A 72,089-nucleotide genomic window follows, 5' to 3' on the forward strand; every position below is an offset into this window, starting at 1 on the left:
TCGCCTGAGCTTAATTTTTTTTGTAATTGACAGGCATCATACGTAATGTTGTATTTGGTTTTTGTGCTAATGGTTTTCTTTTTTTGTGTTCAGGACCGATTTTGCCATTTCTTGCCGCTACGAACTTATTTACCGGCAGACAACCGTCGACGTTCGTTTTCTCCTCCATGACATTCTGGATTCGTGACGCTCTGTAGTTGACACATCACTTCTGGTGACACGGCTCATGCCAGGCCATGCCGTTTCCGCCGTCTCCACTGTACTACCTTGGCGTGCGTGCTATCGGCCTTGAAAACAGTACGTTTGGTTTTGCGCTCGGTTTTCCTCAGGCACTGCCTCCTGCTGGTAAGTCTTTAGGCTGCACTTCTTCGCTCGGACGCTGTAGGATGCAGCTTCATTCGTTGATGGGTTACTCCAGCAATGCCAGCAATCCAGCAATTTCTTGAGTGGTACCTGAGCTGGTCTCTACCGGTGGTTGCACTCCAGGAGGGCATCCACAGCCTTCAACCTTGCTGTCAGGCCGCTATTTTGTTGGAAAATACATAACCTTGGGGCTCCGAAGTCAGTTCAGTACCAACACTCTCGCCGGAAACTCGGGTGGTTAGAACACTGTATCGACCACTTCTTTGGAGGGGGTGAGTGGGATAATTGGACAAACGTTTTGTGAGCCAATCACACGGGATGAATTTGTGACCGTCGTTTGCCTGGGTAAAACGTTCATGTAAAGTGTGAATACAAGGGAGATTCCACCATCGTGGACAGCATGGGACTTGGCTGGTGCGTGGCGCTACTGCCGGGGTGCGGACCTTACCTCTAAAGGCGTGTTTATCGCGGACCTGTTGTTCTTATCTGGAGCCAGTGCCGGGAACAATGACTCCGGTACCAGGCTTTTTTGTGTTCACGAAACGTTCCCGGTATTCAATTTATTGCGGCCATTATCCCCATTTTAGCAGTTGTAATAAGGGAGGTAAATGTATTACCAAATTACAAACCGCATTTTTAAGTAGAATATCCAGAAAAACACGCCGGTTACTTCCACATATTTCAAAGTTTGTTCGAGCCTGATCAGGCAACTTGTTTAGCGCAATGTTCAGATAAAAATTACCAATTTGAGAACATCGCGAATGTTGTAACTGTTTTTGAGAAAGTGATTTATACTCAGTATCTATCGCCACAGTGTAAGGATAACTTTCGATTGTGATGGCAATTTGGCAATATGTGACGTGATGTAGAGCGTGACGTCGGAAAAAGCAAATACATTGGTTAAAGAGCGCGTTGTTTTTGTAACAATATAAGAATGATAACTGAAATGCTCCTTTTCTTGGTTTAAAGCCGAATGAAGTTCTAACTTACAAATTGTAATCGTTGAAGTTGACTTGCTTGAGAATGCGTTTGTCACGAACCGAATATAATGCTAATTCTCTATAAAACTTTGACTTTGTTATTGCAGTATTTCCTGATAACATTATTCCTTGTGTTCGAGAAGTATAGAGTGGCATAAATAAATAACATCAAATTACAATCCTATCTTTGAATACATAAATATTTCTCCAATTCCAGCTGATGCGATGGGTGCGTAGCAATAGTTATGTTTGTATATTCCTTCATATTCGAATATTTGAGATCACCCGCGCACTTGTTTTAGTGAATGTATTTTCTAAACTAAACGTTTTACGCAAAGGCAGATACATATCACCTTAAAACGGCGAATGAAGGTTTTGGTAAATGTTTACTGCTTTACTACGTGTTTACATCTCTGGCCTATGTCTTGTTAGTAACTCTTTTGTTCAGTTACTACTTATAAAAACATGTAATAAAAAAATATTAGAGCAAAACGAAGAACGAAGCATTCAATTTTTGACTGCGATTGAAGGGGAAGGATGCCTCAAGAACTGACAAAGTTGCTGAGTGATGTCGAAATGCCGCAAAAGTTTCATGAGCTGGCGGTTTTATTGAGGCTTAAGCACAGCGCAGATTCCTTAGTAGTAGACGGGGAACTTGCCCAAGTAGTCAAGAAATTATTTGATTGGTTTCTTGTTTGTGTAAAATCGGCTGCATCGTATTTATTGTCGATACAGAGGAGATTAGGCTCCACCTGCACTATGTGTTCCAAAATTTGTAGATTGTATTTGGTAATCTTGCTTTGGCTTGTTCTCAGGTCCAAGAGAAAATAGGGTTTGTGTTTTGAGGTGTAATAATTGTGAGGAGTTTTACCCTCTCGTTTCGTTTTGCATGATCTAAAACGAGGGGCACGTTTAGGTGGGGCTATTTGGCTGAAAGCTGTTTCGGTTAACGATTCTGTGGGGTATTGTAAAAAGGATTGATTTTTTCGAGAAGGTCATAGGAAAGACTTGATATAGTTTTTTGTTTCATTGAAGTGGAAGTTTTAGGTATTACTGAGTTTAACAAAATTCCAGTCATTTGGTTGATACTTCCCATACTACTGATTGCACAAAGAGATTCATGATCTGCGTGTCCTAGCTCCTTGTTCAAGATTTCACCACAATCAGAATCTGCTCTGCATAAGAGCGTTAATACGAGGCTTTGTATCTCAGCTACGTCGATTTCTGCGTCAAGCGTGCAGTTAAACATGCACACCCCCTCTGCTCACCAATATAGTTCTTGGAGGGCTGAGGTGTAGATGATTTCTTATGTGGTCGTGTCTTGCCCAAATGTGGCCGGCTGGCGAAGCAGTTATGGAAATACTTTTTCTGCGTGGTAATGTTTCTGCGGAGTCCGTGATTTGGAAAGGCGCATCACGAACTGCAATCTCTTCATTTCATCATAAGTACATGGAAATCTTGCACGGGTTAGTAGCGTATTAGGTTTAAATATCTCCAGCTAAGTCGAGAGATAACCTTTCTTCGGAGCCTTTCTGGCTTTGGGAGTTCTTTACTTGCGTTTTGTACTGCAGTACCCCGTATGCGCGAATTTCGGTTCGAAGGAAGTAGTTAGGGATAGGGTGGATTTTTATTTTCTTGATTAGCTTTCAATACTTTACCAGACACAACCATACCTCTACCTTTATGTGTGTTTGTGGAGATGTATACGGTCACACCTAAATATTTATACCATTTACCTTATTTATTTGAGTTGCGTTTTACTAATGGGTACGGAAATTTAATATAAAATATGTTGGTTTACCCCTTAAACCGGGGGTCACTGCATGGTTGTTTAGAAGAACATTGGTTTTTGTGCGTGTAGCAGCACGCCAGGTGTTGGGCAACGAAATCATTCATGGCCAGAAGTTGTTTGTTCCCTGCTTTCGTACTGCTTCAACATGACCCATTTGAGGTTGTGTTCGATAAAATGGATAGAGCTGCATGTATCAGCGCAAGTAATTTGGGGTTCCGGTTAAATGGTCCTAAAGTGTCTCCAAGTGTTGTGTTATATTTATGTTTTCTAAGACCGATTTTTCGGCGCTCAAGTTGCGTTGTAAGCGTTGGCGAATATGGATATACAATTCATATAAATGGAAGGTATAAACTCGATATTAAACATCTACGCTAAATGTCACTGCTGTCGCAGTGACAAGTCTATTTAGAATATTTTTTTACAGAATTGTAGAATATTACATTGGCAAGGAAAGGCTCACACGAAAGCCACCTTTTTATTCTTCAACAAGGTAGGTTTGAGGTGATACCCTGAACTGCTTGCATTCGTTGTCATTGAGGTAGCAGCTGTTTTTGCATGTCGCAGATTGTTTGGAAGCGCTTGAATTCTGCAGGGCGGCTAGTGCTGGTTTCACAGTTTCGGACGGTGCACGTACATTATTGGTATTTTAGGGCTTAAAATGCGTTTAATAATGAAGTATTTTTTGTCACCTTCTCACTATTTTTAAGCGGTGGTGATTGCACGGAAGTTTTGAGCCCGGAAGCGTCTTGCATGCGCTTGTCTAGATGTTAAACAAACTTTCATCTATGGGCTTGGCGTTCTCCTGCAAGTTTGATTATATGAGCCCTAAAACTATGTCTCGAATAAGGCTTGGAACAATATCGGAAGAAGTATTTTATTTTAAAAGAGCAGAATTCAAACCTCTACACGCAATCCGGGATAGTACAACCAACAACGAAAATAAATGCCTGAATAAACCAAAATAAAGGCATCTGAACCGCACACACGTCTACCACGTATCTACGACCTTTCTTGCCCCTCATACGCAGGCCAAGATTACTCGTCTGAACGTGATTCCTGATCTGTGTTGGTATGATTACATTGGACATTTGTGTCAGCTCGTCCTCATGGGTGATCGAAATGTCGTGTTCATCAACGCGTGCTGCCACAGGCACGCCACTGCACTATCCGGAGGCAACTGGTGTCCTTAAAGTAACCCGGTTCTCTCAAAGGCGCATTTTTGCACATTCACCGTATTGCCCTATGTGCACTTTGTTGCACTCCAGGGCCAAGCGGTAAACAAGTACTGCGCGGCTCTGCATAGACCTCTCTCACTAGTTATAACTCGATCCATTTTTCTGATATTACGGCATTTTATCCCCCTCCCTTTCTATGGCTGGTCAAACATAACTAAGCTTGCGATAACTGAAAACGCAAAATTCACACCGAGCCTTCCTGTGACACTTTTAAGTTGCGTTATATGTAGCGCCCCTAAGAAGTTGCTATTACCTGTTTACCTTGCGTTTTGGTGTGGCCACTTTGCTTTTGAAACCTTTTATTACCGTTCTGCAGGTTTCCGCATTTCCACACTAGGGATAACCGTTTCCTTGCAGCATACTTATTGGAGTTATTTTAACTAACTGCTAATCATGCACACAAGATTTTGATAACGCCTATTGAAGCGTGGTAATCTTTATATTACTTTTTACATTTTTTACTTAGCCGATTGCACACTGAAGAATGCCTGGGGCCCAGTTTGCTATAAACAAGCGGAGATAATCATAGTTACATCAGTTTATCGCCGTCTCACAGTAGCCGTTCTTCATACAGCAGCTCACACTAAGCCCCTAGCCGTTCTCCTTGAAAACGTTGAGAATATTGGTGACCTTCTTTGGTGACGTTGACAACATTGGTGACCCAATACAAACAGAAATTTTCTTGCTCTTCAAATAAGTATTTGTGCCGTCCGGAAAAGCAGCATTCACTTTCCATTTTGACAAAACAGAAAGCCTCTGACCAAAACAAGTGCGATGCTCGCCCCAATAAGTACTATGTACCACTGCATGTACGAACAATTTTGAGACCAGTGTAAGTAGAAACCTAATAGAATCTGAGTAGCTTCAGAAACCCTTCAAAATTGGCATACAGTGTTCGAAATCCAACAAGAGTAACATTAAAATATTTTCTGCTTCAAAATGCACAACCATGGGGTATCCCAACGGAATCGAAAAAAACTGCGCAAAAAAGCACAAGGACCGAGAGCGGATAACAAATACTGCGTTGTCCTTATAGTCTGCTCCGTCTCGTGCCGGCTTTTTTGCCCTATGTTTTCTTCAAATATTCACCGAAAGGCCCATTTTTATTTTATCTTTTCGGCCTATTGTGGCGGAAAGTTAGAGATTGTGTAACGCTGTGCATACATTTCTTCAGGCCCACATTTTTCGCGTGGCTGTAAAGAACCCTTTAGCTATTTTATATTTAAATATATTCAAATGGCTACTGATAACATTGGGAGATTCGTAGCAGTTCCTAAGGATGTGTTCAACTCTAAAGCTTTGGAAGCAATTTATTGCCTTCTTTGCCGCCGCGAAAGTATTTGCCTTTCAATAGGAATGACGACAGCTCAGATGCTGTGCAAAAAGGAAACTTGACAAAATTGCTGGAAGTGTTGACAAGTCATTGAAATTGCCCTTAGAAATATTTTTTCACGATAAAACGCATAAGGTTGAGTGGCCCCAACAGGCAATAGTTTCTAAGAACAGAACTTGGCATAAAGCAGTATCTTTCTTTATACAAGAAAGGCTACGTATTTACATATTACGATCAATTCGTGGTCAAATGTTCAGCAGATGTTAAGGTTTTAGATCGTAAAGCAGACACCCACTCCATGTCATGCTCATGTTATGTAAAAGACCTTTAATATCCAATTCTGCAAAATGATTTGCTTCAGTATTTAGAGGAGGAGATAGACATTCATGAAACGGTAGCATTTCAAAACGCTGCCGGTATATTGGTTACAGGTTTTTTGAACTTGTTGGTTTTTATTTGAACTCTACATTGTCCACCTGGAACAGTAAAACGTATCTAAAAAATCGAATTTCTATTGGTTCATGTATCGCACTAATATTAGGTGACCATGATATAGCTCGCAAAAACGGGGTTTGATCAGACGAGCTTAAGAGAGCCACATCGGTCAAAAGTTTGTTATTTGTTCACGGTTAACGTTAAGTATTTTTATGTGACAAAACGAGCATTGAACAACTGATAACACTTTAATTGACTGCTTGAAGTCACTAGTAGTAACCCACAAACTACCTAATGCAGTATGTACCTGGTGTCTTGATCTTATCTTTTCTTTTCATAGAGAGGACATTTTTTGTACATACTAACCTAGAGTTGCTTCTTGCGTATGACTCACCGCATTCTAAATAGTTAAAAAAGGAATTGCTAATCTGGTCCTTCAAAATTCACTTGATAATTGCGCGTCCATATGATGCGCATTAGTTTCATGGACCCACTTGATCGCTCAATAAGGCAGGTTACCCCAGACATTTATTACCATCCGCTGACGACTGTGTATTCATAAAAAAGAAGGCTAAACAAAAAATGTACGAATAACTCAAAAAAGGGAAGATAACACAACAACAAAGAAGGGAAGGAAGCGTGCCCATTTCTGTCTTGTTTGTTTCTTCTCCTGATAAGCATTCGAGACCTTGTAGGCGCGTTAGTAGTGATAACGCTATTTTTCGGTTTGCAGGAAGGAGCATCAACGGCAGTTCATTTCATGATGAACAAGTGCAGTCTAAAGTATCTCTTTTGTCTATGGCAGACAATATATCGGGCATACGGGGAGGTGTATTGAGGATAGTGTAGACGAACCCAGTTACAGTGTGGAAAAGTGCAAATGCGGTATTTAGGTGTATAGTGTAAAACTGTTCTTTTTGGGAGCCTATGTATATTATTACCGCAAGATTGTATAAAAATAAGCAAAAACTGGCCAGGGAATATATTGAGGTTCACGGAAGTACAAAGAAAGAATAAGGTGTGCGAAACAGAAATCATCTACCTAGACAGAGTGTAAGCACATGACGGTAGTGATGTAGCGGCAAATTTGTTATTTTGTTTTCGTATGCACTGTGTTGCCTAGATTTCGGCTGTATTAATATGCTAGGGGTCACAGCAATAAAATTCAGTTGTACGTAGGCGCCTGCGTGTCACGCTCTCCCTATTGTCCTTGTTTGTTATTTGCGCTGTAAAATGAAGGATATGTAAAATAAAAAAATCTTCCTTTTAATTCACATCACATCCTCTCTTATATTAGTGTCAAACGTATTTGGGTTTTAACTAAAACAGACCTTGCAGAAGACTTAAATTTCCTGATCATTGCTCTAGTTTGTTGAAATGCCGAATACATCTTTTCGGGCACAAAACCTTGATAACAAAGCAGTATGTTTATAGAGCACTCTTCCCCAGGGAAACTGATATTCACACTCACTATAATGTGAAATGTGACAACAAATGCTCACTCTCCACATCAAAAAAAGTGCCAGCGAATCTATTTATTGCAATGCTAGGGTTCACGATATTGGGGGGAAGTCGCCCCTGCTAAAATGTACAAACTAAAAAATGCAACTCTTAAAGCTATATCTATAAGTAGTTTAGGCTCGGTGCTGTGGCAGCCGTAGTATGACGATAATACGTGGTGCCCGGCTATCGGCTTCCCAAAGCGCTGATTCCTCTCTGCAATAAGGCGTCTACATCTGATAATAGTTGCTGGGCACTGTTTTCAATGGTACGGTTGCGTTCACATTATTGAAAATATTACTCCACTGCTCAAACGTACATGCACATAAAGGCAATGCGGAAGCATTGTATATATTGGAAGCTCCTCCCGGTGGCAGACATCACATTAGATTTATAAACGCTGCTTTGCTATAGCCTTTTTAAAACGCAGATTCTACGCTGAATTATGGTTTCTCATCTGATAACAGGAGGCAGCCGCGTTTGTAAGGTTAGGGTTGCGTTCATTTTACTAGAAGAAATCCGCCAAGGCTTAACATAAATAGGCGAACAAATGCAATAGGGAGAGCCCGTTTACTTGTAATTGCTATATTTTCCAAGCTGTCGCATTTGTTTATTAAGAATGGGCGGCACCTGGATTTCAGATTTGTAAAGGCCTGATCGTACTTTATATTTTTGCTTTTTTGTTATAATATTAGCCGTGAAATCCATGTAACGCTATTGTTGCGTTCTTAGTATTACGAGGAACGCGCCCCTCTTAAAATACACTAACAGAAAAAATCGAATAGGGAGAGCTACAAAAGTGAGTACTCAAATCTCCGGGCTCTGGTAATTGTCATAGGGAAAAAATAGGAGCTTCCAGGCCAACGGCTTTGTGAAGCGATGATTTTAGTGTTGATTAGGTTTTCTCAATATTATGGTACCAGCCGGCCCCTCTATTTGAGGGTACGTTTGTGTTACTCTAATTGGAAGGAATTCGACCCCCGGTAATTGTACAAAGTGAAGTAATCCAAATGGAGAAGATACAACGGTAAGGGCTCAAAAAGTCTTCGTGGTGGCAGCTGTCATATAAGAATAGGCGGATCTGGTATTTTCTGTCAAAAGTGCTGCTCCCACTGTGCATCATGGCTTCTCTATCCTATGATTTAGCCGGCCACTCTGTTTATATGAACGGTCACGATTACAATATTATAAAGAACGCGCCTTTAAAAAATGTACAAAATAAGATGCAACAAAAAAATATACCTGTTAGTATTTGATTCCAGTCACTATGGCAGCAGTTGTGTAAGAAGAATAAATGGTGCCCAACAATTTATTTTTATTTATTTCAGTACTTACCTTTGCCCCATGCCAATAAAGTGGGCGGACGAATATCCACAAGACGAAAATATTTGCGCGTATCAGTTTCAAATGCGACCGCCAGAGAAAAGTTTGAAAGAGAAACAAGGATTATATACCAGAAACCAACCATAACATAAAATGAGCGTAGGCACCAAACGTGACAATTGGAATGCTTTATGGTCACAACTTCAAGAAAGGCATTAACAAGGCAAGAACAAGTCGTAAAACAGGCCTATAACAGTGAAATAGTAAAATATTGCAAGATAAATGACACAAACCCTGGACCACTCACTGAGTAAATGCTGGGATAATATTTCCAAAATTTCAAAGTACCCTATGATTGCCATAAACTTTAGCGGAAGGCGATTGTTATGCTTTATAAAAAGGGAACAGAAAAACAATTCATGAAATTTGAGGTACGCACCGCTTTTTCTTTTTTTAAAGGTGGTCACATCAAGTTGATACATTGGTTGGTAGATGCAAATTTAGGCCCCTGATAACAGTATTGCGTTGAAGGTATGCGTCACTAAGGAAGCAAAAGTGAAACGTTGGATCCGCAAAGAAAAATTAGGCCAGCCAAACGAGTTGCTTATTGGAATAATGCTGGTTAGTAACCGCTAATTTTGGGTCACAAATCAAGCAGCAGAATTCTGAAGGGATTTTAGGCGGGCGATAACATTTTTAGTTTGGGGACAGTGCACAACACATGTATACTCGAGGATGTGCGTAATATCTGATAAGTATAGGCGTGTCTTTACTTCTTGAGGCGCGTATAAAATTTCTGCGCATAAAGTTTAGACTGCATGCAGCTTTGAAAGAGAATGCTTCCAACGTCACGGTGTTAGGTCAGGTGAAAAGATTATGACAAAGTATTTAACTTTCAGTGTGCGCGGGATTGACACAATATTAAATAATATTCCCCAGGGACAAGCACGCGTTTGAGAAAATAAGATGTGGTGACATTTATTGATATTAAAAAGCAAGTACCTTCTGGAGCCCAAAGAATGTATTTCGGCCGATATCTGTAGGTATTTTATGAGACATGTCGTGATTCTTTCTGGCTGAAAAACAGCCATCTTAATAAAGCCTGAATTTTACTTTTCGTCGTGCCCCTTATTATAATGAATTTCAGAAATAACGACGGCCCTGCCACTGACCCTCGTGAAACACCAAGATACATAGACTTTATCTTCCATGCGGTTGTATTGACAACTTTTTGTTAGGCTTCTTTGAAGTAGCAGCCAAGCCATTGAAGAATATTTTGGGGTAATGCAAGAAAACACAGTTTGTCCATAGGGAGCGCGTAAGAAACCTCCGATGATCTTTTAATATGCAGTCGCTTTTATGGCCACGGTCGTACTATTCAAAGGGGTCATGGGGTAATTATATCAGCTGAGTGGAACACAAATGGCCTTCCCGAAAGCCAGGCTGATAAAAAAAGGTTTTTTTTTCAATATGACGAGAAATGACCGAAAAATGCGTGCTTTAAAATGTTACCACATGCAATTGTCAACCTAATCGCCAATCTAGAGACATCGCCTTTAACTCATAATAGGAGCCGTCCAATATATTGAATGCTAAGGTTGTGTATATGGTATTTAAAGGAATGCGCCCCTGCTAAATGTCCGAAGTGAAGAAACACATTAGAGAAGATACACATGTAAGTAGTCACAGGTCGTAACTCTGGCATCAGTCATACAAGAAGAATAAAGGGTACCGGATTTCGACTTTTAAAAGCACTGACTCCACTGTGCATTGTGGTTTCTCTGTCCTAATATGTGAGCGGGCAACTCCATTGCGGCTACGTTTGTGTTTCCAATATCGAAGAAAAGCGCACATCGTAAACGTACATAATAGAAATCCATTAGGGAAAGGTACATCGTAAAGTATTTCACTCTCCTCGTGGTTGCAGCTGTCGCAAAAGAAGAATACATGGTGCTCGGCAATCACCCTTCTAAAGCACTGATTATGGCTTGTACATCTGATAATTTTATCTGCACTCGATTGAAGGTTAGGGATCACTTTATTGGACGAAGTTCCTCTTCTAAAATGTCCAGACAATAAAATCCGCCCCCTGTGCCAAATTTATTCTACATGCGGTAAGTGGACCAGGCTGCTCTATTTATGGCTAGTTCTACGTGCAGTTTATTTGAACGAACGTGCCCCTGCTAAAATATACAAAATATAGAAAAGTACGAGTGTGTGACATATCTTTAAGTAGTGTATAGTCCTTGATGTGTCAGCCGTGGTATGGGTGAAATACGCGGAGTCCAGCCATTGCCATTCTTACGCGCTGAATCAACTGTGCCTATGGCTTCGCCATCTGATAATAGCATCAGGTTATCTATTAAAGTGTAGAGTTACGTGTGCAATATAAAACTAATTCGATCCTTTAGAATGTAGAAATTGATAAATGCATAAGATAAAGGTATGCCGGTAGTAATGAAGCCTCCTCGCTCTAAGATCCGTCGTACGGAAATAATACACGGAGCCAGAATTTGAGCATTGTAATTCACTGCTTCCTCTCAGCATTATGGCTTATCCGTCTGATAATAGGACCCGTGCACTCGAATAAGGGATAGAGGTGCGTTTACAATATTAGAACGAACGCGTGTCAACAAAACTTCAAATTAAACAAATGCGTCAGGGGTTGCTAAAGCGGTTGGTACTTAAATCTCCTCACTGTGGCAGTGTTGGTGAGAGAAGAATACGTGGAGCTCGACTTTGAGCTTCCTAAAGCTCTGCTTCCCCTGTGCAATATCGCTTCTACATCTGAATATAGGAGCAGGAAACATTTCTTCAGGCTAGCGATGCGTTCACATTATTCGCAACAAATCTGTCACTTTTAAAATATGCAATTTCAAATACAATTGGGAACATTATAAATATTTCTGTTTTTTTGTGCTTCTTTTTGTGGCGGCTGTCTTATAAAAAGAATGCACTGAACCAGGCTATGAGCTTTTTATTCGACAGGTTTCACTGTGCATAATGGCATATCCATCTAGCCAGCGACTCTATTTAGGCTAGGTTTGCGTTTACATTAAACGAAGAATCTCCCCCCTTGTGAAAGGTGCAAACTGAATAAATCTATGAGGGAAAGCTACACACGTAATTAAACAATGCTTCTCGATGTGGCAGCCGTGATATAAGGAGAATAAACAGAACCCGGCCAACAGCTAAGGCATTTGATTCCGTAAATCACCGTATGTTATTGAGAAAGTTAGACAACTATGGAATAAGGTGAAATGCGCAGAGCCTCATTGCAAGTTATCTTAGTAATCGTAAACAGTATGTAATGATCGGTGAATATGCATCACAATATCAAAATATCACGAAAGGTGTCCCACAAGGTTCCATTTTAGGACCTCTCCTTTTTTTACTATATATAAATGACATCTGCAATAAACCGCAATCGCAAGATATTATACTATATGCAGACGACACTAACGTGTTTTTTACTGGGGATAACATGGGAGATCTTGAAATAGTAGCGAACGAATGGCTTAAGGAACTCTCCGATTGGCTATTGACAAATGATCTGGAGCTAAATACAAAAAAAAACCAAGTGCGTAATTTTCAGAGCTAGAAACACTTCTTTAGATAAGAATCCTGAACTATATTTTTCAAATAAAGGTATTAAATCTGTGAACAGTATCAAATTTCTTGGCGTATATATTGATGAATTTCTTCCGTGGAACGAGCATACTGATCAACTATTACTGAAGCTATTTAAGGTTACTGGCGCACTATGGAAACTCCGTGATAAAATTCCCAAGAGTTTCAGACTAACTGTGTATTATGCAATGTTCCAATCACAATTAAATTAGTGCCTTTTAGTCTGGGGCTTAAGAAATCGTTCTAATATTTTAAAGCTAACTATAGCGCAGAAAAAAGCTATTCGGGCTCTAGAAAATCTTGGTTCCCGACACAGTACTAGAGAGTTCAGAGAAGCACATGAAATACTAAATATACAACAGCTACATATGTACAACTTAGCATTATATGTCTACAAGGAAGTGCGCATAAATCGTCATGAATTTCAGCAAACATATCTATCAATGAATGATAGTTTTCAATTCAGAAAAAATAACTACAGGTTACCCCGTATAAGAACAAACTATGGCTTAAAGACCATGCACTATCTCATTCCTAAATTGCTAAATGATAAGGCAGATACCGGTGAGAATATTGAAACATGTCCTCCAAATTCCTTTAAACGAATATTACGAGAATACTGTTTTGCAAGATCTCTATTTTGACTTATTTTTTAAGTACATTTAGCTATTGGCATCCTGTGTTGTATATGTACCTCTCTTTTTTGTATAAATATTTCTCTTTGAATTTCCGTTCTTTGTAAGTTTAGATATATGTTATTGTGTGATGATATGTTGTGTTATGCACACACTGTTACGCGCAGTGTTGCGAGTGCTTGAAAATTTGTTTCTTTTTCGTTTGCTCGGTTACCAGTTGTACTGAATTTTTTTTCTCGCCTTGTAACTTTGTGCTGCTGCTGATGTCTCAAAGGGAGCAGGGACCCAGTCAGGTACTTATGCGTACCCTTTGTCCCCGTACCGTTAGTCTTTGCTTATGAAAAATAAAGAGTTTTTTACAAAAAAAAAGCTTTTTAAAGCGCCCCTTCTACTGTGCACTACGGCTTTTTCATGTGATAATGAAATCCGGACATATATTTCCGCTTTATCATGTTTACCATATAAGAAGTAACACGTTCCTTGCAAATTGTACGAACATAAGAAATGCATTCGGGTAATCAATAGCTAGAAGTACTTTAGGCTCCTCGCTGTGGCAGTGGTAGAATCAGAAGCATACACGGAGCCCGGCTATCATCTTTCAAAAAAACTGCTTTCATTATGCAACATTGGTTCTCCATCTGGTAAGTGGAGCTGGCCGCTATATTTATGGCTGCACTTGCGATAAGTTTAAAACAATGCGTTTGCTAAAGCTACACCATATGTATTTGATGCTCGTCGATATGGCAGACGTTGTTTTAGAACAATACACGCAGACCGACTATAGCTTTTCATAACACTGCTTCCACTGTGCATTATCGTTTGTTAATACTAAAATCTATACCTGTAATACTCAAATTTCTTCACTGAGGCAGCCCTCGTACGCGAATAATACCCAGTACTCTGCTATCGGCATTGTAAGGCATGAATCAAAGTGGAATATGAATTCTACATTTTGCGATTGGAGCCAGTCACTCAAATGCAAGGAATGCGTTTCAGTATCAGAAGAAAACTTACCAATTTCAAATGTTCAAACGTCACGAATGCATTAGAAAAGGCTATAGCTGTAAATAGTCGATGCTCCTGAAAACACTGATTCTCCTGAAACGCATTGAAACTACTGAAAATCACAATCAATAAGTCATCTTTTCTCACGGCTCCGATATTTCAGCTATCACTTGACTCAGGAAGTATCCCAGACGACAGAATATTAGCAAAAGTAACTGAAATTAAAAATCATGTTATACCTGTAGTCCCTGTAATGTCAGACCAATTTTTGTTACATCAGTTTGTTGTAAGATTCTAGAGCACATCCTCTATTCTCAAATAATGACTACCTTGAACATAAATATTCTTCTCCAGGAAACGCAGAATGGTTTCAGGCGCAATAGATCCTGCAAGACACAACAATTTGATCTAATACCTGACCTCCACATTTCTTTGCAATCTTCTTCTTTTGAATCGCAGCCAATTTTATATATATCTCTCAAGCTTGTTACCGCGTGGCCTATCGGGACCGGAACCTGGAGTTCCCAGCGCGACAGTAATGCCATTTTCCTGCAGTAGTGGCGGAAACGGAAGTTTTGGACGAAAAAAAAGAACGTGGCGCTGCTGTGGGCGTGATGCCCACAGCTGCGGCACGTTTTTTTTTTTTAGCGTGAGCGCTGTCTTTGCTTTCTGCGAGTTTTTCCCGAGGCAGTAGGGCCCGAACGTTAATTACCTCATTTAGGTTATTTAGTTAATTATTGAATAGTCAGATTGGGTTAAAAGTCAAAATGATGTCAAAAGGGGTTGTGAAGTATTAAATTAAAGGTCTCGATGAGGGGAATCACATGGCACAAATTAAAAATTGCTTCCTGGTAATAGTCATAAGATAATCACGCAAGTGATAGATTGGGTTAGCAGTAAAAGTGATGCCAGTAGGTCTTGTGAGGTATCAAATTTAATGTTTCAATGAGGGCAATCATGCGGTACAATTTAAAAATCGCTTCCTGGTAACAGTCATGACATAATCGTGTGAGTCATAGATTGGGTTAAAAGTCAAAGTGATGCGACTAGGGTTTGTGAGGTATCAAATCAAAGGTCTCGATGAGGGGAATCACGGCGGACAAATTAAAAATCACTTCCCTATATAGTCATAAGATAGTCATGGAGTAATAGATTGGGTTAAAAGTCAAAGTGATGCGACTAGGGCTTGTGAGGTATCAAAGTAAAGGACTCAACGAGGGGAATCATGGGGGACAAAAAAGAAATCGCTTTCGAGTTATAGTAATGAGATAATCACGTCAGTCATAGATTGGGTTAAAAGTCAAAGTGAAGCAACTAGGGCTTGTGAGGTATCAAATTAAAGGCCTCGGTGAGGGGAGTCACGTGGAAGAAATTAAAAATTGCCCTTTGGTAATAGTCATAAGATAATCACGTGAGTCATAGATTGGCTTAATAGTAAAAGTGATGCCAGTAGGTCTTGCCAGGTATCAAATTTAATGTCTGGATGAGGGCAATAATGCGGTACAATTTAAAAATCGCTTCCTGGTTATAGTCATGAGATATTCACGTGAGTCATAGATTGGGTTAAAAGCCAAAGTGATTCGAATAGGGCTTTTGAGGTATCAAAGTAAAGGTCTCGATATGGAGAATCATGGCGGACAAGTTTTAAAATCGCTTCGTGGTTATAGTCATAAGCTATTCATGGAGTCATAGATAGGGTTAAAAGTGAAAGTGATGCAACTAGGGCTTGTGAGGTATCAAAATAAAGGACTCAATCAGGGGAATCATGGGGCACGATTAGAAATCGCTACCTGGTTATAGTCATGAGATAATCATGTGAGTCATAGATTGGGTAATAGTCAAAGTGATGCGGCTAGGGCTTGTGAGGTATCAAACTAAAGGTATCGATTTGGGGGATCAAGTGGAAGAAATTGACTGCTTTCTGGTAATAAACATAACATATTCTTGAGTCCTAGATTGGGTTAGCAGTGAAAGTGATGCCAGTAGGGGTTGTGAGGTATAAAATAAAGGTCTCTATAAGGGGAATCAGGGGGTACAAGTTAAAAATCTCTGCCTGGTTATAGACATGAGACAGTAACGTGAGTCATAGATTGGGTTAAAGGCAAAGTGATGCGACTAGAGCTTCTGAGGTATCAAATTAAATATCTCGATTAGGGAAATGATGGCGGACAAATTAGAAATAGCTTCCCTTTTATAGTCGTAAGATAGTCACGTGGGTCATACAAATGGTTTTAAAGTCAAAGTGATGCCGCTAGGGCTTGTGAGGTATCAAAATAGTGGTCTCGATCAGGGGAATTATGGGGGAAAAATTAGAAATCGCTTCCTGGTTATAGTCATGAGATGGTCACAGAGTCGTAGAATAGGTTAAAAGACAAAGTGATACGACCAGAGCTTGTCAGGTATCAATGGTTTCGATGAGGGAAATCATGGGGGACAATTTACAAATAGCTTCCTGGTTAGTCATGAGATAGTCATGGAGTCATAGATAGGGTTAACAGTCAAACAGATATGACGAGGGCTTGAGAGGTATCAATGTACAGTTCTCAATAAGGGGAATTAAGGTTGACAAATCATAAATCGCTTCCTGCTTATAGTAATCAGATAATCACGTGAGTCATAGTTTGTGTAAAGTTAAAGTAATGCGACTAGGGCTTGTGAGGTATCAAATAAAAGGTCTCGATTAGGGGAATCACGTTGGAGAAATATACACTGCTTCCTGGTGAGAGTCATAAGATAATTATCGTGACTCATAGAGTGGGTTAGCCATGAAAGTGATACCAGTAGGGCTTGTGAGGTATCAAATCAATGTTCTCCATGAGGTCAATCAGGGGGTACAATTTAATCATCTTTTCCTGGGTATAGACATGAGATAGTCACGTGAGTCATAGATTGCATTAAAAGTCATATTAATGCGACTAGCGCTTGTGAGGTATAAAATTAGAGATCTCGATTAGGGGAATCACGTGGGCAAATTAAAAATCGCTCCATTTTTATAAATATGATATTGTCACATGATTCAAGAATTGGGTTAAAAGCCACTAGGGCTTGTGAGGTATCAAATAAAGAACTCGATTAGTTGAATTATGTGGGATAAATTAAAAACCGCTTCCTGGTTGTAGTCATGAGATTGTCATGGAGTCACATATTGGGTTAAAAGTCAAACTGATGTGACTAGGGCTGATGAGGTATCAAAATGAAGGTCTCAATAAGGTGAATCAAGAAGGACAAATTAGAAATCGCGTCCTGGGTATAGTCATGAGATAGTCACGTGAGTGATACAATTTGTTAAAAGTCAGAGATGCGACTAGGGCGTGTGACGCATCAAATTAAATGTTTCAATGAGGGGAATCATGGGTTGAAATTAGAAATCGCTTCCTGGTTATAGTCATGAGATAGCAACGAAGTCGTAGAATGGGATAAAAGTAAAAATGATGCGACTAGTCTTCTGAGTATCAAATTAAATGTCTCGTTGAGGGGAATCATGGGAACAAATTAGAAATCGCTTCCTTCTTTTAGTCATGAGATAGTCTGGAGTCGTAGAATGGGTTAAAAGTAAAAGAGATGCAACCAGGGTGTGTGACGCATCAAGTAAAGGACTCGATGACAGGAATCATGGGGGACAAATTAAAAATCGCTTCCTGGTTAAAGTCATGATATAGCAACAGAGTGATAAAATGGGTTAAAAGTCAAAGTGATGCGACTAGGGCATGTGACGTATCAAATTAAAGGTCTCGAAAAGTAATATCATTGGGGTCAAATTAGAAATCGCTCCTGGGTATAGTCATTAGATAGTCACGGAGTCATAGAATGGGTTAAAGGTCAATGTGATGCGACTAGGGCTCGTGTGATATCAAATTGAAGGTCTTGATGTGGGGAATCCTGGGGGACAAATTAGAAATCGCTTTTTGGTAATAGTCATCAGATAATCGCGTTAGTCATAGATTGGGTTAGCAGCGAAAGTGATGCCATAGCGCTTGTAAGGCATCAAATTAATGGTCTTGATGAGGGCAATCATGGGGTACAAATTAGAGATCGCTTCCTGGTTATAGTCATGATATAGTTACGAAGTCATAAATAGGGTTAAAAGAGAAATTGATGCCACTAGGGCTGGTGACGCATCAATATAAAGGTCCCAACGAGGGAAATCACGTGTCGCAAATGAAAAGTGGCGTCCTCGTTATAGTCTTGAGATAGTTACGGGAGTCATAGATTGGGGTAAAAGTCAAAATGGTGCCGCTAGTACTTGTGAGGTATCAAAAGTGTCGATTAGGAGAATCACGTAGAAAAAATTAAATATTGCTTCCTGGCTATAGGAAGGACATTGTCACGCGATCATAAATTGGGTTAAAAGTCGAATTGACGCCACTCGGCTTTTGACGTTTCATGTTAAATGTCTTGACGAGGGGAATGACATGGGACAAATTAGAAATTACATCCTGGTTATAGTCACCTCGTAGTCACGTGGGACATAGGTTGGGTCAAATGTGAATGTGGTGCCACTAGTGCTTTTGAGGTATCAAATTAAAGGTGTCAATAAGGGGAATGACTTCGCACAAAAATAAATATTGCTTCCTTCTTGTTGTCATAAGATAGTGACGTGAGTCATAGATTGGGTTAAATGGAAGTGAGCCTATTAAATCGAAGTGAACCCCAGAGCCTAATATGGACCTTCCGAATGTAAAAAGAAAGTTGCCCATGCGAAAAGGGGCTGATGGGGTGTTGAAAATTGTGCTACGAATGTATGTTCGCGCTGGTAGTGAAAGTGACAATCCCATATCTGCACAGGATCTCTGCATCCCGAAATCTAAAGTCGCCCATGAGTCATTAGGGTAAAATTCGTTTTTTATGCTCGCCGCAAGCAGACTTGTTCAGTTTGTGGTTCCTTCAAGCTCCCCTATTCTAAGGGAAGATTGTGTCGGTCTTCAATTTTACTGGGGACTTCTGACCCGTTTCTGAATGAGAACAGAATGAGCTGTGCAGGCTGGATGGTGGACGCAGCTCCGGGGCTTCCGAATAGGGTGTTATCTACCGGGTCCGATCCCGAAAGGCAGGCACTGCTCTTACCGCTCAATGGGCTGGGTTCGTTTGCTCACGCGAAAGAAAAGGCTGTGTTGGTGTATTTTCACAAGCAATACACACCTTTTCCTGACCCAGCGTCAAAAAAATATAAAGAAATTACACCAACAAGTGTTTTGAAAACCCCTTCAGCAGCCCTTTAAAAGCATGTCGAGCTTTTAAACAGTTTGGAATCGTGTTTTTTTCTTTTTTCGATATTTTCCCAAAAAAAACATCACAATAAAATGTTTTTTACCCCCTTCACTCTTTGATGGACACTTACAACTCTACTGAGTCAGGTGGCATCTCCTTGCAATTCGAAATGACTGTTTTGTCTTATATATAAAAGTAAATATATTCATTTGTTTTGTTTTTATTGCTACTTCGTTACTTGTGGCTGATATGCCATGTGGAGCAACGTACGTAGCACCAACACAATGTAGTACCGGAATGGTAAACATACGTATGGTGCTTCACGTTTTTATGGTAGTAAACAAATTACACATGGCGAACCTTTGCGCTTCGGAAGCCGATTTACATGCCCTGTCAGCCTTACAGCAGTAACTAAAAATACCACCAGCCGCAGTGGCTCAGTTATGCTGCTAAACCCTAGGACGCGGGTTTGATCCCGTTCGCGATCTCTGCTTTTCATTAGGACGCGAAAAAAAGACGATTGGATATCAAGATTTTGTCACGCTATGAAGGTGCCCAGGTGCTAAAAAGTACTCCAGAGTTCTCGCGGCCCAGGCGCACAGCCGCGGGGCGTTAAACTCCCGCAAGTCCAATTTTGAACTGAAATAAATAAAAGACCCTATATCTCCGTCATTTGCTGCAATTGTCATCGAAAGACAGTAGTTATCTGCCATCCGTGCCTTTAAAACCCCCTTGTCGCCTCCCCACCCTGGTCTCTTCCGCTCCCCCTCCGACATTAAAGATGCAGTCGCAGTTTGCTCAATTCGATTCGACTCTCTTACGTTCCCGCCATCTGTTTAAAGATCTTTTTTCTGTGGCTGTTTGCCGCGAATAACAGCCCGTAAAAAACAACACACAGCGCTCCAAGAAAGTAAACAGTGCTTCGTCCAAAGTAGCGGATAGGAAGCATCGTGCTGCTAGGGGGAAAAGAAAGTCGAGCCACGTCGGGAAAAGAGTTGTCAATAACGAAGCACAGGAATTTGAAAGGCAGGTGAAGTAAAAATTTGACATTTTCCAGCAGCCCCATCACGGCACGTGATTGCAGTGACAGACTTTTCTGTAGTAAAATTTGCATAGAGGATTGCATGCTCTTCACAGTATGTTGCAAGCCACCGACGGAACGAGTAACGCCACAGCCACTTGATGCACCGTCCATCATAACTGCCACCAAGAATACTCGTGGTGACCCCACCCTTTTCTTAGGGAATGCGCGGCGCAACTGCGCCATGATGCCCCCTGCAAGACGTTTTGCAGGGTTACACTTTTAACGTGGCAGCACTATACTTTTTCTGCTCCTCAAGTGTGCAATTATAATTCTACAGGCATGTATCCCATTATACATATACCTGTTTGTGTCGTATCGGTACAACTATTCACCACTATCTGAATACTGGCGCCAGCCTTTGTAAACTACTTCATCTGAAAACAAGAAAACTTTAGGAGAGGCTGTTACCACCTCTTTTCTGCAACTGGTAACGCCATATTAGGAGTGTTCACTTCTTCTTGTATTTTGAGCCCATTCTCACTTTGGTTCTCACTAAGTCGCTTGTCGCTTCGTCACCTCCAACTGTGCCTCTGAGCCTGTGGAAGCATTTTGCAGCTTTGGCAGCAACGAAAATCGATCGCTTAGATTGTTTCAGCTTGTGCAGCAAAACCACACATTGCCGCACTAGCGACGCCGCAGCTGCGAATTCGCTTGCAAATTCGCACCATATAGAGCGGGCTTATGGCACCCTACTTGCATTTACGCTTGAGGTAATATATCTATTTTTTCTACATTTGTGGCTCCAGAACATGAATACTCATCCACCTTGTTTCATTCAAATACCGTAATATTCGAGGTGTAGACAAATAAGTGGCTATGATTATCATTGTAACGATCGTTCTTATGCAGCTCCGCTAGACATGTTGTACCTCATGAGAAAGCTCAGCTTTGAGGCTCACTTCATTGGACTGTTACAGTATACATGTCGAAATCCGAATAACGTTTTTTGCAGTGGCTCAGAAAAATCAGCTCGTATTTAGAAAGAACCCCGTACAAATATTTTCGGGGGTGGGCTGAGAGCAACCCATGTGAAGTTTTCACTGTGTTTCCTCCTCGCCATTGTGCTACTTCACCATTGCACCCCGGTTGGGCCAACTTCATTATGCAAGCAGCCAGAGCGAACGTTGTGCAAGGCATGTATTGGCACGGAGTCTTCTGCAAAGGCCGCATTACCTTGTGTGCACAAGCGGCTGCCATAGAAATGCTTCACATTTTCATTATTATTTTATGGTATGAGCAATAAAAGAGATTATGATCGAAACTGCATAGCATTAGATACAACTGTCTGACGGCAGATCAAATTATCTTTCGAGTGAATGAAATTTGCTTTAAATGTCAATATTTCGCGCTACACGACAAAACCGAAGGGCGTTTGACATCAATAATATTTAGTGGTGAACCGAGCTTCGGGAGGTCATTCAGCGCCGAAATGAGTGGCCTCGACATCAGTGGCGCATCAACAGTGAAGAACGTTCACTAATACACCAAAACATACGGTTTCTAAAAACTGTCTGAAAACATAATTCCCCTCCATGTTGTTTTTAAAATAAAGAAATGCAAACAAGTACTAGGTAAAGAGAAAATCGGGTCCACAATGTGTGCTCAACCCTACTACGGATTTTTCGCGGAATTGTGTCGGCTTGTGATGTTTACTGCTGTCACCTAAACTGGAGATTTTTCTAATTTTAATTAAAAATAATAAAAGAAATAGTGTCCTGTGAGCCGTCGTCTGTGTTCCTGTGCTCGTCTTTGCTGTGCTTCAATACGCCGCTATGTACCGACTCGCTCAAACCAATACTCTCCTGAAAGTATTCCTTGTTATCTTTTCAAAAAATAGTTTGTATGAAAACATTCTATATCTAGCCCTTAATTTTTATCTCTCCCAAGCCTCAGTGGCGTCGCCCTCACATTTAACCCAACTATGACTGACGTGACCATCTCATGAGTATAACTATGAAGCAATTTTTATTTGTTCCACGTGATTCCCATCAATGAGGCCTTTAATGTGATACCCCACAAGCCCTACTGGCACCATTTACCCTTTTTAAATTCATGACTCAGGTGACTATCTCGTGACCATAACCCGGAAGCGATATTTATTCTATCCCACGTGATTCCCCTCATCGAGATCTTTATTTTATACCTTATAAGCCGAGTGGCACCACTTTGACTATTAACCCATTTCGTGACTCAAGTGACTACCGCATCACTACAACCAGGAACCAATTTTTATTTTGTTCTACGTGATTCCCCTTATCGATACTTTTAATTTCATACCTCACAAGCCGTAGTGGCACCACTTTACATTTTAACCTATTCTATGACTGACGTGACTATCTCATGAGTATAATGGGGACGCAACTTTCAATTTGTCCCACGTGATTCCCCACGTTGAGACCTTTATTTGATGCCCCACAAGCCCTAGTGGCATCAATTTGACTTTTAAGCGAATCCATGACTCACGTGACTATCTCAATACTATAACCAAAAAGTGATTTTTAATTTATCCCAAGTGATTCTAATTGACAATTTTAATTTGATACCTCACAAGCCCTAGTGGCACCATTTTGATTTTTAACCCCCTTCGTGACTCACGTGACTATCTCATGACTATAACCAGTAAGCAATTTTTAATTTGTCCCTGTTGATTCTCCTCATCAAGACCTTAATTTAATACCTCACAAGCCCGAGTTACAATACTTTGAATTTAACCCAATTTGTGACTCACTTGACTAACTCGTGACTATACCCAGTAACCGATTTTAATTTATCCCATGTGATTCCCCTCGTCTAGACCTTTAATTTGATACCACACAAGCCCTTGTAGCATCACTTACACTTTTGACCCGATTTGTGACTCAAGTGACTATCTCATGACTATAAACTTGAAGACATTCTTAATTTATACCACGTGATTCCCCTCATCGAGACCTTTTTTTATGCCCCATAAGCACTAGAGGCAACAATTTGACTTTTAATCCATGTTGTGACTCATTTGAGTATCTCATGACTTTAAGCAGTGAGCAATTTTTAATTGGTCCCTTGTGATTTCGCTCATCGTGACCATTTATATTTGATATCTCACAAGCCCTAGTGGCACCACTTACACTTTTCACCGAATCTATGACTCACGTGACTATTTCATGACTAAAACAAGGAAACGATATTTAATTTGTACCACGTGATTTCCTCATGGAGACGTTTATTTGATACCTCACAAGCCCCAGCGGCGTCATTTTTACTTTTAACCCATTTTGTGACTCACCTGACTATCTCATGAATCTATTCAGAAAGCATTTTCTTAGCTTTTCCCACGTGACTCCCCTCACTGAGGCCTTTAGTTTGATACCTCAAAAGCGCTAGTGGCATCACTTTCACTTTTAACCTAATCTATGACTCACGTGACTATCTCATGACTATAACACGAAGCAATTTTTATTTGTACAACGTGATTTGCCTTATCGAGACCTTTATTTGATACCTCACAAGCCCTAGTGGCATCGATTTCACTTTTAACCGAATCCATCACTCACGTGACTACCTCATGACTGTAACCAGGAACCAACTTCTAATTTGTCTCACGTGATTCCCCTCATCGAGACCTCTAATTTGATACCTCACAAGCCCTGGTGACATTTATTTGATTTTTAACTTAATAAATTATTAAGTAATATATACATGAATTAGCTAATTAATAAAATCAACAAGCGTCGCCCCGCCTAATTTCTGACAAAAAAATGTGTGTGTCATATAACTATCATTCTCACGGTAAAGAGCAGTTGCACTTTTAAACAACACGGAAACACAGGTGCTCCACATTCACATGCCAGGGCATGTCCAGACCATTTTTGAGATTTTCTTCGCGTGTGGCGCTGTTGAATGGCGCAGCAGCGCCACCTGTCCCACGTTGGGGCCTCAATATGTGAATGTTTCTTAAAATTCACTATCTCCAGTTGGACCTGAACACTACTTGTTGGATTGAGGCATTGCTAAATATACGCACTCAGTGACTGAAAATAAATACATTCTATGTGATTGTGTGTACGCTGAATCGGGGATACCAGAAAGCTCTTTTATGGCCTCGTATTGTTCATAATATATATAAATAATACAGCTAACAGCATTGACTCCCACAGACGCCTTTTCGCTGACGATTGTGTGGTTTACAAGCAATAGTTTATCCGGATGATGTAGCCACTTCACAATCTGATCTCACAAAGTAAACAATTGTGTGTCGTACATAACAAATAGAAATTAATTCCGAAAAGACAAAATATGTAAAGTTTTCTACAAGTAGTGATGAGTCCCCTAATAATTGCATGTTTAGTCATAAGCAATTTGAAAATGTTTTCTTAGACAAATCTTGAGGGGTTACTTCTAATGCAAACCTGACTTGGAGCGTTCACGTGAGATTTATCGCTACCAAACAGTGAAGAGACGTGGCCTTTTAAAGCACCGATTACGACAGGCTAACTCTGACACCGGGTTTCAGGCTTATATTTCACGAATTGGACCTTCATAAGAGCATGCGTCAATATTATTGCATCCCCACCATCGTTATCAGACAAACTTACTAGATTCATTCCAAAATAAAGCTGCTAGGTACATTTAACATACCATGCTCGGCCTCAAAGTGAATCGTCCTTGAAAAATTCTTTTGCCCTTCCACCCCTTGCCACGCGCAAAAAAATATCCTAGGCTGTCATTTATCCACTCTGTATCACAGCGTCCACCCGTTTGTATGCACTCCTATACGTTCAGCCTGGAGCGTTTCATGTTGACTTGATCATGCACACAGTGTTAACCCTATATTGGCTAGAACAAACGCTTATCAAAATTTCGCCTTTGTACTCAGCATCACCGAATGGAATTCATTGCCTTACCACATATCCATCTCGATGCAGACTTCATCCTTTACATTTGCGCATTCAGCCTTCCTTGAAAATAAATAGTTATGATGTTATGATGTTTTTTCCGGTTTCATGTCTGCGTATTTTCGTTGTTCGGCCCTTCTCGCCCCCTAAACGTTTCTTTTTCTTTTCTTAGTGTTGTAGTTTCTATTGTTCACGTGGTTGATTTTTTGAACAGTGTTGTAAAGATCTGCTCTTTTTTCTGTGTAATATTCAGTCTCTTCTATGTAATGCCCACGGACCCATAGGGTATATAAAAAAAATAAAAATAAAAAAAAAATAAATAAATAAATAAATAAATAAATAAATATATAAATAAATAAAACTTGGTTGACACGGATGGCGACTCGGCCTATGTGGGGGGCGGGTAGGGAGGGGGGTGTCAATTCGGGAAAACTTTACATTCTCAGATGAACCCCAGTAGCGAGAGCGAAGTCCCACAAGGAGGCAAACAACTGCGGCGCTATGGAAGCGGGTGGGTAGTGCCAGTCCGTCAAACACGTAACGCTTCTGTGTTTGCAAGAAGTGCGCTCCGCGTGCAGTCCTGGACACGTCCAAAGGAGATGTTCAATGGTCGGTGTGGCTCCTAAAGACCACGTCACGCACGTGGGTGGTGTCATGGCCGGCGGAGGTGTATTGCTTGCGGTACGCCTGGGAGAACGGGTGGCCGCCCTTGTTTTGGTATGTAAGAACTCCACTTGAAAAGGATGTCATCTGTAAGCGCCGCCCTAGCACGAGCCTTGTGGATCAGAACCTGAAGGCCACGTGGCAGTCCTGGAGGTAACGGGTAGTCATTGGCAGGGATGTGGCTGCGGAGTCGAGCTCTAGTACTTCGCTGGTAGGTGGCACGGGCTTCAAAGGGGTCCAAGTTGGGGTCGTTATGAGGCAAAACTGGGTGGGAGCGGGTGGAAAGAACATCGCTCACCACAGCGCGCGGCCTCCGTGGAGGAGTTAACGCAGTGCCCTGGCACCCAGTCTACCCAAATTTGCAGTCCTGTTGTACAATGTAACCTTCGGGCAAGCATCTTGATGAACGCACAGATAGAACTCTGATAAGGCACCCGACGCAATGCGCGGAATGCCTCCTGGCTGGCTGTGAAGAGAGTTGCATGATCTGTTGTTTGGCCAGTCAGAAAATTGAAGTTGTCGGACAGCCAGTTATATCGCTTCGAGTTGGGGGTGGGTAGACGATGGCGCTGTTGGATATTCTTGTTGACAGGAGCCTTGAAATGTCGAGTGAATGGCGGCTAACCCGGCAGTATTCATGGTTGGGTCCCAAGTGGCGTCGGTGTAAACAGCGCTATGTGGAAACCGCTCGGTCAATTCAGCTGTGAGTTTGTGTTTGTTCGAGTGTCGAAGCGTAGGACCGGTGACTGGGAGTGGCTTTGGGTTAACCGCGATGAAGTCCTCCAATGGTGGAAGCGGCAAAGGGATGGGATGTTGTGGTGTCGCGCATTGTGGCAGTAGCGCGAGTAGCGCACGGCCGGCGAGATTGGATGCTCGTCTGAAGTCGTGTCCTTCCTGACGGGTTCGGAGGATTTCTGTGAGAGGAGGGAGTTGAGCGTGCTTGTAGAGCTCCTCGAGTTTGGCATGTTTGGGAAGGCCAGTGATGACTTGAAGGCTCTCACGATGTAGCAACTCCAGCTGCTGCAACTGAGACTTGGTGAAGTCGAAGCATACTGCCCCATATGTCACTTTGCTCATGAGGACAGCCTAGGTCAATAGTTTGAGTGTCTCCCTTGTAGCCCCTCCTAACCGATTGCTTATGCGTTTGATTATGTGAAGCTGTTGATGCCATGTTTTCTTTATTTGTTCTAGCCACACACTGCAGCCGCCATCCTTAGGGACAGGGATGCCCAAAACTTTAACCCACTTTTCGGGGCACGGCTTAAGGAGCAATCGCACAAACTGAAAAGTGTAGGCGTTCTTCTGTTGGTGTGTTCCACCAAACAACACATGTGCTTTTGTCAGGCGAAGGCTGCATCCATTTATGTTGGAGGGCATCGGCGAGAGTATCGAGTGCAGTTTGAACATGTACCTGCACTTGCTGTTGGGTCAGGTCTGTCTTACAGGGGTCAATCCAAATAGTAATATCGTCGGCATATGTAGTACTTTGAATGTGGGGTATCTGTCGGAGTTGCCTGGCAATTTTTGACATGACAAGATTGAATAGAGTCAGAGATAAAATAGCGCCCTGCGGTACACCTCGGTGGTTGTGGAAGATGTGGCGGTGCTCTTTACCCGTATGGATTTCAAACGTTCGGTTGCAGAGGAAGTTCTTGAACAAATTGGTGAGTCTGTGACCTATGTTAAGTTCTCCCATAATCGAAATGATTTAGGTTTGGGAAACTTTGTCGAATGCTTTCTTGAGGTCAATAGTAACAATGACTCGTGGAGCTGTATTAGCATCCTATCTGCGTTTTTTTTCTCTATCATTGGTCGTAATAAGAGCAGGCTGTCACGAGTTGTCAGACCAGGCCGGAACCCGGTTTGTGCAGGGTCGTAAATGGCGTCGTTCGCTGTCTCTAGCAGGTAGGTGAGACGAGTAAGGATCATGCGCTCCATCAGTTTGCAAAGAGTGGATGCAAGGGAAATGGGACGAAGGTTGGAAATGGAAGTGGGGGGTTTTAGGTTCTAGTATTGGGTGCACAACGGAGTGCTTCCATTCAACAGGGAGTATCCCAGATTCCCATATTGTGTAATTTCCGCCAAAAACTGTTCTTTATGTTTCTCATCAAGGTTACGGAGCATTTGACAAGTACCTTTGTCCCTTCCGGGAGTGCTCTTGACATTAACAGCCTCAAGGGCAATATGCAGTTCTTGAATGGTGAAGAATGTGTCTTCAGGTTTCATGTGATCACTGTAGATTGGGGCGTAGATAGTCGAGTCGTATACGCTATCTTGGGGGAAGAATGTCTGGGCTGCAACTCGTTCCAGTTCGTCTTCTTCTATAGATTGAGCAAGTAGGATGTTTTGCGTGATGTAAAATGATTTTGTAGTACCAAAGAACGCTTTGTAAGTGCGCCGCAGCTTATAGGAACAAGTTTGTTCATTTAGGCTTGCGCAGTTGTCAAGCCAGCGCGTTCTTCTGAGGTGCTTGGCGTACCGTCTAGCTTGTGCTGTTTTGTTCCGAACTTTGAGTAAGTCGTTGAATTGTTTTCCATTGCGGAGATATTGAAGGTGGAGGATTTCGCGGGTCGACCAAAGGTTGATCTAGTGTTTGTCAGGTGTAGGAGTGTCGACCGGCACGCCGAAACGTCTAGTGGCATGCTTCACAGCCCGAGCTATTCTAGTGGCTAACGCTAAAGTGTGCTTGTATTCCGCAATGAGGGAGCGAACGCGTTCCCTGTCTACCACTGTGCGACGCAATTTGCAACGAAAAGTTGAGTCTGCCAATGTTATCCATATGGGGTAGTGATCGGAACCCATAGGGTCTGTACCAAGGCGCCATTCGCAAACTACACTGTTTGAGGCCCACGTGAGGTCGAGGGTAGTATCCTTTTGATTTGCGTGAAGCCCGTTACGGGTGGGGTAATCGAGGTCGTTCTGAAGTTCCAGCCCTTCTCTGGTAGCGTTATCGACAAGTCCTTGGCAGTGAAGTTCCGTTGTATTGTGGTGCCAAGTTAGGTGTTTAGCGTTGAAATCTCCAACGAAGTGGAGTTTGTCGTCGTGTATTGCTGGCGTAAATTAGGAAGCCAAGAATAATCAATGGCAGGAGTAGCTCGATAATATGTTGTTGGGCGGGCGTAATGAGATGCTAAGAGATACCTCGTCTTGATATTAGTGCACCGGACAGCAACTGTTTCCTGTATTTCCGTACAATAAGAAGATGTATCAACCTGAGTGGGAGGTATGTCCTTCCTGATGAATATGGCGGCTTGTGCTTCTGTTTTGAATTGTCTCCCGCGTTGTTTGGGATGTATGGACGGCATAAAGTAGCCCTGATAACCTGTTATTTCTGGGGTCGTACCCCTCGTTTTCTGAAGCAGGAGTGCGAGAGGCTGACCTGTTGTCTAGAAAAGTTCCCCAAGCTCTTCGGCACTGTACTTCAGAGAACAGCAGTTTCATTGAAGAATGTCAGAGTGGAAATAAGGCTTAGACGAAGCCATGAGCGGTGGTTTCACGGTTGTGACCAGTACTCACGTCTAACTGCATGGTAATGCGTTGTAGAGTCTTCTGAGTCTCAGTTAGCTATTCCGCTATGTGTTGCATGCATTGCTAAAATGACTGCATATGCTGGTGTCTTTCGACTGGGAATGTTGTTGTCTATTTTGTGTGTTTTTCTAACATGTGGAGAATTGTGTGATCACTGGGGGCTTGTAAATTAACTTGAAACTGTGGTTCGTCCGGCGAGGTATCATCGTGGCGACGAGAAATGGCAGGAGAGGTGGTTCGTTGCTTTTCCAGAGTGTTCTTTGCTCGAGGCTTGCTTGATGCTTGCTTGAAGGAGAGATTCGGTCTGTGTGTGATAATGGGTTTCTTTATGTCATTCATTCGCTGCTCATGGTTGCGTTTTAGTAATAAAATTTTTTTCTGTAGAGCTGCCATCTCCTCAGCGAATTGTATCTCGGCTTTTTCAGTTGCTTGTAGTAGTTCGGCGATATTGGGATCATCCTCGCAGCTGACGGCAGATTCCAGCGGCGTGCAGTCTTGACTGAGATAGTTTTTCTCTGAAACTTTCGATGCAAGGGGTAAGGGCGAGTCGCCCGGGTCCGGAAGTCGCCGTTCATGGTTGCCATTTTGGTAACGGTTTTGAAAGCGGTTTTGTTGCTGGCGTTTTTTAAGCATTTTGACGAATTGAGTGCGAGCAGGACAGTCTGGGCTAGTGGCGAGGTGTCCGTCTTTTTTACAATACACACAGTGCTACGCCTGTTCCTTATAAGGACACAGACCTGGAGAGTCCTTCAACTCGTGGTATCCACCACATTTGTTACAGTTAATTGTTGAGGAAGGACAGCTACACGCATTATCCACTGGTTTGTGACGTGTGCAAATTAGTAACTTTGACTGGTAAATTTGCACACGGCGTAAGAAACCGTGGTAAGTTACAAACCGTGGAACGATGTCAGAAGCGAAGTTGATAAGCATAAATAAACAAGTAAATAAATAAATAAATAAATAAACAAACAAGCAATAAATAAATAAATAAAGAACAAATGTCCAAAAAATAAATAACAAACAAACAAATACCTAAACAAACAGGAAAAAATAAATAAATCAGATAATACAGACCCGGGATAACAGTTATTTAAGAAATGAGTTCACAGTGCATTACGGATTCTCTATCTATAACAGGTGCCGGTCACTCTATTTAGGGCTAGGGCTGCGTCTGCGATAGTACAACGAATGCACTGTTTCTGAAATGTACCAACTGAAGAAATATTATATGAAAGCTATACCTAAAAGTTTCTTATAATCCTTGCTGTGGGAGCCCTAATATGAAAAGACTACACGAAGCATGGCTATCATGTTTCTAAAGAAATGATTCTACTGTGCATTATGATTCTCCACCTGATACTTGCAGCCGGCTACTCAATTTTAAACTAGGGTTGCAGTTACAATATTACAAGGAACGCTGCCAAAAATAAAAACGTTTTTTAGGGATTACAATGCCGGTATGTAATCGAGTCTCTTCGCTGTGGCAGCTTTTGTATGACATGGGTCACATATGAGGGGATGGGCTTTTTAATGCCCTCCGTCCAATCTGCTTTATGGCTTCTCCATCTGATAATAGGATCGGACACTATATTAGGCTAGGTTTGCTTTCAGTATACTATCAAAAATGCAGCCGTTCTGAAATGTAAAAACTTAAGAAATGTTTTAGGAAAAGCTCTACTAGTAACACCTCTAAGCTCCTCGATGTGGCATCTCGCTATGTGCAGAATACACAGACACTAGCAAACTGCGTTTTAGGAAATGCTTCAGCTGTGCAAGATGGCTTCTCTATCTGATAACAAGAGCAGAATACGCAGACACTAGCAAACTGCGTTTTAGGAAATGCTTCAACTGTGCAAGATGGCTTCTCTATCTGATAACAAGAGCCGACCTCTCGATTTATGGCTGGCTGTTTTAGGATCAGCAAAAAAGTGGCCATTTATAAGTACAAAATACCCAAATGCATTAAGAATAGTATACATGTAATTATTAGATAATCCTTGCTATGGCAGAAGTCATATAAGAAGACTAGGTGGATCACAGTTGTCAGCATTCTATCTAAAGCGCAGCTTGCACGTCGCATTGTGGTTTGTCTGTATATGGAAGATGGCTACTCTAAGTCTGCGGCAGGTTTACATTGTTGGAAGTAATTTATTTATTTATTTATTTATTTATTTTACCCTCGGGGCCTACAAGCATTGTAGAGCGGGAGGGGCTCACATAAAAACAAAAAAAAAGATGTCAAAGGACGCGACAAGTGGTTAGCAATTGCACACACAAAAATACACAATATTGTTAAAAACGTGGTGCTGCAAATGTTATAAACGCAGCCATAAATCCAATCTCACTAGGAACAAAAGAACAACAAATGGTAAGCGCACATCATTCGCCGCAAAATAACACAGTATTGGCGGATCGACACAAGCAAACAATACACTAAAAAACAATAAACAACAAAAAACAAAAAAGTACTCCTTACTAGAAAGTAGTACACAAAAAAAACTAAAGCATTTTCGTCAAGCAATTTGACAATGCTTCCCGGAAATAGTCAGGGTGAGTAATGCAAGCTAATGAAGCAGGCAGTTGGCACCACTCACGAAATGTTTTCGGCCAAAAAGAATGATTGTAGGTGAGTGTTTTGGTGCGGGATATGAACTTTTTGACGATGGTCAATACGTTCAGATATGAAAACGGCTGGCTATGTTCAGTATCATTTGAGTACCTGCTTATATAATACACTTTCTGAGTTAGACACAGACGGGACAGTTTTCTACGTGCAACAAGAGGAGTTAGGTTCATACTGTATTTCATAGAAGATACAAAGGCCGTACGACGATAGTTAGAAAGGATGAATCTCACAAAACGGATTTGAACAGCTTCAAGTTCGTTAGTGAAATTAGTATGTCCAGGTTCTCAAGTTGACAAAGCACATTGTAGTATTATCCGCACGTTAGTAACATGTACCTGGTATTTTAAAGAAGAAGGTGCTAAAAATTTTGCTGTAAGTTCCCAAGCATGCGGTTAGCCTCAGATGTTATAAAACCAATATCTCGACACCAGGAGAGGTATCCAGTTATGTGCTCACCAAGGTATTTGTATTTCAGTGCAGACTCTAATGGGGTAATTTTATAAAAATACAAAGGGAAAAACATTATTTACAGGACATCCTCATCACTTTAAATTTAGTTATATTAGGCTCTATATGCCAAAGTTTGCAACAAGTACAAATATTAAGGTCAAATTGTAGGCAGTAAAAGAAGAAATATAACTAAGCAGGTCGTTAATGGATATCAGAAAAATTTGGCCCCGTATCTGCTCCGTTCGTAGCAAATGTCGACAAAAGACGGTAGTCTTTATTGACCTTCGCCAAGTAATTGCCTCCTTTCGATACTCCGCTAACCTCTCATGCTGCTGCTCTTATGTCGCGCTTTTCTTAGGGTAAAGACGGCAATGGTTTGGCTAAATCATTTTAAATTTACCGCATTCAACTTCTCCAGGCACGGTGTGTCGATGGCGACGCGGACGTACGGAGGAGCATTGAGTGAATCGAGGCGCCCTATTTAAGCGTTTATTAAACCACGTTGCACTTCTGCACGTGCGTTCCAAACAGAACGTGGAACCTATCTGGTGGAACTTTTCGTAACTGCTGCCGGTTGATTTCCTAAAATGGCGCCAGAAGCTATAGTGGCGCGGGCGACAGCAGACTGTGGCGGAGTGACTTTTTCCGCTGCAGTTGATGAGGTATTTTATTTCGCAAAATCAAGGATGTATGATTTATAAAGGAACACTGCAAATATCACTGCTGTATTAATTTGTTGTATCATATATGCGTATTGTTTTGTGCTTCTTCAACGATGTTGACAATTATGACCCTTACAGCTGACTGAAACGGGTAGATTTAGCTGTGATAATATAAGACTATTGCGCTGGCCTGGTAGTGCTTTGGCCGGGTGGCTGAATCAAGTAACAGACAGACAGACAGACAGACATACCGAGAGATCAATATTTCTGGGTTTTTGTAGCCCAAGAAAGACTTTTGTGTTTAAAAGTAAGGGTCCTAGCACACAGCCCTGAGGTACACCTGAGCGCACAGGTATCTCAGGGAATTAGTTTGGCTGGCAGACACAAGCAAAAAATTGTAAGACTTGTGGATAATTTTCAAAATAGGTAATTTCTATAGGAAAAGTGGATGATTAACTTCATTGAATGCTTTGGAAAAATACAGAAAGACACAGTCAGTTACAAAAGAGTGGTCAAGAAATTAATGCAAGTCATTTGTAAACGTAATGAGTTTGACAATACACGTTTTTTTGAAATCATGTTGGAAATTATAAAAAAAAACTTATTGTAATGGGCCCATTTATATCGTACAAAGAAAACTTATGCACTATGCAAGATGGCCTCTCCATCTGGTAAGAGTAGCCGGTCGCCATATTTGTGGCTACTTTTGTGTTCCCTATATTATAAATAATGAGCAGTTATTGAAATGTTACCGACAAAGAATTACAATTGAGAGTCTATATACAGGGATACGTGAATATCCTCTCTCTCGTAGCCGTCATACGATAAGAATAACTGGTGCCCCTATAGGCTTTTTCGAAACGTGGTGCCCATCTATGCGCTTTTTCAAGTACTCAGTCCACAAAGCATTTTGGTCTCTTCTTCTGCTGATAAGAGCCATCCACTTTATTAATGCCGAAAGTTGCTTCTACAATATTAGAAGAAAACCGCCCCTTCTAAAATATACAAACAAAAGAAATGCAACAGCGAGCGATATACCTTAAAACGTACTCGATGTTACTTGATATGGCATCTGGTGGTATAATAATATTACACGGATAATTGTCTCAGCTTTCTAAACCCTCCGTCTACAACGGGAACTATGGCTTCTCCGTCTGATGACAAGAACAGGTACATTTTTAGGATACTGTTGCAATAACCTTATTAGAAGGAATTTGCACATGTACAGAGTATATACCTTAAAATGCATTAGGAAAAGCCATACCTGTTAGTTCTCGATTGTCTTCGTAATGGCAGCGCTCGCACGAAAGAATGCGTGGTGCTCTGCCAAAGGTGTTCCGTATCGTGATTCCAGAGTTCATCACTCCCTCTCCATGTCATAATAGGAGCCAGCTAGGATAATTACAGCTACAAATACGTTCGCAATGTTAAAACGAAGGCGCCTGTTCTAACATGTAGAATTTCAAAAAATGCATTAGCGAAAGCTATAGTTGTAAGTACTAGATGCTCCTTGATGTGACAGTCGTCGTATGAGAGGATTACATGGTGCCCGGACAACAATGGTTGAATCCCTGCTTTCTCTGTTCATTATAGCTTCTACATCTGGTAATAGCAGCCGCACACTCTATTTGGGGCTATTTTTAGGTTTCCGGTATTGGAAGGAATGCGCCCCATCGGAAAGGTTCCGAATTAGGAAGCGCATTAGGTAAACCTATAGCTCTAAGTACTCGACGATCATCGCTGTGCAGCTGCTGTAAGAGAAGAATACAGGGAGCCTGGCTATCGTCTCTCTAAAGCACTGCTTCGATTGAGAAACACGGCCTCTGCAGCTTATATTAGTAGCCAGACGCCCTATTTAGGGCTACGTTTGTGTTTGCGATATTAGAAGAAATGCACTCGTTTTAAAATATGCGAATACAATGAAATAAAAGAGACATTTACCTCTAAGAACTCGAAGAAGCGGTTGCTCTATTTAGGCTAATGGTTGTGTTTGCGATATCAGAAGGAATTCACTCTTTCTAAATATACGAATGCAATGAAATACAAAAGAAGTATTTACCTCTAAGAACTCGAACGTCCTTACTGTTGCACTCGTTGTATCAGAAGGATACGTGGAGCTTGGCTATCACCTTTTTAAAGCATTGCTTACAGGATGCAAGATGGCCTCTCTGACTGGTAAGAAAAACCGGTCGCATAATTGTGTGGCAATTGTTATGGTCAGTATTTCCCAAGTAATGCGCCCTGGCTAAAATGTAAACCATAAAAAACACAAACGGCAATTTATGCTAATTAGTACTCGACGGTCCTGTCTTTCGTGTCTTTATTATGAGAATAATACATTGTGTCTAGGCTATAGAATTTTAAAGTGCCTATTCCGCAGTGCCTTATGGTTTTCTATCTACTCATAGGAACCGGAAACTTGTCTCAGAGCTAGTGTTGCGCTTAATATAAAAAGTATCGCTTCCCTGCTAAAACGCGCAAAATAAGAAATGCAGTAGCCGCAGCTCTAACTCTAAATACTCGATGTTCTTTGATGTGGCAGTTGTTCATATGAAACAAATACAGCAAGCGCAGCATACCGCTTTCCCAAGCCGTCTGTCCACGGTGCATTATACCCGCTCCATCTGATAATAGGATCCGGCATTCTAATTAGGGCTATCGTTTTTAATTTATTAGAAGGAATTTGCGCCTGATAATGTAAAAGATGTAATGAAAAGCAGTTGGATATTTACCTCTAAGAAGTCGAAGATCGTTGTTGTGGCAGTCATATTGTGAGAAGAGTGCTGCGGCAAGGAAATTCCCTTTCAAAAGCGCTGACTACACCGACCATCAGGTCTTCTCCTGTATTTAGGGTATTTAGGGTATTTAGGGTAGGTTTTGGTTTAAATTAAACGAAGGATGGAACTTTAAAGTGTACAAAATAAAAAATGGATTACGTAGGCTGCACCTGTAATTTCTCGATGCTTTATGTTTCTTAATAAAAAAACTCCAGAAAGGAAATATACACCTTAACCCCTAGGTACTCGAGCCTTCTTACTGTGAAAGTCTTCATATCAAAAGAGAAAACAGTCATTATTCCAAAACAAAACACACTGCTTGGCTATCAGCTTTCTAAAAAGCGCATTTTACTGTGCTTTACGGTATCTTCAGTGGATAATAAGAGCGGTCCACTCCATTTATGGCTAGATATGCGTTTAGAGTATTAAAACTAACCCACCCCTTCTAAATAGTAGAAACGGAAAATGCGTTAAGGAAAGCTACGCCTGCACTCTTTTCACGATCCTCGCTGTGGCAGCCTGTCATATGAGAATACACGGAGCCCAGCTATCAGCCTTTTAATGTAGGAGTTTCGCGGTGAATTTTGGCTTCTTCGCCTGATAACGTTATCCTCCAGTATATACTATTGTTGCGTTTTTATTATCACAAAAAACGCGCCAGTTCTAAACTACACAGACTAACGAAACGCAGGAAAGAAAGCTTTTCCTGTAAGTAATCGATGCACCTCCCTGTGGGAGCCATACTGCTCAGAGTGCGCCCCATGGCTTCTCATTCTGATTATAGAAGCCGGAGCTGTTACTTATAGCTGGGTTGATTTTCAAATTGTCCTTGGTAACATGTGAACCTTAAAATGCTATGGACCTCGTGCGCTTGTATGGTGGCGCCACTGATATGCTGTGTTCAGCGCCATCTTGCGGACAATGGAGGCATAATTTCTGAAGTCCGTGAGCAAACGACGTCCGGAGGATAGTATTCCGCGCAGTACGATTATTAGAAGAGAAAGAAGAAATGACCGCTATTCTGGTGCCATGCGATACAAACAGCCAAACGGTACTTTATTAAATAGAATATGGTTCGCAAAGGCGACAGGAAAGCGATGCATCACACAAAAAACAGTTTTAAACAAGCGCGGGATTGTCTCCGCTCCGCGCAGCGGAGACAATCCCTGTCATTTCGCAACAGCTTCCACTGAACACCTGCAGCGCCGCCCAAATAAAAGATAAAAATAAAAAGACGGAAGCCCGCGATGTTACCAGGAGAACGAGAGGAGTGCAGGAGTGTGCGTCTGTGTGTGCATCGCCTCCCGGAAGCGATTATGTATGTGTGAGGGAGGGTGTGATCGCTCCACCAGTGGAAAATTTTTTGTGGGGCTGCCGGCCTCCGAAGAGCAAGAAATAACGGCATAACGTCCCAACGACGCCAGCAACGCCTTGGTTGCTGTGGTCGCTTTGGTGGATTTGATTTATTAGATGAGTACGGCTGGGTTAGAACTGCTTGCATAACCAAGCAGTTGGCGGACAGCTTATTGTGTGGAGAAGACCGACTACGCGACTTCATGGTGCTTGCAGAAGCGAATTTCTCCCGTGTATACACTCCACTGTGCCTTGTACATCTCAGGAAGTGATTTGATGTGTTGTGTGTGCGAAATCGCGGCGAAGGTTTGTGTGTATATTGCGACACCATGGATAAGCGGCTTCAAGAGCCCGAAGATTCAGGTTTGTAGAAGCAGGTATTTCGAAATGCCAACTGCTTGAGTAAACTCTACCTCAAACTGCTGAAACTACGATGAGTTCGTTGGATGGGCTTATGAAATATCGCAATACGTGTTTGAAGTGCTTTCATAGGTTTATAAATGCGTACTTAATATGCGAATACTTTTAGACGTAGATGCGCGAGACGAGGCTTTCATGAAAGCCTCTGAATGTTTATTTACCTTGTTTATCGCTCGACATAGACACGGGCACAGATATGGTAGATCAAACAACAGGAGCTTTAATTGTGCACGAATGATTCCTCTCGCATTCGGAGTGCCCTTGATAAAATATATAAGACCATTTTGAATAATGGAGATTGTTTCAAAGCTGACAGAGTTGTACGTGATGATTGTGTGACTACACTGGCATGACTACATGCCAGCGTTAATAGTTGTGCTTGTGCAAGTTATCTTTGCAAGCAAAAATATTTTGCGCAACAAGCCCCACTTGAACTCGCTTTTCAAACGCAAACTACAAGTTATACATGTTTGAGATATTTGAGATTCCTTTCAATAAAAGTGTAGATGCGAGTATCCGAATTGTAGCTGGTGTGTGTCCATCTGTTTACGGTTTTGTCGCAGTGTAGCGTGAATATTTACGCTTCTGTTTTCGTTTGAAAGCTTCATATTTTGCTGGTATGACTACCTACAATTCAAGCATGCATATCCGTCGGTTGTTCCATGTATTTTCGTGAGCGTGCACAGGTGCGTGCACACCAAAGGCTATTTGAGGCGCTACAAAAATATCCACTGGATACACGGCATTTTTTTGCAGCGGTCTTATTCCAAGTAGCGTTCACATACGGAAATGCATTTATGGATCTCTTCACTTTATTTCTTTTCGGCTACTATGTGCTTCGTGAACGTCGGCGTCGCAGGCAGCTGATTCGTGTACTGTCGTCTGCTTTTATTGGAGAAGAGCCGCTTTCTGAATTATTTCGGCTTGTATTCCCGCACAACTCGTCAGCGTAATATTTCTATTATTATAACAACTGTGAATTTAAAAAAAAAACCTGGTAGTTGTTGTATACTTATTTTACGGTTGTTGTTTAAATTAAGCCGCGTAGCGAACTGCTGTATATGTTTATTTTGTTCTTCAGAAAAAATTCCGCCGCCGCTCCCAGGTGGCGCCACGTGTTTATTTGAAACTGCAGTGCACGAGGCCCATAGGAAATGTCGTACTTTATGGACCCGAGATCTTTGCTGTCGCTGCTTGCTAATGAGAAGAATATCATCCAGTGCGCGGCTATAAATTTTGATTTCACAGTGCATTATGGCTTCTCCGTCACAAAATACGTTCCAGCCACTCCGTAAAAGATATCCTTGCCTTTACGATATGAGAATGAATGCGCGCATTCATAATGTAAAAAAACAGAAATACAGAAATTGGGAAAGCGACTCTGCAAGTACTCGAATTGCGTCACTGTTGCAGCCCTTATACAATCTCCACTTTTTAACAGGACTTCTACATCTGTTAAAAAGAGCCAGCACCTCTATTTATGGCAAGGCTTGCGTTCACGCTACTGAAGGATTGCAACACTGCTGAAATTTAAAATCTAAATGGAATAGAAAAGACATACCTCCTCGTACACAAAGATCACCGCTGTATTATTACTCGGAAGAGAACAGTACCTGGTGCCTGGCTATCACCTACCTTAAGTCCTGAGGCCACTGTACAACATCGCTTCTATATCTGAACAGAGAAGCCAAAATGCGTACCTCTGAAAAACCGCGTATCGCCAATATTTTGGGTATTTTTAGGTTCTCCCCATTTTAAGTGGAAGGAAACCACCTTTAGCAAAGCTGGATGCTACGTTTGGAGGCCGGTGTGGGTGCTGTGGACAGTAGGGACTGCACCCGCAATTTTTTAACGTGACTATCATTTAAAAATTCCCACGCGAATTGCATGTTCTGAACTCTTGTCGCCTCACTGCTGCAATGTTCCATCGAAGACGCCGCGTGTCTTGGCGTCATGAAAGAAAGCGGCCTATCCACTCATCAGCGGGCCAACCGTAATTGTGCATCTTGTGCGTATAACTTGATGAACGTGACGTCGCATGGCAAAAGACAATAAGGCGCAACTCCTTTGCATTCCGATAAAAAAATGGTGCTAGTGAAGAACATAAACAAGACAATGTACCGTCTGGTTACACGGGCAAAATTCGTGACTACATCAATAAATTGTGTAATGAAGAACCATCATCATTAATGCAGGAACGCCGAGGACGATCACGACCAAATATAACTGGCCCTACCTTGCTTGCTACGTCACCCACTAGGTCCGGAACTGGCGTAACAAGAAGTGACTACATATTCCACCAACGAGAGCCACCAGACTTTTGCTGCTCATCGGCGTCCCTTTGAGGCCGTTCCGACAGATTGGAATAGCCAATGTAGGCGGTTGCCTAGGCCACAAGTGGAGGACAAATACTTGTCGTAGCGACAGATACCTGATGCACTATGCGAGACCACCGCTAGTCCAAAAGGGACTGAAAAACAAGTCGCGAAGTTCTTCCACCACGAAGATGCTCTGCAACATGAAACCGTTAAAGTTCTAATGAGGAGCCGTGGGATATCCATCACTTTGTGGCTGATTCAAATATTTTATGCCAATGAAGGTCGACATTGAACAAAGTCTCCCCTGATGTCACGTTTGTGTAAACACAGCTATCCAAAAAAATACACAGATGGCACCATTAAAGCTTTTCATCAGAAGACGCACTGCTACGATAATCGACACCGTACTGGCGCACCTAGAGCATGACTTCTACGCCGACGTCTCAATAGAGATACATCGTGCGGAGAAGACAAGCCAGCTTGGTCGAAATTGTGCAACACTCCGCCAGCTTGTGGATGCCGTACTCTGCACTTCCAGAAACCTAGGTGCCACGTATCCCCCAGGCGATTGTGTAGCGGTTGGACGCCGATTCAATGAAGCGGTGTCAGCGACAAGCTGCTACGACGTCACTTCTGCCCCTACAGAATAACGCCGTGTGTTAGCAAAATCCTCTGCGAGGTTGTTCCAGGCAGTTTTTCTAGCGCATCTCGATGACGGACGTAACCCGAAGTCCTCTACACAGTAAACCTCATGCCTATCTCCGGTATATGGCTGACGTTATATGTTTCAACTGCCGTTTACGTTACACATCGGGTCTAAGGGGCTGGCATTACACATTGTACGCCTCTGTGATTTGATTCAGTATTGAAGTGAGCATTGCCGTCTTTTTTGTAAGCGGTGTAGGCTATTCAGCAATAGAATGTTCTTTTTACTCGCCAACTTTACATATCTGCTTTCATAACTCTCGAAATCATAAAATCGAAGGATCAACTGTCGCAGGGGAAACACAGCGATTTTGTTTTTGCGGACGCCAGTGTACGCAACTCACTTACGGGCTATATGTGGCAACATTTTTATTTCAAGACGACCTAAACGCTATTTATTCACAATAACCACCCTACATAGGACCACTGTAGGGCGAAACCCTGTTCCGTTGATTATTAACGGCCTATATATTGTGCCGCTTGAGTCCAGTGTTGTCTACGGACCTTCCGCATCTTATCCATCTATCGTGTATTGGCCTTCCCTTCTTCTGAACCGCCTCCTGGTATCAACTGTATTATCCTAACTCTCCTCTGATGGTCGGTTCGTGTAACTACTTTTGTTTTTCTTTTGAACTATAAAACATCCACTCTAATTTGTTCCCTGGTCCAGGAAGCTCGTTTACTTTCTGCAAGTGTAACCAGAAATATTAACGGTTGTACTGCCTGTTAAGCTGATCTAAGTTAGATCATCAATCTTCAGCTTCGTATGTCATTACAGGCGAATGCAGTGGTTGTAAATATTTTTTGAGTGATTGAGGTAGCGTACTTTTTATTATTCGGGAGTGCCTGAAAAGTGCTCCCCGTCCCATACCTAATATACGAAAGCACTTGTCTCTGGTGTTTGGGGTGAGCACTAACCATGTCTTCGTGGTAGATATATTATTTTACTTACTCTTGTGCTTCTTAACATAAACAGAAGGGGGTGTTTTCAGCATATTTATTCCTAATTAATTAAAATTTATTCATACTTATTTTTAGTACAACGGCCTTGCTTTTTGATGGAAGTTTTTAAACCAATTTTGCAGGTTTTCTGCAGTCGCCCTCAGCAGTTGTATGCCGCCGCAACACCTGAAATGGATCAAATATTCTCCGTTGCTTCCAACTCCTCTGTATTCTAGTGATGATCTCTGAATACACCCAACAGGCATGCTGTGAACCGTGTGGGCGAAATAGTATCTACCTGTCTCACATCCTTTTGGATGGGAAATTTATTCCTTTCCTTGTGAGCCGTTATCTTGGCACTACATGCCTCATTCCTGTCGTCTAGAAGTTTTGTGTTGGTGTCGTAAATTCTCTGGTCCGCTAGTTCTTTTGGCAAGGCAGCAGTTTGAACTGAGTCAAACTTTTTCTCAATATCTCTAAAGTTCAAGTAAAGGGGCGAGTTTTCTTTAAAGAGGCGTAAAGGGGCGAGTTTACTGGCTAGTTTTCTGTAACTTTATTGACAAAATGGATGTCGTCAATTCTAGATTACCCGTTTGTTAAACCCACTCTGCACTCTGTGTTGTTGGTAATTCAGGTGTCTCGAATGCAGTTACTATTACTTTGGCTTCTAAATATCACCGTAGCTTGTATACAAATGAGAGCAGGCTGATGGGTCTGCAATGTTTGAGGTCCTTGGTATCTCTTTTTAATGAATCAGCATATTTTTGGCGTTTTTTATTTACAATCAGTACTTTTTGTGTCATTGCGCACTCCGAAAATAATGCAGGAAGTTTGTCAAATTGCAGAAAATTTGTCTTCACAAATTCCCAGTAAACTATGTTTTGGAATAAACCTACGCTGTTAATCGCAACATGAAAATATCAGCGAGGGGATCGGTTTTGTGGTGGGAACAAATCCGCTAATGCAGCTAAGAGAAAAGTTTTCGACTATAAAATTACCCTATAAAGTTGTGTACTTGATGACTCCTTTGGATAGAACAGCACTTCTGTGACGCAGCAAGCTGCTCGAACTCATCCACGCACTGCACAAAACTCCTGCTACCCGAAATCATAAGTTTTTCTTTACACGCTTGTTAATTTTCTAAGTGAGGTTGCAGCACTCTCAAAATTGGGTAGTGCCACTAGTCAGGCACTAGGTCGGTTAGTTAGCTTGGTTTTCATACAAGCCCATGAAACTGCCCTGGTAATAATGTGGTTTTTGGAAAAGCAAGTGTATTTCTTTCTGGTTGTGCAGCGGTTACTTTGTTTAAACTCAGAAACTGTGTTGCTCTGCGGAGATGGAACTGTTTTCGCTTTCTTTGAAAGTTTATCTATTAAGGCCAATATGTCATAGAGAAAGAGAATTTTTTTATTTCTCTATGAATATGTCTAGTAAGGAGTGACTGCATAAAAATAGCTACAGAGGAAATGAGTTGTATTCCAATCGGGAGCTATCCCATGTGAGTGGACACTGCCGTTCACTGCTTCTTTGATGCTTCTGTAATATTTCGAACTTTCCTAGAGCGCAAATCCACGGGAATAGATGGTGTTCGTTCACGCACCCAGCGCGACCTTTACTATTTCACATTGTGAAATTTATACCTGTACAGCATCAAATGTTTTTAAACGAGAAGCGCCATGCAAATTGCCCTTTTTTTGAAGCAGATAAGTAAACCTGAGATACATATTGTATAAACACATAGTTAGCATATTGTTTTGCAATTATTCTTACTGACTACAGACGGAACTAAATTTTAGCTTACGGGGTAACAAAACTCAATGATCTGAAACATACACTTCAAGTTTACAAAATAGACATAAAAATAACTTGTAAAACTTGTGTCCGTCACCTCTTTTTGAACATCAAAATAGGTCGATTTTTAACCTATTCAAGCGTGAACACAAAGAGAATACGTTTCACTGTTCAATAATAGGCATATCATAAACTATTTTAACTCTTTAAACTTTTTGCCCGTTGATTGCCTTGCGCGAATAAAAACACAAAGAACTAAGCCAACTAGACCATGAACGTTTGTGTATTTTATTTTATTGCCTTAACTGAAAACGCTGCGTATTTTCGCACCATGAACTAACTGCGTGTCCCTTGTTTATTTTAGATATTCTTTTAAAACCAACAATAACGAGATTTTGTTTAGGCATGCTGTGTAAAAATGGTGCAGAAAGGTAAATGTTCTTTATGCGGGTTCTGCAGAGATCACATAAATAAAACAGAGGAAATCGTTGGTTACCTTACTGCAGCAACATTCCACTCCAGCTTTTTTCCCACACAGACATTTTGTAATATGCTAACGCGTCATGTTTTTTACACGTGTACCTAAGTACAAAAAAGAGTCGTGAATGTCCAAGTTGTTCTACGGATAAAAAAACGTACAAATACGCTCCGGGTCCCCGAAAAGGTAATACAATGCAAGGTGTTAACCGCATACGGCAAACACGACAGAAATAAGGGTAACCTTTTGGATCGTGCGCCCCTTCTTTCTTCTTCATTTTTGTACCTCTGCTTTGTCTACAAAGTTATGGCAATTTTTGTCACTAACAAAGAACTCCATTATGAAGCGATCGACATAAACTTCTGCCCTTTTGCTTGTTGTGTTTGCTTTCGGTTAATATGTGCTTTTTACCCAAATACAAGGAATTGTTTGTTGAATAATTTTGTTAGCAATTGCAATTTTTATGTCCAGCGTGCTTTTGCTGTATAGGACTCGGGAAATTAAACATATCCACACCACAGTACTCACTGCCCTATATTTTAGTGAACTTTGCCCCGTTTTATGCAGATCTAATGACCGTCTATGGTGGCAAAAATTACCTCGGGTCATCGTTATTACTCAGGAGCAGCAGAGTGACTATTTGTGCTCTGCTAGCTTCATCCTATTCACTCCAGTCGCGTAAAGCATTTTAAACAAATGGCTTTCTAACATGTTTATTGCTGAATCTGAGGTCTATGCACGCTGCAATCTGAGTTACCTAATACCAATAAGTGTACTTTTTTTAATGTCGCTTGAACCCTGTGACAACGATAAATTGCCAGCGGTAAAATTTATTTAGGTTACACATGTCAGTAAAAATTAAGAGGCACGTTTAAAAAGAAGAGAACTGCGTCACCTATTGCAGTTTTAAATCTATATTCAGCAATGAAGTACCAACTATTCGCATTGTTTTGAGTACAAAATTAGGATCAAAAACCTAACACTTACTTTGTAGGCTTGTTTAACTTCAATACAGAACTCTAAGAGCGACTCCATTTTATGATATGGCGAAGGAGGCACTTTTGTTATCTTTGTTGCAGCTTGCTGATGTAAGTATTATTGTTGGTTTTGTACAGATTTCTGTGGAATATTTTGACGCCCTTAGTGTTCAATTTTCTCTTTGTGGTAAAGTACATTATTATAACCAATTCGGTATTACGAAAATACACCTGAATGTTGCTTATGGGGTAACGTCTTTTGAAACGCTGTTATCATTTCGTATTCCTATACTTTGAATGTCCAAATTTTGGGCACTGGCTTCATGCCATTTTTTTTAAATGCAAGCCCTTAGTTTCACAAATAGGTTTTCAGAACCCTCAAGTCTGTTCACTTACTTTGAAGGCGAAATACTTAACCTCTTTTAAACCTTAGTTTGTTAGTGATCGTTTCTTCGCAATACTTCCACAAGCAGAAGCGTCACACTTCATCCGAAAGGTTCACGAGAAACGGAGCTATTTTGGTTTTATGGCGAATATTTCGCTCGCGTGACGTTACACACACACCCGAAGAAATATTTACGGTATGTACCACTGGTTAGACTATGAGAGGAGCAACGACTGCTCCAACGTAACATAATCTCTTACAGAAACCGCACCGAGGTTTCGATTCCTGTATCAAAATAAATGAACATTTTTATTTACTGCAGTGGGTATTTGCACTACCAGACAAGAGTGATACCCAATTTTAGCATCTACTATGGCGTTGGTGTTAAAAAGTTTATTAATTTATTCTTTTTACTCAACACCTAGTTGTATGCGAATAAAACGCAATGACAAATTTCAAATATGGAATAGAAAAAAAACCACACACGTTTACTACAATGAAAGTGCTCATACGTTCTCGAACATAATTTATTTAGGCGAGTGCAAGCATCGCTAACTCGGAGCGGGTTTGTTTGGTGGCCAGTGCTCCATAAATATTACATGTAAACTACGACAATCAATAAATTTTATGTTAAAACGCCTTAGTTTTTGAGCAGACAAGCCTTCTATGATAAAAAACACCATGTGCGCAAAAAGCGAACAGCAGCGAATAAGGGTGGTGTTTAGCGACACCGAAGGAGTGCACTCATTTTGTAAAGCTACTGCCATGGTTATGAGAATGGGTGAATTCGTCCAAGCGCACCGTAGTTGTTACCGTTTGGCTCACACCATCTTTACATAACAGCGTCTGATGAAACACGAGGGGCCATTCCTGGGAAGCTAAAGCATAAAACAACGTCACATTGCAAGGGATTTCAGCACGTAAAAAATCTCATCGACGTAACTGTGAATGAAAAGGGGCTACGACTATGGCTGCGACAGAAAAGTTAGGGGGGACTCAGCTGTTCATATTTCTGAAGAACTGCCTATTTTATGGCTCACGGGCCTAATGAGCATGGTGTACTCATACAAAAAGACCGTATATCTAATAAAAGTTTTCCTAAAAGTATAGTTTGGCCCTTCTCGAACGTTTTTATATCTTTAAGAGTCATTTGTAACGAGACGAAAGCAGAGAAGACACATACGACGGTGGTGACACGCAACTGATTTTATTACGCATAAACGAAAATATATACTCGAATGAACACGTCCCCAGATCAACCTATCGAAAGTGAGTTTTGATAAATACAAAATTTACAGGATTACCATTAGATGAACTCAAGATTACAATGTACAGATTGAAGAAAAACCCACAAAATACATCAGTTATGGCTTTGATAAGAAATGAAGTTGTTTTTATGTAGTGCGACCGACGCGCGGCCGACATATTTTTCATGGTACTTTCTTATACAGAAAGCTTCAATTATCTCACGTGTCAATCTGAGATTGTCGCACCACAACACGCGGGTATTCTCAAAAGGTGGACAACATTGTACTTGGTCTTTATCTGTGTGAGTCACCCGATGGCGAGTGGCATGTGCTTGAGAGTTGTTCTTAAGGGACCTCTGGTGCTCCGTGAGGTGAACATTGATCCACCTGCCTTACTGGGCGATATGTATATTATCACATTTGTATAGGAATGAGCACACAATTCCCCTGTTGCACGGGACCAGTGGCGAAGCATGTTATTATTGCAGCGGCTGTCAGACATCTGTATTGATAACTTCCTTTCCACCATTTACACAACTTACCATGTTCATTCGGAGCAGGAAAAATATTCTAACCCTGTACGTCTGGCAACGTTCTTGAAACAATGCGATAAACGGTGCATACACGGGATCACAGTGGTTTTCGTTTTTTTCTGCCGGAAGGCCATGTTTCCTACTTTGCGTGTTCGCACCCACCACTAGTATTAACTTCTCGCCAGTCTTGTGGATTATGTGTTCCGAGAAATCGGAGGTGTTAAGCCCGTTGATCTGCGCCAGCAAACTGTTTCCTGTTTGATGACAACAAAACCTATAAACCGCACAGCTTAACACAGAAAAGGCTAGTCCACTTTTTACCAGTTTACGTAGCCGTGAACCAAAATAAAAGTGGTTTCGCAGATGTACGCAATACATCCAGAAGACAAGTCCTGGCTCTAACTTCAGGCGCAAATCAAGGTTGTAGGCATCTCTTTTTCAGAAGCTCACAAGTGAAATTGAGACGAACACCGGATTCGCTAAACAATTTCAGCACGTCCACGACATGCTGAACCACACTTTTGCGCAAATAATGGTTCTCTTAGGTAATTGCTTTCAAAGGCATTAAAATGCAAGTGAGACAAATGTATTACCACCAATCCTCTATACCGGTCAATTGCTGATTTGTAACTTGAGGTGAAAAATAATGATAAAAAACACCTTACAGAAAATTTCCAAAAAACCTTTTTTGTGGTCGTCATTCACCCTTCTAATGCTCATCTTGTGAGGTCACCCGTGCGAGCTGCGACACTTTCCCCGAATGTAGATTCGTTTCATAGCACTCGGTAGGTGCGCTCGAGAAATGCAAGGTATTTTCATAGTATTCGGACCAGACCCAGCTACTCAGCCGCGGATATCCTCAAATGTTAACGCTACCTTATTCTACAAGCTTGCGTGTGCTTCATGACATGCGTGAAACAATTTATTCTCTGTGTGGCCCCATGGCAGCTTAACACCTTATTCCTCTACCATCAAGAACTTTTATGAGGCACACCAAAAAGGCGCTACGCCACAGTACTCCCCTTTGCGTTAAAAAACTCTCATCACTTGGATGCTGAATGCAGCAGTCAAATGGTATCGATTTCTAACAGTCGTCACAGGGTGTTGACATGGAAAAAAACATGAAACAAGAAAAAAGTGCACCGACAGAAAAATTATCTCTAACACATCAAAGAAATCAACACTCATAAGACAGGTTCTTCTGTCATGCAGCAGCAGACAGGGGTGATGGCAGATACTAGGACCATAAGATTCATAGGTATATATTCGAGGTAAATATGGAGTTAAGGTCCTTGTGAAACGCATTTCAGCACAAGCGTGTCAACATGTTCTTTGAAGTAAGTTTTAACGTTGTTTGGGGCTATAAGGAACCCCTAGATAGCTTTTTAAGGCGGTCTCAAGCCACTCTGATATAACAAAAGCATAGCCTTTAAAAGATACATTTTCCAGAAACTTTTTACGAGCTTCTTGAAGGCAAACAAGAAAAACCGTGTTGACTTTGAGCTTGTGTATTTTATAGCCAGGAGCAAAGCTATTATGCAACCAAGGCCAATTAAGAAAATAACTTCTGCTTCCCTCGACACAGCGCGGAACTTGACTGGCTGTTTCCCTGTAGTCCCTATTACTATTTCAGCAGGATGTTTCTAATGTATTACTTACAAGACTAAGGTATACTTTATAGCAATGACCGCCTTTTACTCAAGGGCCAACGTTCTTTCATGCTTTGAAAATGTGGGAAACACCAGTTTTTTGGTTGGCATGTATGACGTTTACACCCCCGTGGCAAGTCACAATTTAAAGCATCCTGCTGGAAAAAAAAAGCTCCAGTTTTCACCTTCCCTCAGCAGATTTCTTTCAAAAAACAAAAAAAAATGCACCGGCAATGAGATTTCGGGGAACGTTGAACAATTTCAGTTGGTTTAAATTTATAGTCCACTGCAAGCATCATGCTTCATATTCCCCGGGCAACCTCGAAGTATAAAACCCCAGTATTTTGCGGAGTTATTTCCGTCAGAGCAAGTATGACGCAAGCCATCTTCATGTACATTAGGGTTCTTCACATGTGTATAAAATTGTCCTTTCTTGGTTATGCTGGGATATCATTTTAAATACCACGTAAATGACATAAATATGCAACTTGCTGTATGACTGCAATATTTTCACACCGTGTTGAGTCCAGTGCCTCGTAATAGGCTCACGTCTTCGCATTGCTGGGTGACTTGTTTGAACGAAAAAGGCGGCCAAAACGCAGCAATCCCCGTTTCCCTCTTTTGCAACCACCATTCTGGCAGAGCATACGTGCTGTTGTAATTCAAAAATTCTACTACATAAAATGTGAGGAATAAAATTTATTTGGGTGTAGCTTTTTGATGTGACCTGCTTTGAAAATCATCTTACGATTACCCTACCAGAACAAACATATTTGTACGCACATATTTTTTTATTTTTCTTTCGTGCACGCGCATGTGAATAACCCAAAAGTGAGCTCCATTGTTCTCTAACCTTTGTACATGGCAATAAAAACTATTTGTAATGCGTAAGGAGTGACGCGTTGTTAACCGTGGCTGCATTTTTTCCCAATTTTTGGGCTTTATGCCTTTTAAGATACATGAGTCCGGTCTAAATATTTAATGTTACTGCAATGTAATGGAATGAAGCACAGAGCAATACTCGCATCCGGCAATGACTTAACAATTACTTAAATACCGAAAACTATCTACGCACTATATCACGGCTCTTTTTGATGCCCCCTCAGTACCTGCAAAGCGACCAACTTCAGGGTGATAGGTACTGTCAGCCTGGTATTTTTATGTCTCAGCAAAAGAGGGCTGATGTAGGGAAATGTTTGACTAGAAAAAATTATCACATTGATTGTATGCAAAAAACAACAGCACAAAGAAGGCGAGCATTGGTTTTCTTCAAATACCAAAAAACGTGCTCCTTAAGGCTGCCGTGACGACAAAATACAATTTGGTTTATTGAAAATGCTCTTTGATTCGTATAACAGCGATACAAATTTTATAGCAAAATTCGAACAAATGATGTGCATATAAACAAACAGAAGAAACATTCCGAACTCCCAGTTCCTTTCTCGCCATGCCGCTATGTCACAGCATTGCGTGTGTAATCAGAGGCCGCCTATCAAAGCCACTGGTAAAAACCTAATGGGGCGCTTGTAGTGGAGTGTCTAGTTCTGTTTGTTCCTGTCACTTTCATGCTAATGTGCAATAAAAAAAGTGATATTTGTTTGTATACCTGGCCTCCGTTGCATCACACCTGCCTTTTAAGCAACGTGGCCTTCAATTGGAGTTTACTCACATTTCGTGCCCCCGGCGTGGTGGCTAAGGGGCGGTGTTCGTGTTCTCATTAGCCCAAACGCTGTCCTGCTGAGGCCAAGGACCCGGGTTCGATTCCCGGCCGTGGCTGCCACTTTTCTGGAGAAGTGACAAGCGAAAACGCCTGAGTGTTCGATATTTCCGCGCTGTTAAGAGGTCTCCAAGCGGTCACAAAAATTCTAAGCGAATAATTAGGGCGCGGCTCATCACCTGGTAGTGTTGGCGCGTTAAGCGTTGTAACCAAGAAACAATTTTCTGAATTTTATTTTTGCTGCAAAGGTTCTTTCGAGGCTGAAATGGCGATGAGTGAGTCAGCCAGGGCTATAGTTCTTCGGAATGAGCAATGTACATTGTATTTTGTCTTCACGGGCTTTTGGGCTTTTACAAAATTCCTAACAACAGAACTGCAGAAAAACTGTATTATTCTGTTTGGTTAAAAGACCCCCTGAAAACCATAATGCATACATCACGCCTAATTATCATTTTATCCTCACGAGGTGGTGTGTGAAATGTGTGTTGTCGTTTGTTGTGGGGACTAGCTTGCGAGTACAGGCACGAAACACGCAGAGAACGCAACAGCTTGTGAGGGACAGCTGCGTTCTTTGTTTCATCTCGGCCCTCGCATGCTTGGATTCCAGGACAATGGAAAAAGCGCATTTCTCTCACAAGTAGCCCGTAAATATAAAATGACGCTCTTCTGACGCCAATACCACGTAAGCGAAAAATGATGGCGCCGTTAAACATAATTAAGGCCATGGTTTCGCAATTAGCGTAGGGCAGATGGTGGGTAGAGAACTGCAAATTCTGACGGCTTGGCGATCTTGTGTCGAAAGGTTGTCTAGGAGATCGAGGCCGCAACACCTTCTTTTGGCAGTCGCACTATAGAGGCTGCCGAAATGAACCCTCCCTCTAACAAAAACCAATGCGGTGATCGTGAGACATAACACGTACACTCATTAAGTTCCACTCCTCCTTACCAGAAGGGCTGCTGTGGTGTACCGCTGGTAAGAGGGTGATTTATGGATGCTAGAATAAAACATATCTGTCTGTCTACTGCCACTAAAAAGGTGTTCTGACGGACAATTTCACATAGCACCCAAAATGAGTAAGTACTGCTGTCCATTGGTGCGGCCAAACAAACTTAAGGGTGTTGTCCGCGAATCCTGGATCTTGACAATGCCGTAGTTTCTTTGTGTGGTTGCTTGAGATGTTCTGCGCGATAATTATGGTTTGTTTCGAAGATATATTCTTTTTGGGGGATAGCAAATCTTGAAAATGCCTGTTACTCATATAGCACGAAATTGCGTTCTGGTTGCCCTGCTCACGAGTTGACTGGAGATGACTCAAGTAATTGATCAGGGCAAGTTTGTCATGTCGATAGCCGAGAACAAGATGTATCTGCATAAGTTCGAGCTGTAATTCCTTTCTTGAATGATTCGTTCTTGTGAGAGTAACTGGGATTCGGTGTTTGCTCCACCTGAAGGTTAAGAGAGTACAATTTTCATCTCCGGATTTTAAATAGGGCATTATATTTTTGAACTATCACGGTGCTGAAACACGAAAATACCAGGTCTCAATGTACGGCATGATTGCAGGCGCCTCTGTAGGTATTACACATACGCAGAGCAGATATTAGCTTCAAACTGTCAAGGATTTATCCTGGAAGCAACTGATAAATTTGTGTCACTTTCGGCGATATAGAAGCTATTATTTTTCCTTTCGGTTTTCAAGTGTCAAGCGCTATCATTGCCTACATCGCGGGGCACATGCAAGGGCATCCACCACCATTTACGACACTTGCTTAGGGAAATCAACGACAAAGTGTTCTCCCGCGATGTCAAATACAATTCTTGTGACCTCGAAACAACTTATCGAATGAGCAAGCTTATAATAGCCACATAATTCAATGTATTTAAAAATTGCTCTGAAGGAAATGACTATAGTCTTGCCGTGTGACACGAGCGATAGAAGATGGAGTTACCAAAAAAGGTATAACCTCTGTAGCTTCTTAATAAGATATTGTTAGTTTATTCTTTAAAAACAGTCCCACTAAGCGTACCCAAGTCGCGTGCAAACAAATGCATGTTAATGCAGACTCACAAAATAATAAGCAGTAGCCAGCAGTGGGAAAACGGTAACGCGTTGGCTACGTAAAGTAAAAATGACAGTTAACTGCAGTCACTGTTGCTTATATTTATGGTTTGCTAATCCCCCGTATGCAACTTGCACACTTCTGAGGAAAAAGTCGCTAGAGTGGCCGTAACAGCATGGTGGTGGTAATGTCATCGTCGGAGCGATTAGGCCTCGCCATGGATTCACTCCCTATTTTAGTGTGTGAAGCCATCGTCCACAAGCTTCAATTGTGATCTTTTTCTAGAAACTCGGCTGTCCAGATCCAAACTGCAGGACACACGTACAATAAGCCAATGTGCGTCCTGTGCATGTGACAAGGTCCACAGAGCCGGCAGTAAAAACTCGAAAACACTGTTTTATAGTTGCATGGCTGGCTTTTAACCGTGGGCGGTGTTTCGACCCTTATTTGCGGTTCAGCATGCCTTCCATTGAACCTTGAATTGAAATATTACACATATATTGTGAGAGTGGTTCCTTAGTTTATGAGGTGACTGTTCAGAAGTAGCAGCTGTTCCTCATGTCGACATCTGAATAGCAGTTTAATCGGTTGCCCATTTATCTGTACATAGGCCGATCGGATATATTTCCTTGCCCGTTGCCGGTGTTCTTTCAGAGCTTTAATAATATGACCTTGGGGAGGAAAATATAGTATGTGCGCTTGAAAGGAGCCTGTCGTGACCGAAGTCCTCTAGCCCATTGATGTTAGCGTCCATATAATTAAAATTTTCCTGTGGGAAACGCCTATAATGCCAGGTTTGTTGATGATTTAAATTCGCTCCAATTGAGTACTGTTAGCCAAAGAAAATACAAGGGGTATAGCACCCATGACAGGAAAGCTTGGGGGTAAAGAAACACATTTAGTAGAACGTACATTAAATGCCTTGATTTGAAGCGCAACAAAAACACATGGATGAAGAACAGTGTAGACGAGACCAGCGCTACTTCTTGCTGCCATGACACTATTTTACTGACACTAGTCCTAAATGGTGTCTCCGATTTATAAGTCTTTATGAAAAAAAAAACAGATTAAGTTTGATGTCCTTGCTGCCTTTCACAGATTTCTTGAGATGCTGCAGATTCAAGTCTTCGCACATCGCTAACGCTTTTTTCTTCACTAGAGAAGGCTTCACTTTCCGCGGGTCAAAGCTCTTTGTGATAACACCTAGGGCTCTTTCGCTGAATTCGCCAGACGGCATCACCACAAAGCACCCTTCTTTGTCGGACTGCAGAAGGCGCAGGTCGTTTTCTTGAAAGAAGGTGACCACAAGCGCGTTGGAATTCCGTGAGTTCCGTGGGCGTGTATCGGCGGTCTTTGCTAAGCAGTCCACCCCATCCAAGATTATTTTTTCGAGATCCCCTGTGGAGGCTTTCTAAGAGATTCGCCTGTTAATTGCAAGTAGCTCATGAAGTGGTATGCGGGGTTCGTTGCTGTATTTTGGACCTTTTTCTAGCACCTTGGATACATCATCTGGAAGGCCAACATCTCCACACAACCATCTTGCGAGCTCTTGGCTGCCTCGCTCCTTCGACGTTAAACAGCTTGGATAGAGTCCCTCTCCATAGCACCTCGGTTGTCGGCGCCGCCAAGTGCCTCACTGATCTGTACATATGTTCAGCAACCACTGGCGGGTAGTTGTTAAAACATACGACTCTGAGCCAGTCATTATACGTCCGTCTCTGGTGCCACATTTCCGATCTTAGTATTTTGCACACACGCTTCAAGTGGCCAAACGAAGGCTGCACAGGCCCAAACATAGCACTTACTCCTTCCGGAATTCTTTTTTTCCGAAGGCAGAATGACAGGTATCTTCCACGGTATTCTGTTGCAGCGCCGAGAGCGACTAGAAGGCTTTCCTGGTTTGTGCTTTGCGAGGCAGGGTTACAGAAGGTTGGGCCTGCAGTAGAAGAGATGTAGCTGAGAACTTCTTGCGGGGCTAGTTGGTAAAGAGGTGCCATGATTTGAAGCGGAACAAAAACACACTAACGAAGACCAGTGTAGACGAGACAGGCGCTTGTCTCGTTTAGCACCTGTCTCGTCTACACTGTAATTCGTCCGTATGTTTTTGTTGCCCTTCAAATCATGGCATCAATTCACCAACTAGCCCAGCAAGAAGTTTTTCTCACGTACAGTAAATCTCGCGCTTTAGATCAGCCGCAAGCACAACGTTTTGTGGTATCAATCAGAAACAACGTTACCACCGCGACATACATATTCTTTCGCACTCAATTATTGATTGCTTATCTGGCTTGACGTTATTCTCGTACTTGCTAATCAATTTCTTTTCGCATATTACTAACACTGTGTAGCGCGAGTGATGTTGCACAGCTTCCTTGATTTGATTTGTAGTCAGATATAGTGAACCTTTCATCCAGATCCCGCGGAACATCATCTTTTGGTCTCCGCAACTGCGAACAAACAAAAACCATTACCAAAATGTTTAAACACAGCACAATTCTGTAGAAACAAAATATTCAGTAAAATGCGGAGAAAAAAGTTCGTTTTATGAAGAAATGCGAATCGTTGACGTCAGTTTGCGACTGAAACCAAAACTAGAAAGTAAGAAAAGCACCGACAGCCTCAGTTTGTTTACATCCGGCATATTGCAATGGCAGTCGGCCCTTTCTTTCGCATACTGACTTTGCCCTACAATGCAAGCTTGATTTTTAGCTAGTTGATGCATTACTACTTATAAATCACTGCGCAAAATTGATATTGACGAAGACAAAACACGGCGGAACTCAAGATGCACACGTACGAAAGCGCAACTAGTTCCGCTTAGGTGCGCTTTTGTATGGCTACATCTTAATTCTGCCATCCTTCAACTTCGTCAATGTCAATGTATCGCACTGTTTTATAAATAATTTCCCTGCACCGCAGGTTTTGGGCAGCGTGTCTATGTTGTCAACTGAAAGAACTGTGTGGAAATATTTAGTGCATATAAACGTGTTTCGTCATAGAAGCAAAAAATTTGTGAGGATATGAAGATGAGTGGCGAGTCATTGATCAAATTGCCAGCTTTTTTGTGCCTATCTGTTCAACGGAGACAGAACCTTCTGCGTTTATCCGTAGAAACAACCAGTTTGTAGCAGGGCGAGCGCTACGCTCGGAATGGAAGCGTACGAATTGTTGCCTGCAATATTAGAGAGTTTTAGCTGACCGACTTTCACGCTCCGCTCCGCTCCGATAGCGAGCGGCAGCGCCATTGCGCATGCGTGGCGCACTCAGCCGCGAACGGCATTGCCTCCGGTTGTGCTGAGCGCGCCGCCAATACCGGAGCGGACCATCGAAAACGGTTAGCTAAAACTCTCTATTATGTTGAAAAGAGTCGGCTTGGTGTCGTATTTTCCGCTAGTATTCTCTAAACCTGCATATCTGTGCCCAATTTAGTAGCGTATAAGGGCTGTATTCTTATTGTTTACCTGTTCTTGAGTTGCTGGCAGGGTATGCATTTATTTCCCGAGAACAAATATTTGTTGAGCTCCAACAAGTCGCATCACCATTGTTAGAACTTCTAAACAGACGACGCCCGCTATCCCTCTCTTTCCGTCCCGAAAGCTAGTTTTGTTCGTGTTCGCAATTTTCGCATTTCAACGAAACGAAGGGCCACCATTCAGGCTGTATTTCTTCGGCACCTTTTTTAGACATTTAAATATTAGCCCGCGCAAATTTCAAGAAGCGGTAAGAGTTTTCCAATCAGTTTTGTTGGCTGTGTGCTTCGTTACCGCGTGGTTGCTACAACACGTAGACTGGGAAACCAAATCGTCGCTTTGCCTATTCTTTAGCTGTGGCATAACTGTCAGTATCGGCGAGGGTTTTGCCAGCTGCGAAATTGCGAGCCACCGCTGATCGCAATGCAAGGCGGCGGTATCTTTGATGGGTTAAAGCACCACCACATGTCAGCTGAGATATGTTCAAGTCACCCACTTCCAATACAAGCATGCCCTTCGCTCTGACTGCGATGATACTGTGAGCAAAAACCGCCGGGGGAAGGTTAGGAGTAACTGAAAAGTTCATTATTTGCAGCAGGTTCAAGGGGTAGGGGTGGCCGCAGGCTCCTGCCTGGCGGCGACTTGATTAATCCTGTCAACGAGGGAGAGTTCGTGTCCTAAGATCAGAGCTACCCAGCTCCCGCTCCCACTCCTTCTCGGAAGAAATTAGAGGGACTGAGTTTTTAGGGCAGCAGCACATGGAGTGGGGTAATGTGGAGCGGGTGCCACTGGTAGTGCTGTGGCGGCGCCCAGCAGCTTGCGTCGTCTGCTGCCGCAAACGGGCACGCTCCAGGAACGATGACGCTGGGGCTGAGCCACGAGTGGCGAGTGCTGACCACGCGCTCGCGGTGCGCGCTAGGCACGAGCGTGGAATAAAGCGGGGCCTCCAGTTTGGGCCCACGGCGCTGTAGCGTGCAGACGTGTGTCTTCTCATCTCTCTGTCGCCGTCGCGACATTGGTGACCCGGACGTTGCAGCGGAGCCACGTACTCAGAATGGACCCTCCCCGAGACGCCAGCGGTCCTTCTGTGTCCTCCGCTGCCTCTTCACCTGGCATCTCCGCCGTCGCTTGCCGTTTGCCCCCCTTCAGCGCTAAGCATCCCGACGTGTGGTTCCTTCAAGCCGAGGCAAGCTTCCGAGTGAGTCACATCACGTCGCAAGAGACCCGCTTCAACCATCTACAACAGTCACTGCCTATTGAGATCGCGGTTGAGGTTCGTGACATCCTTGCCAACCCGCCTACCACGAACCCTTACGACACGTTGAAGGCTGCCATCTTGAGCCGCACGAGCCCTTCGGAACGTCAGCGTTTCCAGGGGCTGCTTTCTGCAGAGGAGTTGGGTGACCGTCGACCTTCGCAGCTCCTTCACGAACTGCAAACCCTGCTAGGCGACGCACCTTCTGCCACGGACTCCCGTTTGTTGAAGGAACTTTTCCGGCGACGGCTCCCCTGTTCCATGCAGATGATCCTCGCGACTGCTTCTGACCTTCCCTTATCCGCGTTGGCCGCGCATGCTGACAAGATAATGGAAGTGGCCACGTTGCATCCGCCTTTGTCCACGGTGGCATCCGCTCAATCTTCCGACCATACCACCGTGGCGGCGCCTGCTACTCCTTTGCCCTCATCGCTATCCGACGGCCTCGCCGCTCTCCGAGAGGGCATGCAAAACTTGGAGGAGCTTGTCGCCTCGGCTGGTTACAGCTCGCCGCCGGCTCGCAACCCTCGAGCTCGCCGGTTTGGCCCTTCTCGCCGTACCCCGTCTCCGCAAGTATTTCGCCAGGAAGGCACAACGCGCCAGCCACCTCAACACCCTGATTCATTGTGCTGGTACCATCGCCGCTTCGGTGCAGCGGCGCAACGTTGCACCCGTCCTTGCGGCTGGCCGGGAAACCAGGCGAGGGATCGTTAACGGCGGCGACCGATTCCCAAGCCTCTTCTACATCACAGATGCAACCAGTGGTCAACGTTTCCTAGTTGACACTGGTGCTGAAGTGAGTGTGCTCCCCGCTAATTCCTGTGACCGCACTCAAGCACCACTGTGCCATCCCCAAGCTATTAACAAGTCCAGCATTCCCGTGTACCGAAAAAAATCCCTGATGGTAAACATCGGCCTACGCCGTGCGTTTCGCTGGATTTTCCTTGTGGCCAACGTGAGTCACGCCATTCTAGGAGCCGATTTTCTTTCGCACTTCGGCCTCCTGGTTGACATGGCCCGAAAAAGAATCCTGGACGCCACAACCGGCCTTTCTGTCATCGGCAAATCGTCTCCAGTCCATCCGTTCGCATTCACGCTTCTTTGCGACCTACCTTCTCCGTACCGGGAATTGCTCAACCAGTTTTCTTCCCTGACTGCCCCTCCAGACTGGACAAAGCTAGTGAAGCATGACGTCGTTCATCAGATCATCACCACCGGTCCACCTACGCACGCCGTGGCGCGTTGACTGGCTCCAGAGAAACATAAAATCGCGGAACAGGAATTTCACCACATGGTTAAAATCGGCATTGCTCGCCCGTCATCGAGCAACTGGTCCTCGTCGTTACGCATGGTCCCGAAGAAATCAGGAGACTGGCGACCCTGTGGTGATTACCGCTCCCTGAACGTGGCCACTGTACCCGACAGGTACCCCCTACCTAATATACAGGACTTCACCAATAACCTCAGTGGATGTACCATCTTTTCAAAGCTTGACCTCCAAAAAGCCTACCACCAAATCCCCGTAGCCCCGGATGACGTCAAGAAAACTGCCATCATTACACCGTTTGGCCTATTCGAATTCACTCGAATGCCTTTCGGGTTACGCAACGCAGCTCAGACTTTTCAGCGCTTCATAGACGTCGTCCTCCGTGGTCTACCTTTTGTTTTCGCCTACATAGATGACGTTCTTGTCGCCAGTTCGTCGCTATCTGAGCACCTGCACCATCTGCGGATAGTTTTTGAACGCCTAGCAGAGCATGGCCTCATCCTTAATAGCGACAAGTGTGCGTTCGGGTTGCCGTCGTTGGAGTTTCTCGGTCACTTCGTTGAGTGCAATGGAATTCGCCCTCTGCCAGACAAAGTGAAGGCCATAATCGACTTTCCCCGACCTGAGTCCTTGCGCCAAATGCGCCGTTTCCTAGGGCTGGTGAATTATTACCGACGGTTCATCCCGGAATGTGCGGCCATTGTTCAACCTCTCGAAACTTTCCTTCAAACTTCCAAGTCTCCCGAGTGCAGTCTTGAATGGTCTGAAGCCGCTGATCGCGCATTCACTACCATCAAGGAGCGCCTGGCCTCTTCTACCCTCTTCGTGCACCCGCGCCACAACGCTCCCACAAGCCTGATGGTAGATGCTTCCCACTGTGCGATTGGAGGTGTACTTCAGCAGCACATCCGCGGCAGCTGGCACCCGCTCGGTTTCTTTTCGAAGAAGCTTTCTCCCACTGAGCAACGGTACAGCACATTCGGACGGGAACTCCTAGCGGCATACCTCGCTGTGAAGCATTTCCGCTTTTTCCTCGAAGGCCGCAGCTTCGTGATCTTCACCGATCACAAGCCTCTTACGAACGCCTTCAAGTCATCGAAGACTACATATTCTCCCCGAGAGACGCGACATTTGGCTTATCTTGCAGAGTTTACGACGGACATTCGGCATGTCAAGGGAGTTAACAACATTCCAGCCGACGCCCTTACCGTATTTCCGCCATACAGCGCCCCGGTTTCAGTTCTCAGGAGTTGGCCCAAGCCCAAAGCGATGACGAGGAGCTCCGAACTCTACGTTCTTCCAACAGCTCCTCTCTGCAACTCGAGGACATTCTATGCCCTGATTCGGAATCAGCATCGTTTGCGACATTGACCCGGTCTCAGGCCGCAGACGGCCGTACCTTCCTGCGTCTCTCAGGCGCATTGCCTTCAACTCTATTCACCGTCTCTCTCATCCTGGAGTTCGTGCCTCATGGCGTTTGATTGCCGAGAGATACGTCTGGCCGGGCATGAATACTGACGTACGCGCCTGGGCCCGTTCCTGCCTCGCCTGCCAACAATGCAAGGTCTCTCGGCATACCACATCGCCTCTGGCTACTTTCCCACTACCGGACTCAAGGTTCTCCACAATTCACGTGGACCTTGTTGGCCCACTACCACCGTCTAAGGGCTGCCGCTGCATCTTGACAGTGATCGACCGTTTTACCCGCTGGCCGGAGGCTTCTCCAATCGACGATATTACGGCTGAGACTTGCTTCCACGCTTATGTCGACGTGGATCGCCCGTTTTGGCGTGCCGTCGGAGATTATCACAGACCGTGGCCGGCAATTTGAGTCCACACTCTTTCGCCACTTGACATGCCTACTCGGTGTTACTCACCTAAAAACAACGGCCTATCATCCTCAAGCCAACGGCATGATCGAGAGGTTTCATCGTCAGCTCAAGGACTCGCTGATGGCTCACGAATCACCTGAGCAGTGGGCAGTTCACCTTCCTCTTGTGCTGCTGGGATTGCGCACTGTCATCAAAGATGATCTTGGTTGTGCCGCATCCCAAATGGTCTACGGCACGTCTTTGCGATTACCGGCAGACTTCCTGGTGCCTCCACAGGCTCAAGATAACCCTTCCTCTCCTGGCCCATCCTACGTAAAGGATTTAACCCGGTTTTTCAGCTGTATCCGTCCCCAACCGCCACGGCCGTGTTCCACAAAACCCACTTTTATTCACCCAAGTCTTTCTGTCAGCCAATACGTTTTCATTCGTGTCGACAGTGCCCGCCGGCCACTTCAACCGCCCTACACCAGCCCTCATCTCGTCATTTCACCCGGCGAAAAGACGTTTACAGTTCGCGTTAACGGCCGCGACACTGTCGTTTCCATCGATCGCCTCAAGCCCGCTTTCACCGAGGCTGAACCGCCTGCCTTCGACACCACCATCCACCACTCCACCCTGAACACCACCACTCTCCCCTCCGTTCGCAGCCCCACCCGCGCACATCCCAGCGCAAATACTGTCCGTTTTGCCGACACTCCGTCTGAAGAGGGGGGGGGCTATGTGGCGGCGTCCCAGCAGCTTGCGTCGTCTGCTGCCGCAAACGAACACGCTCCAGGAACGATGACGCTGGGGCTGAGCCACGAGTGGCAAGTGCTGACCACGCGCTTACGGTGCGCGCTGGGCACGAGCGTGGAATAAAGTAGCGCCTCCAGTTTGGGCCCACGGCGCTGTAGCGTGCAGACGTGTGTCTTCTCATCTCTCTGTCGCCGTCGCGACAGTGCAGTCAGGAGGAGGGTAAACGGAGGGGTGGATGTGGTGAAGTACCGCTCGGCAAGGGAGTCTGTGAGTCTGCAGGAGTCGCCCTGTGCGTTGCTGAAGGTGGGTGAGCTGTGAATGGGCAGGGGGGTGTTTGCGGCGGGCGAGCCGGTAAGGACTCGCACTGTCGTTGTAAGTTGTCAGTCTGTCCCTTGCGGATATGGCCCCATGGTAGAGAACGGGGCTGGGGCCCACTCAGATTTTAGGTACTCGAGCAACGACGTGGGCTGCCTCATTTCCCCCGAGGCCGACATCAGTCGGAATCTAAATCGGTTCTACCGGGGAGATTGGGGAATTTCGAGGGAGAATTTTGAGGGCGAGTAGCAAAATAAGGCCAAAAGCAAACTTTCTAACGGCCGTTTTAGAATCTGAGATTATAATCGCGGGGGTCGGCTTTTGTTACACCACTAGCTTTATTGCCGCCTCCAAAGCCTTTCCGGGATGTGGGGTGCTCACCCCGAGGGAATACATAGTAGGGGTGTCGGGACTGTTGATTACAGCTATCGAATATGGTGTCAGGGTTCAGCAGAGCCCCCGTAATGGATATCTTGGCGGATTGGAAAACGTGTCTCCAGCACTCATGCCCTCGGTGTTTTTTTCCCGCGCTTTATATTGTATGATAATTGCGGGGTGGTGGCTAAACTATGAGTTGAGCGTCAGTGGTAGGCGGAATGGGTACTTTCTGGTAAAATACTGCTAGGATAGTAATCCAAATTTTTTCAAGAATGTGTAATCTTGAAGTGCTGGACGCTTGACGGGCTATTTGAGCAGAATGGTGACCCTCTACTAGCTCTTCTGCCGTGTTGTGCACACCTAGATGTTCGAATGTGGCCGTGGATGTCTGCAGGGGCAGTTTAAGCAACATTTTCCAAGCTTTTCGAATGAGGCAGTTGTTTTTTTTTCAAATTCAGTAGCACTGACCTGGCCGTATGGCAGGGAGTACGTGATACTGCTCACGACAAAGACTTGGATAAAGCGTATCATCTCAATGTCTCGGAAGCCCTGAGCCGGCTAGCTATAATTGTTAGCAGTCTGAGAGGCAGTGTTGCGTGCTTCTTAAGCTGCGTGAGGAATTGTGTTTATAGTTTTTTGTGTAAGCAGTCCGCGTATCTTTAGAGTGTCTACCGTTGGGGTCGGGTAAATTACAATGGAGATTCTAATATTGGGGGGGGGGGGTGTTTTATTGCCACGTCTTGGTGACATGAGAATACGTTCCTATTTGGTAGGTGAACAGGTCAGCCCAGCAAGTATGGCTTCATTTGCCACTGTCTGAACTTGAAGTTGCAGGGTCTCTTCAATGAGAGCATCACTACCGCTTGCTACCCAGAGGGCAAGAGTCGTCCGCGTATAGACTAAATTTCAGGAGGATGATCTCTTCGACGTTTCTCGAAATGTTTTTGGCAAGCTTGACAAGCAATTGTAATAGCCCTGCACCTTGCGTCTGGTGTTGCCATGGATAAAAAAAGATAATATACATAACATCACCAATCTGAATAAAAGCCTTGCGATCTGTCAATAAATCACGGATGTAGTGGTGCATGCGTTCTCCTCGCTTGATAGATGCTAATTTTTGAAGTATTGCTGTGTGCGAGACCCCGTCAAACGCCGGGTATAAGTCAAGCGCCAGGATCGCTGATGTGTGTAATGCACGAGAGGAGTTAAGCTTTCCTGTTATAACTGAGTTTGCGCTGCATCCTTGTGTGTTTCGTCTGAATGGGTTTGCTCTGATGAAGCATGTGCGGACACTTCTGAGCACGATGGCACTTTTGAAGAGCAACCTAGTTCATCTGACGCTTTCGAGACCAGTCTATCAGAAAAGTACGTGATTTGGCTGGCCTTAAGAACATTTCTGATGCCATCCTGAACCACTTGCTTCTGAATAATAAAGACGTGAGAAAGCAGCTATCCTGTGACACCAGACCGCTGTTAGCGACACTGTCACAAACTGCAGGCCAGGCCCTCCATTTTTTTTTATTTTCGGACGGCCGACATGACGGCCTCCCGGACGGAGTCGGCCATTTTGCGCCTCGCAGAGGAATTCGGGGTACCCCTTTCGGCTTTGTGCTCACCTCTTTTGTTTCGCCAGCCTGCTACAAGGACAATGCGAGCTGCCGCATTCCAGCTTGATGTCACGATGGCTAGTTCGGACGTGTGCGGACGATCGATTCGAGTTGCCGAGGGCCCCGAAAGGGGGAAAAGAGGAACAATGGGAAGACGTCAGAGCAGAGCTTTAGCGGCCGGCCAAGGTTATTTAAGGGAGCGCACACGGTCGCTTGTGGCAGTCGGCTGGAGATTCGTGAACGTGCTACGCGGGGAAAGGTCCGGGGGTGAGGTGCCTTAGCTTAAGTGCATCGGTAGGCTCGCGACGGATCGGCCCACGCCTCGGCTCAGCGCTCGAGTTCGCCCGTCGCCGCTAGTCCCATGGCCGATCAGCTTCTGCACCCCGGACCTCCGAAACACGTGAGATGCTGCCCGGCGAGGTCGGTTTCACCTCGTCGTGACTTTCCGTCGGTGAACTGGCGTGTCCTCCTTGCCTCGTAAAGATTTTCTTTTACCGCGCCCCTCCCGCCGTAGTTTGTTGCCTCGGATTAAGATATCCGCATTCTTCGGGTTTTGTTTTCTGGCGTCACTCGTAGCGAACGAGCTGAGAGTTGGTTCTTTGTGTGTTGGGTGTCGTAATTGTCGTTATCAAGGGTAACGATGTTTAAGGGCATTTCACGTGCAGGGTACAGCTTGCAGAGCTGTTGGATGTTTCATATAGTGAGTGCTGTTGTTGGGGGTTAACGATTTTTCCCTCATAGTGTTTCGCGTGTTGCTAGTATTTTTTTGTGTAGTTGCATTACTGAGGTGTAACAAGTGTTTGCCTCCAGAGTGTTTCGCGTGTCCCTTACAGCTGTCTGAGTTAGCGCACGTGCGCTTAGTGTACGGCCGATTAGTGCCTGCGCGCACGAGGCCGATGGCAGTGTAAAGGTTTTTTTTTTTCTCTTCTTGTGTCGGGTGTTACCCTGTAGTCTTTTTGTTTGTACAGTAAACCTATATAGTTCAAAACGCAGCCGAGCATCTCCATTGTGAATTCATTCACCCAAGCAATCTCGGCACACGTGAAAACTCACGGGCCGACCACCCTGCTAAAATATGAACAACTGTTGTCTCGCGCCCTTCTGTGGTATTTGCAAGCGGACGGAAGTATTCGGTAAAGGAGTTTGTGACAGACACCAAAGGAATCACGTATTCGGCCCCTTACGTGTGGAGGATATATTACCTTTGGATTGGAAGCAGGACTTCGGAAGTGCCTGTCTTCAGGTTTGCGTGTGGCTGGCGTGCAGCGGCTTCACCTAACCTTGAATAATATTAAGCAATGATCGAAGAAAACAAAGATAGCGGATTTTTCCAAAATAAAAATTTTTGTAGAGTAAAGAAGCCTGTAAGCCTGGTTGACTACCATGATGAGTTCACAAAAGAAACGCGTGAAGTTGAACAAGAGGGGGTAGTGTGCTTTGGAAAGCGGTGGTAAGTGGTTATACGTGCCGTAATGTTTTATTACAATTCAAGGGTACTTGGGCAGTGTGCAAAGGGCCACACTTCGTACTACGAGTGTGACAAGTGCACCAAAACAGGAAAAACCTTGGCAGAATGAATCATCCCGATTTGGACGCACATATAAAAGTGAGGCATCATTCAATGCACAACTACAAGATGAGCATCACACTGGAGTTTTTGCAATAAGCAGCTTTGTTTAAAATGGTCACGCAGTTTCCAATCGACTACATACACCTGGTTCTGCTTATTGTCATTCAAAAATGTGTGAAGTACTGGACTTAGGGGCAGTAAACTGTCCGGCGAGCAGACAACCAGCTGGATGTAATCAACGAAAGGATCACTTTTGTGCACCCGCATACGCCTTGCGATTTCAGCAGGAAGGTTTGGCCACTGACAGATGAGTTGGAAGGCAACAGAAGCCAGTCTGTTTTTTCTCTACGCCTGCCTCGCGTGCTAAACGGAATTTTTACGGAGGAATCCTATAAGCACTTCCTAGTACTGCGTTCCTCGATCCGCATCTTGCGTGGAAAAGACTGCTCAAACAACCAACATGGTTTAGTATGCCAAAGAAGGCACGATCCTAGCAACTATGGTGAGACTGTTTTGGTGTACAATGTGGACGGACTTATGCATGTCACAGAAGATGCCCTAACATTTGTTCGTTTTCACTGCTTTTCAGGCTTCCCATTGAAAAATCTGGGAAGCTTGAGAAGGGCTGCCCACGTGGGTAAGAGGCCATGGGCTCAATTTTTCAGGGAAATAATAAAAAAGCCTTCCGTATACAGCGAATGAGAGGATATACGGTCACTTCCAAATGACCATGCTTGAGGCGAAATTACACCAGGATTTAATATTGCAAATATTTCAAAGCAGTTTGAAGAAGTAGTGTGCAATGAATGCACTTAAAGACAACTAAAATAGACAAATGCATTCTACTCCAGACAAGCAAGTTTTCGTTTTTTTAGAACATACTGAACTGTGACGGGAAATTGCGCATTGTGGCAAGCTTTTCCGCTCCATGGAAAACCTAAACACTTATACATGCAGGTCAAGTTTGTTAGGTGTGACAATGGTGAGCCTAATGTTTCTTAACAATTTGGTCTGCCAACTTGCCAACATCAAGGCCAAGTGCTGCCTCTTCCAATGTGGTAATGCCTACGCCTGCTTCGCCATCCGTCACTAAAGAAACTCGTGAACTGAAGTGACAAAGGAATTCATATTTGTGTTTCACGTTCCGAAGGCCACCTGGGCTGTGAGGTATAGTAATTTGAACCACTTTTAAATAGCAACTGTGATTGGTGAGAAGGTTTATTGAGCAGACACTTCACAGGTAATAAAGCGCACCATAATGGAGGGCTCCAGATTAGTTTTGACCTCCGGGGCGTCCTTAACATGCTCCGAAATATTGAACCCATGGGTGTTTTCGCTTTTCGCACAATTCACAAAAGTTACCGCTGCAGCAAAGAATAGAACCCACGTGTTTGGGCTCAGCAGCACAACGCCATGGCCACTAAGCCACTGTGGCGGGTAATCATTTATAAAGATCAAATATTGAACTAAAGTGGAGCCTAGATAATACTAATATAAAAGGATGAAAAAGAAGGGATTCGAATTTGCTACATTGAGCTCAGATGTGCGCAGATCACCAGATCTTATTGCTTTTGTACTAGCTTTTTTTGAAAAAAAGTGCGCGGTAGGCTATTTCAGTCACATTCCTGTAGGCCTGTCACATTCCTGTTGTGGCAGGTGGCTTGCCTTCATAGCAATGGCACCCAATAAAGCCAAGCCCGAATTATAAAACCAGAGCAACAGCTACTGAGGCATTCAATCCATTCAGTGTACGGTTCTCAAAAAGGTTGTCTTCAGGACACTAGATGTCTGTTGAGGTTGGAGCGTTTCAGGCAGTGGACTTGTGTGATTTTCGGCTTGGTGAAACAATGTTTAAAGTTTCAGACCAATACATTGCTTTGCCCCATATAGTACCATAAACAACAGCTTTGGTGAGCATTTCATACAATTGAGTTTTAGCTTGATTTCTAACAGTGGCACGTTACAAATGTTTAAGTTTAAAACATCGCTTTGAAAGAGAACGAAGAGTGAGAAACACGCTAACTAAAACCACAAACCGACAAAGGTAATCATCCATTGTCAATCCCAGCTTTGAAGGGGTGCAGTGGACTGTGTAATTAACAGACCTCCATTCGGGGCCGGCTGATTGCTCATTGCTGATTGCAGGCGTTGTTTGCTTACAGGTAAGCTATATGCAGATCTAGATGAGGGCAATTTTAGAGACTTTTGGGCTTTTAGATGGTGACAGTAAGAGTTTTTGCGACTTGCCTTTTCTCATCGATGTCTTAGCATACCTCAGTGCTCAAAGAAGCAACTCTGACTGGGGAAGTCAAGGCCTTGCATACACAATTTAGGGTGAAAAGTTACAGTTTTAGGTAAACAGACTACGCAAAACATGTTTGTTTCAATTGTGCTACTGCTTGACAGTGCACGTGGTACACAGAGTTAGACTCAGCCCGTACACAAACTTGGCTGCATAAAATCAGCATTGTTTCCTCCCATTTGTGCTCCTGGTGCAGTGTGACAGTTAACATCGATCACTACATTATGAACTGCTCCCAACCCTACCCTGATCGGACAAATATTTTTCGCAATCTCCAGTAGTTAGGAGTGCCCCTTTCTACATCGTAGGACATTTTTTTCTTGGGCCACTGGATTCTGCGAAGTGAGGTGTCCTATCTCCTACCCTGATTCTCGCAGCCCACAGGACTAAGTAAGGTGTGGTGACGTTGTGTGTCGATTACATTAAAACTGATATCGTATTCGGAACGCTTAGGTGGAGCAATTGTCGCCAGCTATGCAAGGGTACGTCCACCTTATTCAACGATACCTAATACATATATGACCATTGTGTCAGTCAGTTTGTTGGAGAGATGTGGTGCTAGAACACTTCTGCCTTAGAAGATTTTCAAAGGGCTATGAAGAGAGAGTAAAATTTTATTTTCATGAAACTCATCTTTGCACCCCACTCAAGTCGATTCCATCTCCATAGAATGTGTCTTGTAAAGAATAAGACCTAAAATATTAAACATTTTCTAGTCTTGCACTGCGTGGCTTCAGCAGTGTTCAGTATTAGCACATAACACCTGCACACATTTGTGCATTCAAGTGATATTCAAGCATTCACATTTGCATTGAAGTGATAAGATCAAATCAAAAGAAATTGCACTGCTGCAACTGTCTAGTCATGCTTTGGTCGTGGGCTTTATTGTATGACTGACAAGTGTACAACGAAATCTTCACAGTGTAGTGAGGTCCCAACAAGGGCATCGTAAGTTCCCACTACTTCACCTGTATTCTTTATGTCTTAATAATTCGTTAAGAGTTTGCATTAAAATCATATTAGACAATAGCACTCTGAATAAACAAAATTTATATTTTGTCTCCACCAAATTCCTAAGAGATGATGTAATGGCAAGCCACCTACACGTAATGTGGACGGTTAGCGATACTATATGTGAAAATTCAAATTTGGCATATTGTATTGTGCTTTTGTACCCATTTTTGAAGTGATGAATTTGTTTAAATAGTTTGAACATTCATTGGTCAATGTTTAGGACAGTGTGACCACATTTTCCCTCTGGACGTTACCCAATTCAGACATTTTGTTTCAGCTTTCGTACACTGAATTAGTTGTGCTAGCACGCCAAGTGCATGAGAAGTCAGGTTTGCTTATTTTAGTGGCGGCTTTGCCTGCCAGTCTCCCCTTCTCTTACCCATCAATATCAACATTACGTCACCGTCCTTCTGACTTCTTTCTCCTTTTCCAACCGACGCTCGCTGATGGCCCAATTTCACAATGATTACAAGGAATTGTGGCTATTGAAAGAACCTTCAAAGCAAAATCATCTAGTCTGCCGCCACGCTGTTAGGTGTCGTCTCTGTTGCTAAGGGGCCAGTGTTGTGAGGGCCCCTCGCTCTATATACTATCTGCACCCTTTGGCTCCTTTCTCATATACACTCGGTCTGCTGACAGAGCAATAAATAAATAAAAACAATCTGTTCTATTTCATAATGCTTACAAAGTTTATATAAAAAGTTGACTATTGCGCAAACAGAGTATGGGCGAACATATGCAATTTTTACTTAGTATTGCTAAAACGATAGAATTTGTGGAGTGCCCCAGTAGAGTTGACTGACACTGAAGTGTCAATTTCTGACATACCAGTGAAGTCACTTGAGAATGAGTCAACAATATATACAGAAATGCGAATGATGAAAAAAGTGCTTATACATAAACTACAATCAATATTTGGAAGGTTTGGGTGCTATAAAGGGAAAGCAATTGTGAAGATGTGACACAATTATGCACTTCTGTTAGATCTTTAACACAATACAACATTACACATAATTACCCACTGCCATACGCCAAACGTTCAGGTTATGACAAATGTGCAAGTTCAGCAAAGGAATTTATAAAACGCTGGAATATGCGCACTTCAAGAGGTTCATAGTCAAGTGCTGTTAGGGATGGATGTAAATTTTATAGGTAAAATACAAACACATCGGGCATGCCAATATCATGAATGTTTGTCATTTGAGAATCTGTAGGAATAAGGTATAAATATTTGAAGGTTAGGTTTTCTTTTTGAAAAGGCAATTAGCCAGAAACTATTAGATGCCAGTCTTATCTATACAACGACCACCATGTTGGCGATAAACGCAGGCACTGTTGAAAGTGTGCTAAGTAAGTCGGGATCCACGAAAATGCAAAAATTTGTACCGGTCTGTCACCTTCGCACACGGCCACCTGAATCAGCCAGTGAATGTCACACGGCAAGCCGGCCGGCTCCAGTATGGCACCCTGGCCAGTTGGCATTGGTGGGCCCGCAATTGGTAGCCACCAAGTAGGAACCTGACTTAAAAATTTCCATCGACTGACTGGTCATTCCAAATGGTCACTGACTGGTTACTATGTTGTTCTTGTGACTGTCATTTGTGGGTGGTGTGACGCTCACGTGAATCTCTTGATGGGGCAGCAAGACAGAAGCATAGTAATACGGAGAGAGAGGAAAAGAGGAGTTTTGTGGGTTTGTGACAGGAGGAGGAAAAACAGAATGGACGAGAGGGAAATAGGAAAATGTGGCAGGAGAAATTCGTGAGTAGCTGACAGGAAATGGGGTAGTAGAATCAGCAGGAGCTATGTATTACGCATGAGAGCGAGGGAAATAAAAAGGGGGAGTGTGATTGCAGCGTAATAAAAAAGGAAAGCACAAAGAGTGGGAACAAAAGTTTTGTGAGAGCTGTACGAGGTGAAGGAAGTGGGAAGAGCAGGAATGATGAGTTGAACGTTGGATTTATATAGGGCGAAGTTGAAATATTAGGGCGAGCAATAAAAAACTGCATAGGTATGGTGGAGAGAAATGCGAAGAGAAAATGGGTGAGAGAGAGGTGTGAATAAAAGGAGGGGGTATTTTTATGTGAAGCGAAGGGAGTGTAGAAGGGAGGTCTTCGAACGCATTTGTTTCTTTGCTTCCAAGATTTGTCTTGCAGTTAAGGGGGGACGCGGGTCTTGTAATGGTCAGAAATGGCCAAAATGTCGACTTTCAGAAAATTTAATTTTCGGAATAATTGTACCTTCAAGCCCCTGCCTTCGAAATATCAACACTACATTCTATCAGGAAATACTCTAAAATCATGTCTTGAAACGCCTCGGGGACCACGAAATGCCCCGAATCGGGCCAAAGTTGTTTCAAATTACCGCGCGCGCCGCGGGGGAAGCAGCCCACTGATTGCCGCCATCTTGGTCTTGTTTCGAAGCTTGTTTCTTTGTATGCATTTTGCGCCATCTCAAAATGGCATCGCTTGAGAAGAACAGCTGCCATTGCCAGTTTTCCGAAGGCGCCTTCTGGGCCGCAGATTGGCTGCAGCGCGCGTGCGCCTTTTGAGTTCGTCGTCTGACGCCTCCCATTGGTCGGCGCGACTGGTACGTCAGTTTCTTTCCGCCATCATGGCGTCTGCTACGCGAGTCTGACGGAGTCCGGTCTTCTGGCGCAGCGCTCGCTTAGAGAAGTTTTGCTAGACATTTTCGCGGTTTCTTTGAATTCGTTCATCACACACATTCGTGGCTGATGCCAGGAGATGTACATTTGAAGAGGACCACCCGTCATGCGTACGGGAAGCGAAAGCGTAGCCCACCTGCGTAGTGCGACTTCGGGCCGCTCGACTCAGCCGGATGAAAATTGTTCCCCGCCTCGTATTGCTTCGCCTGTCCCATCGCCTGACAAACTACCTCGAGAATCCAGACCTAGTGCAAGAACGTCTTGTCGACTTGACACAAGGTATTACATGGCGGAGGAGATCGCCGCGCGTACGGAAAAGGCAGAAGGCACGTACAGAAGGCAGGCACAGACGACAAACAAGGCCGTTTATTACAAGCGGTTCGAACGTAATGAAGCCTACTCTGCTCATTATTCAGGCTGTACCTACGACGTATCTGCAAGTGCGTCTGAGTGCCTAGTTTTTATGGGCCAGCGAGACTTATAATCACAGTGTTTTCCTCCGGCCAAATGTGGAACTTACGACTTCAAAACTAAGTGCCGTATGCAGTTTTCTTAATAAGTATCCGTCTTCTTGTCGCAAAACATCCAACCACGTTGCGAACGGATGCCACTTCCCCGAGATTGTTCCGGAGTGCCGGTCCACCCAGATGACCGATTCTTTTTATTTGACGTATTTTCGTTATTCACGAGCATTCGAATTCCCTGGCTGTCGCGACCGCTAAAACAGACTGAGAAAACGAAGAAACCCTAAACTCAAAATCCTGCCTCAGTGTTTGTAAGACAGCGTGTTTATTGCAGCTGTCTGACCTACAAAGAACATATTTCTGCGGCACGCCGAGATATTTACGCAGGTGAGTGGAACTGTGATGCGGCTGCTAGTTTTGTGACAGCAGCAAATCGGGTAATCGCAAAAATTGAATGGGCCCGTCTGTAAAATTTCTGAGAGAAACCTAACATGTTTTGGCCGAAGAAAGAATTATAGGCAGCTTCCAGTTAA

The sequence above is a fragment of the Haemaphysalis longicornis genome, unplaced genomic scaffold, assembly GCF_048455015.1.
Source record: "Haemaphysalis longicornis isolate Haplotype H1 unplaced genomic scaffold, Haemaphysalis longicornis Haplotype H1 scaffold_5, whole genome shotgun sequence".
NCBI lineage: Eukaryota > Metazoa > Arthropoda > Arachnida > Ixodida > Ixodidae > Haemaphysalis > Haemaphysalis longicornis.